This window comes from Phyllostomus hastatus, unplaced genomic scaffold (genome assembly GCF_019186645.2).
Source record: "Phyllostomus hastatus isolate PE091 unplaced genomic scaffold, TTU_PhHast_1.1 phas_scaffold_78, whole genome shotgun sequence".
Classification (NCBI taxonomy): Eukaryota; Metazoa; Chordata; class Mammalia; order Chiroptera; family Phyllostomidae; genus Phyllostomus; species Phyllostomus hastatus.
This window is the reverse complement of record NW_025334041.1, coordinates 36,173,706-36,245,794: the sequence shown is the minus strand read 5'-3', so window position 1 is coordinate 36,245,794 and position 72,089 is coordinate 36,173,706.

Sequence of the window (72,089 nt, the reverse complement as noted above, 5' to 3'; positions counted from 1 at the left end):
CTTCTGTGCATGTGCTTACCTCCTGCTACTCCCCCACCACCACAATACAGAATCAGAGGGCAGGCTGCTCCTTACATGGGGGAAAGGAGGACTGTTAATTCCTATGGCAGAGCAATGTTGCTGTCCCCTGAAGTATGTGAAGCTGTAGCTTTGTGGTTAATCAGGTTTATGGTCCCTAGCTGATTGTGCTTAATAATGCCCAATTTCTTCTGCTGCATTTCTTTATTAATACTTAGCCACCCATACTGACAATATTATCTGACTTAAACAAAGTATCAAACTGGCTGCTGTACTGAAATTTGACTGCAGCAAAGAACTTAGCAAGAAATCGTTCTTCACTTGTGTAAGTTTATGGATAACCAATTTTATGGCATAGCCTGACCTTGTAATTCCTATTGTTGCAAGACACCCTTGGCAATAACCATCAGGAAACTTTAGGGGGGAAAAGGTTTATTACTCACAGTTCCTGGAATACACACAGTACAGCTGGGGCCACACAGCATAGTAATGGGTAGAGAAAGAGAGAAGGGGGGGAGGGGGGCTGGGATTCTGCTTTTGTTGGGGTCAAGGATGAGGACCTTGAGTTCATGGGCTCACTCTTTACTGGTGACATTAAAACATAAGAGCTAGAATTTAAAGCATTAGAAGAGAAAAACAAACATCTCAAGTGGTCAATAAGGGAAAGTAACAAAGATCTTGGAAACAAAGGAGACTAGGAACAAAGAGGGGGGCAGTAGGGAGCCAGTGCTGCCTGGCTCTTTTTCTAGTGTGTGGCTGGCAAGGTGTTTATTCCAGAGAGCTGTCATTGAACTAGATGCTTCTTTAAAGTGGATGCCTGGGCAGGCAATTAAATCTTATGTCAGATACTTGCATTACAAGTAAAAGAAAGCCCACCTGTCAAGACATACACTGTAAAAGCTATCAGAGCATTGCAATTTATTCACAATAGGGAATCATAGCAGGCTATTACCCATTAGAAGTGAGACATAGGTTAAAATTATGATTACTTTTCTAAAGTAGACAAAAAAATTCATGATGAATTATCCCTGGAGGATAAGAAAAGTAAAGGGGTCAAGGTAACTCCAAAATTCTTGGCTAATCAATAAAAAGCACCAAAATAAGGAAATTTATTAAGGCATATTGAAATGATGTAGGTGTGTGTTGGGGGGTGGAGATTAAAACTGGTTTTGGACATAGCTTGAGAGGCCTTTTTAGCCATCAAAGTGAAGAAGTTGAATAGATAGCTAGATATGTGACTCAAAGTATGAATCAAGACCTATGAATCACACAACAGTGTGAGCTAGAAATATCAGTGCAATAGGTATGTACAAATACAAACTGTTCAAAGCTATCAGAGTGGATGACAAGAGAGTAAGTGTAACCATGGTCCAAAGAAGGACCACTGGGTTCAGAAACTCTTCATCATTAACTCATGGCAGTCCTCGAGTGATCTCTGTGTGAATCTGTGACTCTGCCAAAACATGAAAGTTGTTTACACTATAAATGATTTATCTAATTCAAGAAAACAGTAAAGACTAAATGTCCACTTAGCTGGCTAATAATTAAAAAACCACTTGTAAAATAAGAGCGAAAAAAGTAGCAATTGTTTCTCATAAAAGGCACAAAGGATAGATGTCTATGTTTAGCAAATAATCAATTATAATTTTTCCCATGCTTAAATTAATTAAACATAGACTTTGAAACTTATGCTAAAAGATGCTTACATATAACTAATATAGTTTAAAAAAACAAAAGTATAAAATTAAAAGAATGGGAAATATGTCATGTATGAATCCAATGTCTTTATCATATTTTAGCCTTTTTTCAGTAACAGAATAAAAGAAAATAAAATTATATTGTAATTTCAGAGAAAATAATATACACAAAAGCATAGTTAATGATGGTCTACTTGAATTTTACAGAAATATTTACTGAACTGGTAGACTCTAATGCTTGAACTCCTAATTTCCTATTTTGTATATTAGGTTAAAATATTCTGCTATAAAATATTTTGTCTTTGAATACAAAGATAAAACTTCCCAGGTAAAATAATATGTTATATTTATATGAAAGCTTGTATATTAAACAATTCAAGAATATTTTCCAGACTTTATAAATAGCACCAGTTCACACACTGCTGGATTTCAGCTGCTATTAAGTCACTAGTCATCACCAGCAGGCAGTAATTTCAGACTATAAAAAGTAATAATGACATGTCCTATTTAGTGGACTGGGATCTTGAATACATGGAGCATGTTGACTGTTGTGCCTCAAGCAATATCTGCCCAATAAATTGTCAGCCATCTTATTCTCAGGAGTAGATATTTGTCTCTAAAAGAATAAATTTGAAAAGAGAAACTAGATAACATCTTTTATTTTTTATTGGGTAGTTGTGTCATACCCCCTAAGTGCAACATGTTTTTTATGCCCTTCCTACTCATACAACATGATTATATACATAGGGTTCCAAGATCAGCATTAGCTTTTCTTACTAAGAAAATCATGTACCAATTGATGACTAAATAGCTATGGTGAATGACTATATGGAACCATCCCCACTCCACTAAGTTTCTATTGAGAAGTGATTTCCCTAGTAATAGGACATCTCTGATCTGCCAATACTTTCTTTTTTCATTTTTCAAGTACAGTTTACATTCAGTGTTATTTTGTATTAGCTTTAGGTGTACAGCATAGTGGTTAGACAATCACATACTTTAGAAAATGTTCCCTCCAATATTCCCAGTACCAACCTGGCACCATGCACAGTTATTACAATAGTATTGACTATATGCCCTATGCTCTACTTTAAATTCCCATGACTATTTTGTAACAACCAATTTGCCAATACTTTCCACAATTTTAGAAATAAGCTCTTTAGAATGGATTGATTTTATTATAGTCCTACATTAGATCTGTTAATTGGTGGAAATGAAATGAAAACACATTTAAATGAACTATACCCAAGGTAGAAAAAAGACATTTTACATACTGTCTCCAATTTGCCTTTTTGATGCTCACAGATTCCTCTACCCAGAGCCATACCTATGATTTAGAATGCAGTGTCACTACTTCTGGTCTCTCTTTCTTTCACTAATCAACCTACGTATAAAAAGTTATTATATCCTTACTTAACTTTGACCTATGATAACTTTATCCTTTCCAAGGCTCCATTCTTACGGCATGTTATTATTTCCAACTTTTTCTAAAGCATCATTTCTACTCTGATTTTTTAAAAAGATGATTTATTATTTATGCCCATGTTTCTATGCAGTTGGCCCCATTTGGTTATCAAGTTTCAGAATGAATTTTAAACAAATAGGATGGAGTTACTAGTGCTCTGAGGTCTCTAACGCATTAGGTAATTTTTAACAATTTAGTGATTTTTTTCACTTCATTTTGTTTTAAAGATTTTATTTATTGATTTTTTAGAGAGGGGAAGGGGAAGCAAAAGATAGGGACAGAAACATCAATGTGTGGTTACCTCTCACACACACCCTACTGGGAACCTGGCCTGCAGCCCAGGTGTGTGCCCTGACTGGGAATCGAGCTGGCGACCCTTTGGTTCATAGCAAGCACTCAATCCACTGAGACACACCAGGCAGGGCTCTACATTTTTTTGTTTCAAATAGCACTTTATCAGTGCACACTTCCCCCTTTTTATTAAATTTATTCAGGTACTACTGGTTAACAAAATTATAGAGGTTTCAGATGTAGAATTCTACAACATAACATCAGAACACTGTATTATTTGTTTACCACCCCAAGTCAAGTCTACATGTATCTCTATGTATCCTCCCATACCCTCTTCCGCCCCCCTCCACCCACCTTCCTCCCAGCAATCACCTCACTGTTGTCCATATCCTTGAGTTTTTCCCTTTTTGCTCAATCCCTTCATGTCACCACCAAGCTCCCAACCCCCAAGAGTATGCTCTCTATCTATGGATCTGTTGCTATTTTGCTTATTAGTTCATTTTGTTTGTTAGATTCCACTATCAGTGAGACCATGTGGTACTTGTCTTTCTCTGACTGGCTTATTTCACTTAGAATAATGCTTTCCAGGTCCATCTATGCTGTTGCAAAAGATAAGATTTTCTTCATAAGATTTTCTTCATTAGATTTTCTTCATTTAGAATTAGTAAATCAACAAACAACAAGCCCAGGAGAAGATGTGGAGTAAAGAGAATCCTAGTGCATTGTTGGTGGGAATGCAGACTGGTGCAGCCATTGTGGAAAGCAGTATGGGATTTCCTCAAAAAACTAGAAATGGAACTGGCTTTTGACCCAGCAATTCCACTGCTGGGAATATACTCTAAGAATCCAGAGTCACCATTTCAAAAGAACTTATGTACCCTATGTTCATAGCAGCATTATTTACCGTAGATGAGTATTGGAAACAGTGTAAGTACCCATCAGTAAATGAGTGGATCAAAAAACTGGTATTTTTACACAGGGAATACTATGCAGAAGAAAGAAAAAAAGAACTGCTTTTTGTGACAGCATGGATGGAACTGAAGAATATCATACTAAGTGAACTAATCCAGTCAGTGAAAGACAAATACCATATGGTCTCACTCATAAGTGGAATCTAATAGACAAAATAAACTAAGGAACAAAATAGAATCACAGGCATGGAAACATGGAGAAGATGGAAAGTGATCAAAGGGTAGGGGAGAAAGGAACAATGGTGGAAAGACGGGGAAAGGACTAGACAAACAACATGTATGTGTATGGATGACCCAAGGACATGGACAACAGTGTGGGAATTGACTGTGGGAAAAGATGGTGGGGTGGGTGGAGGAGGGCAAAAGGGGAAAATTGGGACAACTGTAATAGAATAACAATAAAAATGATTTTAAAAAAGAGTTAAAAATATAATAAAATAAATAAAAAAGGTCTTTATTTTGAATAGATTCATAGACTATTCTTACTAACAGTATAATTTTAGATATGCTATTTCATTTCAAATAACAATTTATTGTCTTTGCCATTATTTCTTTTGAGAAGACAAATATTAATCATACTGTTGTTTATTTGCAAAAGCTGGATTGTATTTTGTTCCTCTCACTGTTTCTTATATTATTTTCTTGTCTTGGACTTTTAGCAGATTAATTATGATGTATCATGTTGGTATTATTTATATTTATTTTGTTTGGCATTCCCAATACCTCATGCATATGTAGCCTTACCTGTTTTATCATTTTTTAAAAAGTCTAGTCTATAATCTTTTCAAATATTTATTTTTTCCATTTTCTCTGCCTTTCTTCAAGGACTCTTATTACCCTGTTTTTGGACTATAAGATGCACTCTCCCCACCCCAGATTTGGGAGGAATAATGGTTGTTAATGCTGCTGTTGAGTTCTGTTTACATTTACACTGGTGAAATATTATGTTATTTGTGTTATTAAATATTTTACCACATTTTTTGCTTCAAAATTTTTTTCCTGTTTTCCTCCTCTAAAACCTAGGTGCATCTTATGGTCAGAAAAATATGGTGTATATATATGGCAAAGCTATATATATAGCTGTCCAATACTTTTTGTTTTTTTTTCTTCCTATGCTTCACTTTGGGTATGTTGGGGGATCTTGCCATGAACTAAATTCCCCCAAACTTACATTTTGAAGGCCTACTTTCCAATGGTATTTGGAGGTGAAGCCTATGGGAGATAATTAGGTAATGAGGATGGAACCTTAATGAATAAATCTGGAGACCGTGTAGGACAAGACACAGGAGAGATTCTCTCTCTCTCTGTTTCTTTCTCTCCCCCCTCCCTTCCCTTTGTCTCTGCTAGGTGAGTATACAGTAAGAAGGTATTCCTTTGCAACCAGAATTATCAGATAAAATTATATTTTATCTGATAGATAAAGGGCTTTAGAGGGCTTTTACCAGGAATTGAATTTGTCAGTACCTTGACCTTGGAATTCCTTGCATCTAGAAATGTAAGAAATAAAAGGTTGTTGTTTAAGCCATCAAGTGTATGATATTTTTGTTTTAGCAGACCAAATGGACTAATATAGGACTAATTTTTCAGTTTGTTATTTCTTCATTCAACCATGACTAATCAACTATTCAACCTGCCTATTGAATTTTCCTTTTTAGTTATTGCACAGAAAAATCATAAAGTAATAATCTGGGGTTTTTCCCTCTTCTTTCTTTCTCTTTCCTTTCTTATAATTTACAGTTATCTACTGAAATTTCCATCATGTACTTTATTTCATGAATAGTAATAATAGTTATTTTAAGTCTTTATCTGATAATTTAAATATATTTTTTCTCTTGTTAGTCTGTTTCTTTTGTCTGTTTTCTACAATTATTCTTCTTCATCTGTTTTCATCTGTTTACATGACTAAGCAATTTTTATTGAATCTTGAACCTTTAAGATACAAGCTAAGGTTTTCTTATTATATAAGGAATTTTCTATTTATTTTGGGTTGCAGTTGATATAGGCATATACCCTCTCCTTTAAGTGGAACCAAGGTTGAGATGATTCAAGTGTTCAGCTTAAGGTTCTTTCTTGTAGATGCTGGTCTATTTCCAGTTATTCCTACTCTTAGAGGGAGAAATGCCAGGTATTCCAACCTAGGGATTCTTCTGGGAACCCTTTATCTGGGAGACTCTGAAGTTTAATCTCTTGTTCTACATTTCCTCATGAGATTTCTGTTTCTCAATATTCCATCAGCTGGTATGTATTTGGCAAAAACCTAGAGGAAAGAATCTGTGCTAAACATTACAACCTAGTTTTCATGGTTCCCTTTCCTTTAACTTTTTTCTCTCTGTTTCTTTACTGCCTCAACAAGTCAGTTTATATATTATTCATACATCTTGGTAGGATTTCTAAAACTTACTCCTTGTTTATGTTTATGGGAAAATCTTTCTGCAACAAGAAAGACATCCATATTTATTCTGGGTGTTTCTAATTTTATTCCCCATCTTCTACTAAATGTGAGCATTGTCTTGGGGCACCCACGCTCCACAAGTGCATGACAATTAATATTAGATTTGTTTCTAAAAATGCTATCAAATTAAAAATTACTTTAAGTAACACTCTATTATTTGTATTTTAACTTAATTTTTGGCATAAAATCTTTCTTCGATCTTAGTTCATTCATGGATTTAACATCTTGCATTATGTCTTTTCTCAGTGTTTGCCCCCACCCTTCAAGGGATTGTCAAGGTGTACTTGGCATACAGCTGGAAACAGCAGTGTTTTAAATATATCAGATATTTTATAAATAATACATTATAAAATGAATAATTAATGCTGTAAAATATTGAAAATATTAGTTCCAACTGAGAAAAATTTGAAGTATTTAAGGAATTTATGTTCATGGGAAATATTTCTGAGCTTAAATCAGGAAGTGACTTGCATGAAACCTAGGAATTAGAAAGTGGTAAAGTGATCTGCCAAATCCAGAGCACGTGTGCAGTCTGCCGAGTGTACAGTTTTAACGTAGAAGTTTTGTTTTCTGAGCGATATAGCTGGTTCTCTTTAAATATGTTTAGGTCATTTTAATAGTATTTTGCTAATTATTTTTTTTTATGTTTTATATTTTTAAGTGCTTATTTTAACCTGCCTCTGAAGATTTCTATATGCATTGTGTGATTCTAATTTTCTTCATGCTTTTGTTTCTGCTGGGTTTCACTCTTGCTAACAGACTTTTCTTTCATTTTGCTTTATATAGTGGTTATACTTTCAATCATTTGATTTTTTATGTATTGTAATATTCTGTGATCTAGTTTGACTTATTTTCTCTCAGTGAGGATTTGCCTTTGCTTCATGCAGATAACTTATGCCACTAACATCCCAAAACCCTTTAAATTAAATTTTCACCCCACTTGTTTTTTATAGTACTCTGTAAATTTGGGTATCTGATCCCTTTGAAAGGCAAAACTTTAATTATGAATTCTCAGGGGTGATTGCTACTTTCAGTCATTACATAAGCTTAAACAAGTCACCCATTGACTCATGGACTTTCCTTTCTTTTTTTGTAAAAATACATATAAATTATTTTTTTAAAAATATCACCATATAACAAAATGCTACTACTTCTTGCTTATAAAAGGTGTTGCTTGCAAGCAGATATTTCCTTATAAGAATATGCCTGGTAAATTGTAAAAGAAGAAACAAACTGATTTATTTTTAATCTTCTTGAGAAAGGCTAGGATAAACTAAAAAATGTTGGACATACATTTTTACTTTATTTGTACTATGTTAATTTCAGAGATTTAAGAAAATAAATAGAATTTTATCTGTTCCTAGTAATCAGATTATAGACAGCTATAAGCCTTTGTTACTCTCTGCCAGCAAGTATATGCTAGTTTCATGATAAAAATCAAAGAAAAAATATTTCTCTTACCAGTAAAAGATTACTGGTAAAAGATTAATTTTTAAATATAAAAACTTGGCTCAGCTCCTTAAAGGTAAAAATAATATGCTTATTTCCACGCATGATACATAAATATGTAGACAGAGTTTAAAAAGACAAAAATAGAAACTAAACTTTCAACACATTTTTATGCTAAATGTTTCCCCCAAAATTTTGAGAAAGAGCAGATGATAGTTAGGTTTAAATAAAGCACTATTAGAAATTTACCTCTTATTGGAATGTTCCAATTTTTTTGAGAACTTAAATATATATTTAAAAAATCAGTTCCTTTCACACCAATTATTTTAGACAATAGTAAACCTAGAGTAAAATTAGAACTGACTTTTCTATGAATAGCTATGCCATCAGAGAAAACATTGTATATATTAGTATTTTCAAAAAGAAGAAAATTATGTATAATTTTATTCTCTAATGAAAACAATTTTATTTTAAAAATTCATGATTATTTTTATGGTATGCTCATATTGTACAAAAGCAAACTGAAAAATAGCAATTTTATCTTGAAGTTGTACAAGAACATTATTAATTAACACCAATTAATAATACTTGATGAAACAAGAAATCATTGTTAGCATAGGTAATTGTAGCATTCTGTAAACAGTATGATTTATATACATAATCAAGAACGTAAATTATCAATAAATATAATTAACATTGAATTTTTAAGATAATGACAATAAATAGCTTTGGCTCAGTTGGTTGGAGTATCATTCCATATACCAAAAGGTTGTGGGTTTGATCCCCAGTCAGGGTACAATACATCCCTGGGTTGAGGGTTTGATCCTTGGTTGGCCCGGATGTAGGAGGCAGCAGATTGTTCTCTCTTTCCTTCTCTCTCTCTGTCTCTCTCTCTCCCCCTTCTTCTACGTCTAAAATCAATACACATGTCCTCTGGTGAGGATTTTTTGTAAAAAACTTACAGTTTAGACCTGAAGCTGTAAAACTCCTAGAAGAAAGCATGAACAAAATCTTTTCAGCAATGATTTCTTAGATACTTATATATGACACCAAAAGCACAGGCAATAAAGGCAAAAAATAGATGAGGCTATATCAAACTAAAAATCTTCTGTATAATTAGGGGAAAATTGACAGGATTATCTATGGAAGAAAATATTTGCAAACCATTTATCTGATAAAAAGTTAATGTCCAAAACATATAAGGAATAACCACAACTCAATAGCAAAAAAAAATAAAAAATGTAACCCAATTAAAATATGAGCAAAGGACATTAACAGACATTTCTTTAAAACACAGTTTTGACGAAGTGTAATGGGTGTAAAGTTTCAGTTACCCAAGATGAAAAGATCCTAGAGATCTGTAAGACAACATAGAACCTCTAATTAACAACATACTGTGCACTTCAAATGTTTTGGGAGAGTAGATCTCATATTAAGTGCCCCTACTACAAAAACATTTGAGCGGGACACAACAAAACTTTGGGAGGTTATAGATCTCTGTAGTGTTTAGAAGTATTGTTATTTAATGTTCTTACCTTGACCTTGATTTATTAGAAATGCCTCATGTGTTTCTTTATAAAGTAAGAGACTGTCTTTTAGACTAAGTATTTATCATCTTACAACTTACTTTATTTATCTTGCTTTTGTGCAAAGGCTTGATTATTCCCATGAATATGGTAAAGTCCTTCAGGTAGAAATTGGGAAGAGACCAGCAGCACGAATTCAAATTAGGCCTGTGACCTGCATTGACTGCTCACTTTGTAGGAAAACCAGAGACATTATGTGAGGCATAAAAATGCATCCAATACTGTGCTTCCTTTGCCATACTCACAACTTATTTTTCTAACTATATTTTATTGACTATGCTACTACAGTTCTCCCAATTTTCCCTCTTTATCCCCCCTCTACCCTACATTCCCAACCCTCCAGCATTCCCACCTCTTAGTTCATGTCCATGGGTTGTACATATAAGTTCTTTGAGTTTTGTTTCCCATACCATTTTTGACCTCTCCCCATCTATTTTATGCCTACCAATTATGCTTCTTTTTCCCTGTACCTTCCCCTATTCCTCCCTTCCCCCTCCCCGCTGAAAACCCTCCATGTGATGTCCATTTCTCTGATTCTGATCCTGTTCTAGTTGTTTGCTTAGTTTTTGTTTTCATTGTTTTTCTTTGTTTTTTTTTTTAGGTTCATTTGTTGATAGTTGTGACATTGTTGTCATTTTACTGTTCATACTTTTGATTTTCTTTTTCTTAGATAAGTCTTTTTAACAATTCATATAATAGTGGCTTGGTGATGATGAACTCCTTTAACTTGATCTTAGCTGGGAAGCACTTTATCTGCCATTCTATTCTAAATGATAGCTTTGCTGAATAGAGTATTCTTGGATGTAGGACCTTGTCTTTCATGACTTCAAATACTTTTTTCCAGGCCCTTCTTGCCTGCAAGGTTTCTTTTGAGAAATCAGCTGATAGCCTTACAGGCACTCCTTTGTATGTAACTGTCTCCTTTTCTCTTGCTGCTTTTAAGATTCTCTCTTTGTCTTTAATCCTGGGTTACTTAATGATGATGTGTCTTGGTGTGTTCCCCTTTGGGTCCAACTTCTGTGGGACTCTCTGGGCTTCCTGGACTTCCTGGAAATCTATTTCCTTCACCAGATTAGGGAAGTTTTCCTTCATTATTTGTTCAAATTAGTTTTCAATTTCTTGCTATTGTTCTTCTCCTTCTGGCACCCCTATAATTCAGATATTGGAATATTTCAAGTTGTCCCAGAGGATCAAAAGTCTCCATTTTTTTTAGTTCTTGTTCTTCATTCTGTTTTATTTGGATGTTTATTTCTTCCTTTTGTTCCAGATCATTGATTTGAGTCCTGGTTTCCTTCCTGTCATTGTTGGTTCCCTGAATACTTTGCCTTATTTCATTTTGGGTATCTTTCATTTATCTTTTCATTTTTTGACCAAGCTCAATCAGGTGTGTGAGCATTTTGATTACCAGAGCTTTAACTCTCCATCAGATAGGTTGACTACCTCCTCATCGCTTAGCTCTCATTCTGTAATTTTGCTCTGTTCTTTCATTTGGGCCATATTTCTTTATCTCAGCATACCTGTTAAGTTGTAAGGGGGAGGGGCCCTAGGTACCACCCAGGCAGAGCAACTCTTCTTGCTGTGCTATGGCACTGCCTGTGGGGTAGGGTCTAGAGAGGGAACGATGCAGCTCCCCTGCTCATCTCTAGCACACTTTCCAATGCACTCTCCTATGAGACTGGGAGTTTCTCCCACCTCGGCCACTGCCATAATCCACAGACAGCTCTGAGTCTCAGTTTTCCCTTAGGTCAACCCAGCCTGCTCAGTTCACAACCTCACGTCGGGTACTCTTCATTCATCCATCTTACTGGTCTGGTCATTCTGTTTGACTATTTCTTCAATTTCTTGGTTGTTGGAGTTCCATGCAGTTTGATTTCTGGCACTTCTGGTTGTTTATTGATTTTAGATTGGTTGTTATCCTCCTTTTGGTTGAACAAGGAAGTGAAGGGTTTCTACCTATGCCTCCATCTTGGCCAGAACTCCCCTACAACTTCTTATATTCCACATTTAATCCACTTTGCCCTGACTCCACAGTGAGTTGGTTCTGATCTCTTTACAAACTTAATATCAAGGGGATTGTAAGGAACAAATTACACTCTTTTTCTTTACAGCTGATTCTGGGAATACAATTGTTTCCATAATGTCCCTTCTCCACTACCTATTCTCTACTTCACACACTCTCAGTTGACATTTCAGATCCTCTGGTGAGATGGCCCAAACTTCCACTTCTACAGAATGTTAACTGTCGGCAACCCCTAACTTCTATCAGGTTGCAATTCAAAATTTTGCTCTTATCAGCAGATATAGAATCAATGAAAGGGGGCTCAGTGAATCTTCCAAATTTTGTATTTGTTCTACTTCCCCAATATAGCATCATCTAAATCTTTATAATAATTTCTTGATTACCACAAATAGTATAAATTTCCTTTGATGAATGGTCATTTTCATGAAAATTAGTGGCAGTCAAAATAGTTTCAAGTTCATTAGAATTAAAAAAAAAAACCTAAGCAAACAACAAGAACAGGAACAGAATCAGAGAAATGGACATCACATGGAGGGTTTTCAGTGGAGAGGGTGAGGGGAGGAATGGGGGGGGAAGGTACAGGGAAGAAGAAGCCTAATTGGTAGGCATAAAATAGATGGGGAGAGGTCAAAAATGATATAGAAAACAGAGAATTCAAAGAACTTACACGTACAACCCATGGACATAAACAAAGAGGCGGGAATGCTGGAGGGTTGGGAGGTGCAGGGTGGAGGGGGAATAAAAGGGGAAAAACTGGGAGAACTGTAATAGCATAATCAATAAAGTATACTTTAAAATAGTTTATTTATTTTTAGAAAGAAGGGAAAGGAGGAAGAAAGAAAGGGAGAGAAACACTGATGTAAGAGAGAATCATCTATTGTTTGCCCTCTTGTATGCACCCTAACCAAGGACCGAACCTGCAACCCAGGCATGTGCACTGGCTGAGAATTGAACCGGAGATATTGGCCTTGTGGGATGATGTGTGACCAACTGAGCCTCAGTGGTCAGGGCTCACTAGAATTCTTTATTTGTTCTCTGGTTTGTCTGCAACCCAGGAAACAGGATCTCTAAGCCAAAATATCCTAAAGTTGTGGGCAAAGGAGATACAAAATCTGTGAATCACTGGAATGATGGCAAAAGAGGGCAATTCTACTTGTACCTCTCAACTTCTAGCTGTTTAGGACTCAGCAATTTACACTGACCATTGTTTCTATATATTCAGGGACAGAATCTACACATTATAGTCAGTCTCATGCTGGCATCTCACTTGATTCATTAATAAATATTCCAACATTTTATGAGGCTGACTTTTAAGGCACTGGGGGTAAGATAGGACCAGTGGTTCTAATGTCATACCTTCTTTATACAAAATGTTAGGTATCAGATTTCATGCTTATAAATTGGGCATTCTGAAAACTATTGGGTAGTGATGCTGCCTGAAGCACCATGAGCATGAGCAGGGAAGGCAAGTACATGTCTGCAATTCCTGTCAATTCTAATAAAGATGAATGATTTCCTCCTCAGGGCAGAAGAGTTCCAACATATTCAGCTTGACATCAAGTGTCTGCATGGCTTCCATCCATGATGGTATTATAACTAGGGCTCAGCTTTGGTCATTCAGCAGAGGCAAAAGCTACATCAGCTTCACAAAGAATGAGTGCATATTTTTGGTCCCAACCTTGGCCTCTATTGTGGCACCATGACTGCTTGTTCTTTACTGTATTAGACTGGCTGAGAGCTTAGGTCATCCTGTCCACCCAGTTTCTCAGTGCCCTCTCCACAGTGGGTACTCTCCCATGAGTAATGACATGAAACAAGCATTTCACACAAAATGCACACTCACTGTAGTCCATTTACAGACCTTCTCTCCAGACTGCTTAGTCTCCAACTTTCCTAATTCCACACTTCCAGGGCCTTGACCAAATAGCCATGGCACCCTATAAATCCTTACTTCAGGCCAATATTTCCCTTCACAGAAAGAATACAAGCATGAGTACTGCTCTAAGTTCTTCTGATGGAAATTTTCCTCTTATCATTCAGTTAGAACCCTCCTTTAATGGGGCTAATGGGGCTTTAGCAGAGCAGTTGTACACTTTTGGCTTGCACGAACATATCATATTGAACTATTTCTAAACCAGTCCTCAGATATTTCTCCTTTGTAAGCTGGTCACCAGGATATACATTCCTAAGGCCTTAGGTAGTATTTGAGAAAGATATTTCACTGAAAGAGGTGGATAAAGTATAGGCCAGGGCTATACTTACCACACTTGGGTTAAGCCTAGTCAATCCTGATGCGTTATTTATTCAATATATACTGCTGAATACAATTAGCTATTGTATTATTAAAGAATTGGAGTCTATAAAATTCTTTCTTCTGTGAGGTATTTGTCTACTTTTGGTATCAAGGTAATGCTGGCCTCGTACAATGAATTAAGGGATGTTATCTTTTATATTCTGGAGAGGTTATGTAGATTGTTAGCTGCTCTTCCTTGCCCCCAGCTCCTTAAATGTTTGGTAGTACTTACATGGGTCTAGAATATGCTTTGTTGGAAAGCCTTTAACTACAAATTCATTTTTTTGTTTTATAAGATATAGGGCAATTTCACCTTTTCTATTTCTTGAGTGAGCTATGGCAGTTTGTTTTATCAAGCAATTTGGACAGTTTATCTGTTTATTCTTGGGATTTGTACCACCATATTCTTACCTTTGGGGTGTTAATATTCTCTCTTTTTTCCTGATATTTGCAATTTCTGCCCTTTGTCTTTTTCAAGTTTAGGTTTATGAATGTCATTGATATTTTCTAATGCACAGTTTTGTTTCATTTATTTTATCTGTTGTTTTTCAGTTGTCAATTTTATTAACTTCTGTGTATTCTTTTCTTTGTTATACTTGCTTTGGATTTAATATATTTTTCTTTTTAACAATGTCTTTAGTGGGAGGCTTAAACCATTCTTTATTCTTCCCTCGTAATAACCAAAATACTCCTCTAAATGCTGTTTTAGCTGCATCCCTCCCAAATTATGTACTATTACTTCTTATTAACTAAAATATTTTTAAATTTTTCTTGATGTTTTCTCCTTGATTCGTTCATTATTTAGAACTGTTTTCTTTAATTTCCAAATATTGTGGGTAATTTTTAGCTAATTTTGCAATTAATTCCATTACTAGCCTAAAACATACCTTGAATAATTTCAGTTATTTTAAATTTGTGAAGGTTTGTTTTATGGAGCAGATATAGTCTATATTAGTGAACATTCCCTGTGTGCTAGAAATAGTAAGTACTCTGGTTTGGGGGGTTCTGTAAATGTCAATTACATTGTTGTTTTCATGGTGATTCTCATGTCTTCCATATCATGACAATTTTTCTAAAGCTCTGTTGTTAAATAATACATATTTAGGATTATTATAGCCTTTTGGATAATTGGTATCTTTATTATGATCTACTGTTCTTTCTTATCTTTGGGACTATTTCTGTATTTAATTTTATTTAATATGATGTTAATATAACTGTCCCCATTTTATGTTTGTAATTATTTGCCTAGTGTATATTTTCCATCTTTTTATTTTTAATGTCTTTATATTTAAATATAAGGTGTGAATATGTGTGCGTGTAGAGACATGTTTGATGCAACTTTTTAACTATTGATTTTTATCTGATGATTTTGGTGTTTTAATAGATTTTCCTAGTCTGTTACATTTAACATAACTACAGACATGGTTGGATTAAAATCTACCAACTTACCAGCTATTTTCTATTTTTCTATCAATTTGTTGTTGGATTTCTCCCTCCTTTCTGCCATCTTTTTTCTTACTTTTTAAAATTAATTAATTAAATTATTTTAAAAAATTGTTATTGAATTTATTGGGGTGATGATGCAGACCCCGGCTTGTGGGGTCTGCCACATTGTGGATGAGGCACAACAAATTTACACAGACTACCGAGTCCTGTGGAGGAAAAGGGACAACATGGCTTTTCTCTCAAGAGGAGAAAAAGCTTCAGCCCTTGCTGTCTGTGACCAGCCTTTATTTCTTTTCTGGGCACATTACATGATGGTCCTCATTTACTATGCACAGGTTCACTTTAAGTGGTTACCTTTCACAGAAAACAAAGGAGATGATGCCACTAATCACATCACAGAAGAAGGATATTTGCAAATGCAAAGGGGAAAATTATTGAACTGGTTACACTAGTCCTTGGAAGGTTTAGCAAGGATTTTAGGAAGTTACTTTGCAGTAAATGTTTGCTGCCTTAATTCAGGGTGAGGGAGTTTTAGCAAAAGCAAGTTTCATAGCAGTCTAGGTACAATGCAGGCCTGACTCCCCATGGGAGAACCTATCCATGGGCATGAGTCCTGTGCATCTCCGAGTGGGAGTTGGGCCCATGCCATGCAGAATGGTCTCCTATAGGGTGACATTGGTTAATAAAATTATATAGGTTTGAGGTGTACAGTTCTATAATACACCATCCGTATATTTTATTGTTTTGACCACCCTGAGTCAAGTCTCCTTCCATCACCATTTATCCCCTCTTTACCCTCTCTGCCTCCCCCTAACCACCTTTCCATCTGGTAATCACCATGCTGTTGACTGTGTCTCTGAGTGCTCTTCAATGGATAAGTGGATTAAAAAATTGTGATATATTTACACAATTGAATATGACTCAGCCATAAAAAAAGGAAATCTTACCTTTTGTGACAGCATGGATGGGCCCGGAGAGTAGTAGGCTAAGTGAAACAAGCCAGTTAGAGAAAGATGAGTAACACATGATTTTACTTATATGTGAAACCTAATGAACAAAGTAAACTAACAAACAAAATAGAAACATACTCAGACACACACAACAGATTGACAACTGTCAGAAGGGACAGGGGTTGAGCAAACAGAAAAAAACCTCAACTAATTTTAACATGTTAATTTAACACTTATAATTATATTATTTTTTAAAATTATTAGTATTTACTTCTTCATTAGTCAGAATCTTTCTTCAAATAATATTATATCACCACTTCATAAGAGTTTAAGCAATTTGTATATTATTCTCTCAATCCTTCCTCTGCAACTTTGTGCTATTCTTGTTACTTATTTTAATTATACATGTGCTATAAATACACACTAAAGCATGACTATTTTACATTAGAGAGTCAATTATCTTTAGATGTAATGAAAATTAAGAAAAAAAGAAATTTTTACTTACGTCCAATTATTTTACTTCTGACACTCTTTTTTGTGTGGATCCAAGTTTCTGTCTGCTATCCAATTTCTACTTCATAAAGAATCTTCATTAATATTCCTGTAGTCTATCTGCTGGCAACAAATTATTTCAGTTACCATTTGTAATTAAAAATTAGCTATAATCTTTCTCTTTATTCACCTGTATGCAATGTGTTTTGTTTTTGTAAACATCTTAAATATTTTTGTTTCACTTCAGTTGTGAAAAGTATACATGCAATTTGCTTAGATATACCTAGTTTTTTTGTTTGTTTTTTTTGTTTTGTTTGATTCTTCAATCCTGTTTGTAGTTATTTGAACTTCTAGGTTCTGAGAGTTTGTTTTTAATTTTGTATGTTATCATCTATTATTTCATCAAATATTTATTTTGTCCTTCCTCTCTTCTTCTGGGATGTCAATTATATACACAAGATGGGGCAAATATAGGTTTACAGTTGAGAGTACACAGAACACAGAGCCTATTTTTGTATTATTATTTATTAATTAGTTTATCATTTTCCATATGAACATTTATAAACTTACTTTTTCACCACACTATATATTAGACTGTTAAAAATCACTGACAAATTCTTTTCTGTTACTATATATTCTATTTCTAGCATCTCTACTTGATTATTTCTTATAACTTCCATTTATTAAAATTACCTATCTGTACTTGAAAAGTCCACTTTTCCCAGTAGAGCTTTTAACATGTAAATCATAGTTATTTTAAAATCTTTTACAAAACAACTGACACCTCTACAGGGTCATCTTTAAATCTCTTTCATAGCTTTAAATATGGAGCAGCCTTTGATATGGAGCAGGTTTATTTATATAAATATTAAAATGCATGTTTAAAATTAGTATTGTTTAGTACTGGTTTCAACAAAATTAGAACAGTTTATTAATATTGTAATCTTGAAGTAGATACGAACAAATAAAATATCAATTAGTCCAACATTCTTTTATTTATGTAAAGCAAAGAAAAATGCATTGAATCAATGAGGTGGTCACTATGAAACTACTTGCTCTGATTTCACATTGACAAAAGTGTCATCTATCAATTTAGAGAGAACGTAATAATAAAACATGGCACCAAACAGAATTGTTCTCAAATTCATTAATATAATTTCTGCCTTTTGGTTGTAAATAAGAAATTTAACTATAAAATGCAAAAAATCAAATATGTTTTCTTTGACTATGAGCCTTGATTTAAACCAATTTTCTAGTATTGGATTCAGCACATATTTTACATTTTTTTTTACTTGATTGGAGGAAATAAATTGCTCTGAATATCTGAATCAGATTTGTGTTTAATGCTGCAACACTCGTGGCAGCACTTCTCTCCCACCAGAGAAATGCGCTGGTGGAGAGCATGCTTGCAATTCCACTTTTATCACTCAAAACACTAAATGTTGTCTTTCAACATACAGCCTTAAGCTTGAAAGATTATGTTTTATTTTTACATAAAACAGGGAAGGTTAAGATGAAACTTTTTATTTTAGAGCACATTTTCCATGTAGGATATATGACCAGTAAAATTTGAAAACAATAGCACATCAATAATATTCTCTTATGTATGAATTTTAAAGTAAAATCTTGAAGTAGCTTTTGGGTTTATCTTAAAGGTCAACTCATAATATCTAGGGAGCTTAATATTCCAGAGCCAAATATTTGATGTTACTGTAGTACTTAGCAATTGACCATAAGTATACCATTTATCCTTTCCAGTTCTTACTTCTTTTTCTGGGATTAAGAAATATATTTTATTATGATAATTAAATTTCTGTTAAGTATCTCTGGAAGGTAAGGCTATATAAAAGATGTATAGTTTGGCCTTTATATTAAATTGCTGTAATGATCACTGATTTTATTATGTTTAATTTTAATAAATTAAAATTCAATGTTGGCAAGAAAACATTTATACTGTCATTATAAAATAGGTTTCTGCCAAGTTATATAGAGTATTCTCCTCTATTAAGTCACAAACTCTTCAATGAACATGTAAAATTCTATTTTTGCTACTGATGAAGCTCTAAATATGAATGAGGCCAATGCATTTGCATACAGTTAACAGTCAAATTGTGAACAAGGGTACCTGACTTTTTCCTCAAACTTCATTGTCTTGTCCGACTCAAGAGATTTAGAGTAATGTTGATAAAATTGGAATATATGACACCTTGATTATCTCTCAGTATAAATTCTGCAACTATTCTTAGCAAAGCCTCATTAAGAAAATAACACTTAGGAACTGAATAAATTCTAAAGATGCCAAATGATATGATGATTTAGACCACAGAGAAAAAATTTAAATGATTCAGGAGCAAATGTATGAGAGTTTTTCCTGCTACAAAAAAAAATACAGCATTACAGCTGATTCTAAATCCTAAATGCTGGCCCTCTCAACATAATTAATAACAATAATAAAAACAACAACACTAGTTATAGCTACACTTATCATATATGGTATGTACATTGTACTAATGTGACTCCTTTTCCTCTCATCATCTGTAAGAGACAGGAATTTTAATTTTAAAACTATTATGTATATTGGAAATAGAAGCTCAGAGGATAAGTAACTTGCTCACAATCAGTCTAAAGCAAAGCACAATACTTTTTTAAAAACATCATGTTTCATTTTAAAATTGGAATAGTGGTAGTGGGAAAAAGTATATCCTCTAGCTTAAACAATTAAATTTCCACTTTTATTTCATATTGAGTTTATTATCATTTTCTCTGTTTTACAAACTAATAAGTATAAAGGAGTCATTGGCATTTTATTTACCTGATACCTCATATTCACTCTCACCAAACACTGTTATTTCTTTCCTTGAAATGTCCCTTAAATGTGTCTTCTCCAATATATTTCCATAACACTAATTCATATTCCAATCTCAGAATACCTTAATAGTCTCTGTTTGCCTCTAGCCTCAAATTCATAACCTTGCCAACTGAGTCATTCTAAAATAATATGTTCTTCTGATGACTCTCATTATCAAATATTGACAAAATATATGCAGTTCCCAATAGAGTCGAGGCCTTCATTATTGTGTCTCCTATAGGAATAATGCAATTATTCTCATGACCTCCAGTCTTGCTCTTTTCTAATATACTAGTCACCAGTTTTCACAGTATCATTATTTAAAGGCAAATTTTACCATGTGTCTCTCCTATACCAATGAGTTGGTGACTTCTCAATATTAAAGGTTAAATCCAGGCTCTTCTGCATGGTGAAGAAGACCCTAATATACTGTTGGCCTTTGCACAATTGTTCATTTTGCCCTGAGACCCATTTGCCATCTTCAAACATATGTTAATTCTGACTTCTATGCATTTTCTCATGGTGACCTTAAAATTTTAGAATTTTAAATCTTAAAATTGGCATATTTTTATTTTTCAAGAAAGAATACATATTTTAGGGTTGAAGGTCATGCTTTTATTTTTTCTTATAAACTTTTGGGGATTTCACCCCAAAGAAAAATGTTTTATCACCAATATGTAGGAAATCACTTAACTTGCCAAGGCATGTTGCTTTAAGTGTCAGGGTATCTTTGAAATATTTGAAAGAATTAGAAACTAATGATAAGCCTTCTGGTGCAGCAACTTGGCATGTTGATAGATTAAGTATTCCCGAAACAACACCACTGTAATTACACTGTAATCACAAGGATCAATGTGAAGATCTTTTTTGATCATGTCTAATGCTTCTGATTTGCTAAATCAGTAATTTAATATGTAACTTTATCTTCAGAGAGCAAAACTCATCTCATATCACATTTATTAGTCTACTTATATCTATATTATTAGTAATAATAAGAAGAAAAATAAAAAAAAACAAGTAGGCTACCAGATATTTCTTTTTCTTTGTATTCTTCCATATGTACTTGGTTATTTGCTTTGTTTGTTGGTTAGAAGGAGATGAGAAGACACTGGCCACAGCATTGCTCTGAACTCAAAAATAGTATAAGGCAATTGCTGAGGGTAGTGATTGCAGTAATCTAGTAAGAGGTACAGAAAAAAATAAAATAATATGATGGTCTGATTTTTCTTTATCATTAATGAAAAAGTTCTTCAATAATGGTAAGTTTGATATTTGTAAGTTTATATTATACAAATGTCTCCAAATTCTTCCTAAATAGAAAGAAGTGAAATCCTCACAATTTGTCAAGGTTTATTCTGATGGCAAATGGGTTATTAAAAAATTTACTAATACATTGCTTAATTCCATTCATAGATTCTTACTGCACATATAATACAGAATAATTTATATTTTTGACTCAGCATGATACAATTTGGAGTATTAAGGTGTTTTTGCCGAAGCTGATTTGAGCAGCATTAGCAGCCAAATAGACTGGGAACAGGTAAACCTATATTGTGGTCTGTCATTTTTTTCTACTAACTAGAATATTATTATAACGGCCCAGTGTCTTAGCTTACTTAGCCACAAAAGATGGCTGTTGAACTAGGCTATATTTAATATTTTTTCACATTTGTTCACTTTATTTTTAAGTTTACAGACAACTTTTGGTGAAAATAGGTCTGAAGAAGAAAATCTAGAAGAAGCTAGTTTAGGATGGTAAAAATGATTACATTAGGCTTGCATGACCATAAACAATGCTCTCTTGTAAATTCTATGTTTTATTTGTTCTACTATACATAAGAGTGAAGCACACAAAGTATATGTCAGGCCACAATTTATTCATCAACTAAAATAAATAAAGAAGAAAGTTTATATATATTGAGTGCAGCTGCCCAGGTCAACTCTGTCTAGGTTTAAGTTATTAACTATTAAGAATTATGTTGTTCTCATATTTTCTCTCCAATCATAACTTTAGTCATCTCAAGCCAAGATAAATATTTATTTTCAATCCTCACTCTAGGATATGGTTATTGATTTTAGAGAGAGAGAGGTGAGGAGAGAGAAACATTCATGTGAGAGAGAAACATCGATTGGTTGCCTCCCATATGCACCCTGGCCAGAGATCAAGGGTCGAACCTGCAACCTAGGTACATGCCCTGGCTGGAATCAAACCCACAATATTTAGTGCACAGGACAATGCTCCAATCAACTGAGCCACTCAGCCAAGGATGTCTGGGACATTTTGAGAAACCAAACTTTAATTCTACCATACACTTGAAAGTTGAAAAAATTGTTAAAAATATATCTAAAAGTATATGCTTCTTTTTCTTTGGCATATGGTGAATTTTCCCTTCGTTTACTGCACTGCCAAAGATAAAACATTATGTGTTATCTCTTTTCTAGAAGAAGCTCGTCATATTTTGGATTTTAGGTAACTTTTCAGCCTATGATATCTGATTGGCTTAAAACTTTTCTGATTTTGGATTATCATAATTCTCATTTTTAGTGTTTGAGTGATATTTCCCTGCATATTTCTCTATTCTAATTGAAGCAAAATTTTAAGTCATGTTTCCTTAAACAGTTATCTCACTTTGTAAATTACATATTTATTATTATCAGAATATTTCTTTTACTAAAACATCAAAGAGAATACAATACTTTAATATAAAAACAAGGTAAACTCATAATAATAAATAAGTGATATTCCAATATCATAAGAAAACAAAACTTAATAAGAAAATCAATTACATAAAAACATCAAAAATGACTCTGAAGAAAATTGTTACACATGCTACAACATGAATAAAATATTAAGACATCATGCTAAGTTAAATAAGCCAGAAACAAAAGAACTAAGATTGTATGATTTGAGGTACCTGCAGTAGGCAAACTCATGAGACAAAAAAAAATGAAATGATGGTTGGCAAGGGATAGTTATTGTTTGATGGGCACAGAGTTTCAGTTTTGAAAATAGAGACATTCTGGAGATGAATCAACAAATTTATGAAGATTGAAATTATACCAAGCATATTCTCTAACCACAAGACTTTGAAATTAGAAATCAACCACAAAAAAACCCCCAAATATGTGGAGATTAAACAACATGCTATAAATGACTACATCAAAGAAGAAGTAAGAGGTGAGATGAAAGATATATAGAGACAAATCTGAATGATAATACAATATATCAAAACTTTTGGGATGCAAAGTAAACAGTAATAAGAAGGAAGTTTATATCATTACAGGCCTATCTCAAGAAACAAGAAAATCCCAGGTATACAAGCTAACATTACATCTCAAAGAACTAAAAAAAGAACAAAAGCAGCCCAAAATCAACAGAAGAGAGGAAACAACAAAAATTAGAGCACAATTAAATGAAATGGAAAATTTTTAAAAAACTATACAAAAACATCAATGCAACAAAGAGCTGGTTCTTTAAAAAGATTTATAAAATTTACAAACTTCTGGCTGGACTCATAAGGAAAAAAGTGGAAAGAGTCAAACAGAATCAGAAATGAAACAAATTACCACAGATATTACAGAAATACAAAGTATCATATAAAAATACTATGGAAGTCTATATGCCACCAAATTTAATAACCTAGAGGAAATAGATAAGTTCCTAGAAATATATAATCTTCCTTCCTAGACTTACCCACGAAGAACTAGAAAATCTAAATAGACTAATTAACAGTGAAGAAATTGAAACAACCATCAAAAACCTCTCCAAAAGTAAAAGTCCAGGAGCAGATGACTTCACTAGTGAATTCTACCAAAACTTCAAAAACAATTTTATGCCTGTTCTTCTCAAACACTTCCCCAAAATTGAAGAAAACGCAACACTTCCTAACACATTTTATTAAGTCAACATAACCCTGATACCAAGACCTGGAAAGAATAACATGAAAAGAGAAAAACTGCAGATCAATATCTCTAATGAATACAGATGCAAAAATTTCACTTTGGAAACTTCTATGCTATTAAATGGCATATGTAACATAATACCCATTTTTTTTTCCTTTAGACTGCCTGGAAAATTCACATTAGCATTAGTATGGTAAGGTCTAATTCTTGTCTTGACTGCTGCTTGTGGTTAAGTATTACTATTTTATCAAACCTTCATCAACGTGAATATTTAATTGCCATCATAGACCTTTCCTATTGTTCACACAATGCACAGAAAATAAAAACAGAATCTGAGCAACAGTAGATAATTCTAAAAGGAATACTTTCTCTACTCTGCATCTGGTATTTAGTTATAACCATTTCCAAATGGAAAGTATCTTTTCTAAAGGTGAATTCAAAATCTGCAAAGAGAATGTTAAAGCAAAAAACTACTATTTATTCTGTATGCTAACAAAAACAGATCTAATGCAGACATAGCAACATCTTCTTTTCATTCAAATCATTTGAAATTATTCCTTCTTTGAGGAAGCTTTCAATCACTAATCTTTCAAAGCATGAAGTATATGTGAACACCAAAATACATGAAAACACTTTTGGGGGGAATATAGAACCATCTGATTATCTTGTGTACTCTAAATTACTGCAAGAGTTGATTTCTGACTTGAAGTACGCATTGCCAATGGCTGTAAGGCTACTTATCACGTTGCTTGACAAAGTAGTAGAGAGTCTGCCAGTTGTCAGAAGAGATTTCTATGAGCTTCCTAAAAATAAAAGAAAATGCAAACCTTTTGATCTTTGTTCAAGTTATCTCAGCTCTAGAATGTGCCAAAAGAGTGAATAGAAATCATAGTTTCTTGTTCAAAGATACTGCTAATTGATACTGAAAAGCTACTAATGCAATCTCCAGAGTAGCCTGAAATCAAAACTGTAAAGTAGATGACTTTTAAATTTAGGGACCTAAAGGAATATTATTTAACATTTCTTTTTACTCTACCATGGTTTCTAATTCTACAGTTTTCAGGCCACTACAGCCCTCCTGAAACCCTGCACTACTCAGGTGTGCTTTGCTGGGAATTTCACTTGTGTTTCTTTCTTTCCTCCCTCCTTTCCTTCCTTTTTTCTTCCTTACTCCCATCCTCTCTAATGTATTGTTATAATAACAAATTAATATTGATACATTCTATTAAAGTGTATAGATAATATAGTATGTTGACTTTTCAGATTGGATAATTTTATTTAGAAAAATGCATTAAAAGTTCTCCATATATTTTTATGATTTGATAGCTCACTTTTAATGCTGAATAATATTCAATTATGTGGATTTCTGCAGTTATGTTACCCATATGCCTATTGAAATTCATTGTGAGGAAATTATTAATAAAGTGGCTATGAAAATTTGTATGTAGGTTTTAGTGTGGGCATAGGTTTTCAAACCAATTGGATAAATAAATACCTAGGAATGTGATTTTTAAATTTCATAGTGATAGTATATTTGGTTTTGTAAGAAATTGCCAAACTATCTTTTTAAGTGGCTATACACTCTAACCAGGAATGAGTTTCCATTGGTCTGCCTCCTCACCGACATGTGACTCTGTCAGGTCCTGTTGTTTCAGTTGTTGTTTTAAACATTTTAGTAGGTGTGTACTAATTTCTGATTTTTAAAATATGATATTTCCTAATAATTAATGAGGTGGAACATCTTTCATATTCTTAGTTGTCATCTGTATATCTTCCTTAATGAGCTGTCTATTCAGATATTTTGCCCATATTTTCAATGGGTAGCTTGTTTTTTCTATTGTTGAGCTGTAAGATTTCTTTGTATATTTGGGATACCAGTTTCTTTTTTTTAATCAGATAATGGGTTTTACGAGTATTTTCTCCAAGTTGTGGTTTGTTGTTATCTTAACATTGTCTGATACAGATATCCATTTGTTTCAGTGTCATTGGTTGAAAAGACTACAGTTTCTCCATAGAATTGCCTTTTCTTCTTAGTTGAAAATTAGTGTCTATATTTGTATGGGTCTGTTCTGGGCTCTCTCTTCTGGTCCATTTTTCTATATAATTATTCTTTCATAATACCACACTGCCTTGTTTGCTGTAGCTTTCTTTATAGTAAACCTTGAATTGTCCAGTGGCAGTTCTGGTGATTGACATGTCTATTTTGTACCATTACCACATGTGTTAATTACTACAGCCTTATAATAAGTTTTAAAATCAAGTAATGTGATTCCTCCAACTTTTTTCACCTTTAGCTCCTGTTGGCTTTCCATATAAACTTTAAAATCATTTTATTAATATTTATAAAATTACCTGCTGGGATTTAGGTTGGAATTGCATTGAATCTATAGATCAAACATGGAAAAATGAACATCTTAATAATAATGAGTATTTCAGCCCATGAACAAGAACTCCATCATCATTCATCCTTAATTTTTCTTCAGGGTCTCTTTTAGACCTATGTGTTATTTAGAACGGTACTGCTCAAATGCTAAATGTGGAGAGATCATCCTGCTTCATTTTTATTACTTACTTCTAGTCTAAACTCTACATAATCTTAAACATATTTCATTCTATTTTTATTATTTTAAATATATTATAGTTTGTTTTTTGACCAAGAGTGTGGCATGTCAGTGAATGTTTTATTTATTCTTGAGAAGAATGAATATTCTGTTGTTGTTTTTAAATGGAATATTTCATAATATCAATTAGAACAAGTCATTTAAAAACAGCCAACCAATTTAACTTTTCAGGCTTTGCATTTTTTATTCTGTAGAAGGATAGCATTAGAGTTTGAAGATTTAGCAAGTCTGTTTCTTATTTAATGGCCTGTAATATATGTTTCTATTATAAAGTAGTAGAAAAAGTGAGGAGACCATGTTTAAAAAACACAAGGAAACTACATGGTCATTTCACTATATGCATCCTGGTAATTTTAAATTTAATATGCTGTACTGTGGCACACAACACATACACAAGCAAATGACAACAAAAAAACCCCACCTTTTTTATGACCTAGATGGAGAGAATACATAAAGGACACCTGGTCTTGTGTAGTGATATATCCATATTTATTGAAAAATTACAGAGAACCCTCAATATTCCCTAGAAAGTTGGTTAAAGATCAGCAGTTCAGGGTAAGTCAAAATCCTCTAATTTTGAAAAGGTTAGCATAGGAAACTTTCTTGGACATCACAGAAAATTTCTTTAAAGCAAAGGTACAATCAGAACTCACCCTAAAGAACTTTATTGGTCCCTTTATAATCGCACATTAATAGATAATAATCTACCAATGATTCTTGAGCTATTATATATACCCTTTTATAAATTTCTCTCCTATTATAATTCTCATTTGAATATATATTAAATTGTTGAATACCAGTCTCTCATTTATTTCTCTGAATGTCATTTGAAATGTCCTTAAGCAGCTAAAGGTCAGCAACATTAAAATGAGTATTTTTAACTGATGGTATCTTTTATTTGTGGCAGGTACTTGAAAGGAGGCTGCAAAATTTTTAGACTTTTGTAAACCTCACTTTAAAGCATATTTTCATTTCATCTCAAAACCACACAAAGTTACTTTTCCACTTTTAGCGCTTATATTCTATTTGCTTTTGAAAATTACCCTTTAACACTTCTTAATTTTAAACTAACATAAGCCTACTTTGTTTGGAAATGAACAAAAAATGAAGATTTCTTAGAAATATCATATATTACCTTAACACAAAAAATATATTCACTTTATTGAACCTTATATTATGATGTCACTTAGTTTTCTTGTTTATCATGGAAAACACAGCAATGTGATTGCAAAAGACTTCATGAAGTCTTTCAAGACCTCTTGTTTTGGTTTTTTTTTTGCATATCACTTAACATTGATTCATAATATCTTAGATCTGATAGGGGCATAAGTCAAACTATAGCCTCAATAAATAGGTTTCTTTTCAAAATGAAGGGACTAATGTTCAGAGACATCATTTTTTTTTTTTTAGAAATTACCCAGTTATTCATAGCAAAGCCAAGGCTTAATTAAAAGTTCTTTTTTTTTTCTGATATCACTGCATTGCTCTCTATTTTATTAGGTCTGGGCTGATTATTTGATTTACCTTTTGGGTGATTGGGACTGTATGTCCTGCTTTTCCTTGAAAGTATAGCATTTAACTCTGCCACACATTCATAAGAGGTTAATAAATAGCTGTGGTTGTGGCTATTGTTGTCAGTTTAATTTACCCTTATGTGATTTACAGCTGCTATAGTTTTCAAATGTATGATTATCTCATTGAGACACAGAGGCATTTAAGACAAATATCAAAAGCTTTGTAAAATCGGGTTTAAATTCAGTTCTATTAACTTGTAATAAGCAGGCATTTTCAATTGAAACACAATATCTTATCAAATAACATGATTCTTTCTCTTACTTTGGAAAGGTCAGCCATATTGGAAAGGGAAATGGTCACATCCATAGAGTACAGCACTATAACAGAAAATGAAAAAAAAAGTCTTAGAAAGTAAAATATTTGGAATATCAGAAATGACAGATATTATTCATATAGGTATTATGAATTTGTCTACTACTATTGTGAATGTTTTAGAAAAACTAAATTAAGCTATCAAAATATAAGAATTATTTATCTTCAAGATCTTCTTTAATGGTGTGTTGATTTTTCAGTGTTTCTTAAGCTTCTTGACCAGAGCTCTTTCCATATCATATTAAATGTTCTCCTGACATCTGGCTTCTCAGTTTAATTGCCTGCTTTTGTCCATGAAGTGTCACACTATAACAAAGAGGAACCCAATAAATAATAAGAAAAGGTAACCTGGAACACTTTTAAAAATAAAAAATTATATATATTGAAATATATCTGTTCAGTGTAAAACATAGTTATAAATTATGTTTGCAGTAGTAGAAGCAGCAAGTGTAGCAGAGGTGGCATGAGTGACCACATTCTTAGAAGAAGTAGTTTACACAGTGAAAATATTGGAACAAGAAGCCTGTGTCCTACTCTACTCTGCTATCAATAAATATTATTGTTTAAGTGTTTTATTATTATTATTATTGTTCAAGTACAGTTGTCTCCATTTTTACCCCATCACTCCCCCCACCCCACCTATCCCCTCAATCCTACCCCTTTGGCTTTGTCCATGTGTCCTTTATATATGTTCCTTGACAACCCTTCCCCTATTTCCCCCCATTATCCCTCTCCCCTGTTCTATTGGTTACTGTCAGTTTGTTCTTTATGTCAATGTCTCCAGTTATATTTTGCTTGGTTGTTTGTTTGGTTGATTAGGTTCCACTTATAGGTGAGATCATATGATATTTGTCTTTAACCACCTGGCTTATTTCACTTAGTATAATGCTCTCCAGTTCCATTCATGCTATTGTGCAGGGTAGGAGTTCCTTCTTTCTTTATGTTGAGTAATATTCCATTGTGTAAATGTACACTAGTTTTTTGATTCATTCATTTACTGATGGGTACTTAGCTTATGTATTTTTTAAAAATTTTTAACTATCTTTGTGTTCTTTCCTCTTTATTTATATGAGAAGACTAACTTGGCCTCTATAGTCTTTTCAAACTTTAATATGTTGAATGTACTATTTAAACATATGTATTTTGAATAGAGGAGTTATCTAAGTCAATTCTTTACAGATAGAGGGTTTATAAGCTTTAATAGCAACATTGGATGTATGACAATTTGAAATGTGATTTAGAATGCAACTTACCCCATCAATGCTAATAAACTATAGGGGAGACAATAAGCCAACAAAAGTATATTAGAAATATATTGAGTTGTATAAAGTTGAAATTAATGTGGAAGACAAAGAATTTAAAACAGCATTATTTCCTTGGATTTGTGAAGATATTCAATTAAAGGACTTTAGCAAGTACATAATGAATAATAAGATAAAATTGAGTGTTAATTTGGAACAGTGAATATAATTAGATTATGAAAGTTGGGTTAATTGAATATCCTTGGGCTATTAAAATGAATCTGAATCCAGGAAATCAGAGGTTCAGTTCAAATTTAACTCATGTTTAGTTCATAACCCTTTTACTGCTTCAAGTCACTTTCTTGCCAAAGCTATTTTTCAAAGGTGAAGGGGGGAAAAGAGCTGCTCTGAATATGGAGTGATCTATGCCAGGAATCATGGCAAATAAAGTGAAATGATATTGTAAAATGGATTACCTATAGCTATGTGACTTCAGTCTTTACAAGCAGTAGTAGGGTATATGACAGATGCCTAGTTTAACATATGAAATAGAAAATGTGCACTAACATTAGAGACTTATGACAGCACAATTAAACAGAACAGAGAAGTATATGTGAGGTCCCAAACAAGCAACTCTATAGACTGGTGACTGAGCTTATGAAACTTGAGAGGAATTAAAGATCAAATACATTCCTGCTTGGATAACTTTGGAACTTTATCAATTGTCTTCATTTTCCAGTTCCATATAGATTATTTTGCTATAAATCTTAATGTCATAGACATAGAACAATTGATGGTCTTTTGAATAGTTTTTTTTAAAATTCTTGCTAGATCACTGGAATTTTTAAAACTAAAGTTGTTATAAATTAAATATTAACAATAGGTAGTATAAGAACATGAATATCAACTGAATATAACAGAATATCACAGAGGATTTTTGAAAACTATTTATGCATTTACTTGAATTTTTAGTGCAAATATGTTAAGGCCTAAAATACATGCCAGAAAATAATGATTATTTAGAGTGTATAATCTTGAGCATGTGTATATTTCTGAGGACTGTAGGTAATCACAGTTGCAGAATGATGAATGAACAGAGTAGTTGTGTACTTTTGCTCAAAGGTGAAAAATGGCATTTTTATGATAAAGATCCAAATCATTTCCATTCATGAAAAGTTTTTGAAACATTCTGCATTTGTTCTTTTCCTGCTTGCTTCCTAATATGTTTATTTAAGAAAAAATACACATAAGAAATAAAAATTTGGATTACCAAGGGACATTAGCAGCAAATGGCATATTAAAAGTATATTAGATAGCTTAATGAATCTCTAAATGTGCCAAAAGCAAGACCTGGGGTCCACACAGTTGGGAACAGTGCCCAAAGACACAGAACACAGATGGCTGAAGGGAAGGCTGCCATTCCCCTCAGTAGACAGAGTGCAAACAATGCCCAGTGAATACAAAGATCACATTGTAATATTTGATATTTCCACTTGTGGAGGCTCGAATTGCCAGGGGGAATGACTTTTTTGTCACTAACTTCTGATAAAATCAGCAAGCTTTAAGCTAGATCTGCTATGGTGTCCGAGGCCTAAGGAAGAGAGAACTGGAACTGAGGCAGCTGTTGGTAGGCAGGTGATTATCTGTAGGGGGATACTTCCAGTTTCTAGTTCTGCATGTAAGGAGCTTAAAAGTCCACACTCCATCCTAACAATAAGTAAAAAAAAGCTGAACAGAATGAAAAATCTATAACTTCTTGGCTCCTTAAAAGAAGTAAGAACACAGCAAAAATCACTGCCCCCAAGATTGGAGAGGCGGACAGGTGAATACAGGGAGTCACCTGTAGAAACTACAGGAGCAACCAATGCTGGGTAGGAAAACCTGAACTGTAATTGACAAATTTTCAGAGACTCTGTGCAGGAAACTGAGAGTTAAAACTCCAAAGGAACCCAATCACAAGAAAGCCTCCCCAACATTGTGAGATTGACCTCTAGAAGCTCGACTACATTACCAAAGTAAAGATCAGAGAAAAATCTCCTCATGCTGCTAGAAGAGAGGGGGAAAGGAACCATTTTGAAATGAACCAGAACACTCTCTTCTTTTTTAACAAGTCCTGCTTTGAGGAAAAACTAGTTAACCAGAGCCTAGCTTGCTGGTTATTATCAGTACCTAACTGACCTGGGGGGAAACATCCACGTCCAGTCAGCTCCAGCCATCCTGTACCACCTAAGACGAGACTGAAAAAACTGAGAAACACGTATGAAGTTAACAGTCTAGAGGCACAGGCTCACTAAAAGACTGAGACCTAACCAGAGTATTATATAAAAGCTTCCCCTCTCTCTACACCTCCCTGTGTTAGTAAAAGCCATTTTCTTTTACCTGGTACCTCATGCCCAGCTAGCAAGAATACATTTTAAAAGATATACCATAAGGCAAAAAATAAAAATAAATTAAATTAAACTTGAAGAGAGAGCAACCATTAGAACCAGACATGGCAAGGATGTTGAAACTATCACCAGAATTTTGAGAACATTTTCTCAAATTTTGAGAAAACTATGACTAATGTGCTAAGGATATTATGGACAAAGTATAATGGTTAAAGTAAAATCATGCAAGAGCAGCAGGCCTTGTAAAAAGAGAAATAGAAATCATAAGAACCAGAAAGAAATGCTGGAGATAAAAAACACTTGGGCTTAATAGTAGACTGGACACAACTGATGAAAGGCTCTCTGAGCTAGCAGATATAATATGTAGTAGAATCCTGAAAAACTGAAAAGCAAAGAGAACAAACACGGAAAAAACAGAACAGAATATATAAGGGCTGTGGGACAACTACAAAGGTGTAACATATGCTCAGTGAGAGTACCAGAAGAAGGGAGAAAAATAAGCAGAAAAAAATGTGTAAGAAACAATGACTGAGTATTTCCTCAAATATTTACACCAAAGCACAGATCCAGGAAGTTCTAAGAACACTGAACAGGATTAATGCCAGAAAAAAAAAATACACCTAGATATATAATTTTTAAACTACATAAAATAAAAAATGAAGAAAAAAATATTGAAAGAAGACATATGAATCTGCCCTGGCTGGTGTGGCTCAGTGGATTGAGCACCAGCATGTGAACCACAGGGTCTCTGGTTTGATTCCCAGTCAGGGCACATGCCTGGGCTGTGGGCCAGGTCCCTGGTGGGGGGCAACCACACATTGGTTTCTCTCCCTCTCTTTCTCCCTCCTTTCCCCCCTCTCTAAAAATAAAATAATAACATTAAAAAACAAGACACATGAATAAAAAAGCTCCTTACCTATAGAAAAGCAAAGATGAGAATTATACATGACTTCTCCACAGAAAGAGAGTAGAGTGAAATGTTTAAATTGCTAACAGAAAAAAAAAACCCCACCAAACTAGAATTGTGTATCCTGAAACTTATCCTTAAAAGGTGAAGGAGAAATATTTTCTCAAAAATACAAATTTTGAGAAAATTTGTTGCTAATAGACCTACCTTGCAAGAAATGTTAAAATAAATTCCTTATAGAGAAGGAAAATAACATAGGTCAGGAAGTTGAATCTCCATGAAAAAAATGAAGCATCAAAAAATAAGTAAAGGTCAGCCCTGGCTGGCGTAGCTCAGTGGATTGAGCACGGTCTGCGAAGCAAAGTGTCGCAGATTTGATTCCCAGCCAGGGTACATGCCTGGGTTGCAGGCCATAACCCTCAGCAACCGCACATTGATGTTTCTCTCTCTCTCTTTCTCCCTCCCTTCCCTCTCTAAAAATAAATAAATAAAATCTTAAAAAAAAAAAGTAAAGGTAAAGTAAAAACTATTCTTAATTGATCTAGCACATAATAGTTTGTTCAAAAATTGTAGCAACAATGTATTAAATTGTGTAAGCTTGTGTAGATGCTTTACATGTATTTTCTACCTATATTTATATATGTTATATAAATACAATGATTGAAAGCATTTTATTTATATAAATGTATAATAAATTTGTAATATATAAATTTATTTGTATATATTTATATATAATGATTACATATAATGTATAATATACTAAATATCTGTATTTATAATATAATAAACATGTTATTAAATATAATACATTTATTTATGGATATAAGTGTTCTGTATAATCTATGATATAATAAATATTATGTATATTTATAATATAATAAATGCTATGTATTTATATAAACAAGGGATGGCAAGAAAGAATTAGAATTATTCTGTAATTATAAAGTGCTCATATTACCTATGAAATGATCTGGTATTATTTGAAAGTGGAGTTGTGTTAGTTTTAAATGTATGTTGCAAACTCTAAATGGAATACAACTGATATGCTGAGAACTAGAGAAAATAATATCATAAAATTCTTAATTAAAATCATAAAAGACAGAAAAAAGGAGACAATAGGAACAAAGAACGGCAACAAATAAAAAGGTAATGAATATGATAGATGTTAATCAAACTATATCAATAATTACTTTGAATGCTAGTGGACAACTTGTGTCATTTAAATAACAGAGATTGTTAGTGGATTAAAACTATTACCCAACCATACATTTTCTTTAAGAAACCAATTTTAAATAAAAAGATACAAAGAGTATAGATTAAAAGTAAATTGGTAGAGGATATTTTACTGTGTTAGTATTAACCAAAAAAAAGCAGAGGTAGCAGTATTAATTTTAAACAGAGTAGTTGTCCCATTTTTCTCCCCTTTATTCACCTCCACCTTGTATCCATACACACACCATCATTCTCCCACCTTAGTTCATGTCCATGGGTCATACATATAAGTTCTTTGGCTTCTCCATTTCCCATACTATTCTTAACTTCCCCCTATTTTTACCTACCATTTATGCTTCTTATTCTCTGTACCTTTTCCCCCATTCTCCCCCTGTCTGTCCCTCTCCCTGCTAATAACCCTCCATGTGATTGCTATTTCTATGAATCTGTTCCCATTCTAATTGTTTAGTTTATTTTTGTTTTTGTTTTTTTAGGTTTGGTTGTTGATAGTTATGAGCTTGTTGTCATTTTACTGTTTGTATTTTTTATCTTCTTCTTTTTCTTAGTAAATCCCTTTAACACTTCATATAATAAGGGCTTGGTGATGATGAACTCCTTTAACTTGACCTTATCTGAGAAACACCTTATCTGCCCTTCCATTCTAAATGAAAGCTTTGCTGGATAGAGTAATCTTGGATGTAGGTCCTTGTCTTTCATGACTTGGAATACTTCTTTCCAGCCCATTCTTGCCTGCAAGATTTCTTTTGAGAAATCGGCTGATAGTCCTATGGGAACTCCTTTGTAGGTAACTGTCTCCTTTTCTCCTGCTGCTTTTAAGATCCTCTCCTTATCTTTAATCTTGGGTAATGTAATTATGATGTGCCTAGGTGTGTGCTTCCTTGGGTCCAACTTCTTTGGAACTCACTGAGCTTCCTGAACTTCCTGGAAGTCTATTTCCTTTGTCAGATTGGAGAACTTCTCCTTCAGTATGTTTTCAAGTAAGTTTTCAATTTCTTGTTTTTCCTCTTCTCCTTCTGGCACCCCTATGATTTGGTTGTTGGACCATTTAAAGTTGTTCTGGAGGTTCCTAAGCCTCTCCTCATTTTTTTGAATTCTTGTTTCTTCATTCTGTTCTGGTTGAATGTTTATTTCTCCCTTCTGTTCCAAATCATTGATTTGAGTCCTAGTTTCCTTCCCTTCACTGCTACCTCTCTGTACATTTTCATTTATTTCACTGTGCATAGCCTTCACTTCTTCCTTTATTTTGTTCCTTTATTTTGTTACCATTTCTGTGAGCTTACCGATTACCAGTGTTTTGAACTCTACATCTGGTAGGTTGCCAATCTCTTCATCACTTAGTTGTATTTTTTTCTGGAGCTTTGACCTGTCCTTTCATCTGGGCCATATTTCTTTATCTCAGTGCACCTGTTATATTGTAAGGGGCTGAGCCTTAGGTATTCACCAGGGCAGGACAACCCAAATCCATGCATCGTGCTGCTATCTGTGGGGGAGGGGTCCAAGAGGGAACAATGCCACTTGCTTGGCTCTTGGCCAGCTTTCAGTCACTTTCCCAGCTTCCTACCAGCAAATTGGGCCCTTCTGGTGGTAATTCCTGGGTGGGTGGGTTTGTATATATTCTAGGACCCTGTGGGTCTCTCCAGTGAACTCTCCTGTGAGGATGGGAGTTTCTCCTGCTGCCACAACCCCCACAGGTTTTTTAAGTCAGAGGTTTTGAGACTTTATTTTTCCACATTGGAACCATTGCATGGTCTGTTTCAGTCCCCAGTTGTTCCTCCCAGTTTATCCATATGCAAGTGTGGGACCACCTGCTCTGCCAGTCCCCACTTTGCCTGGTCCTCCAGATGCCTGTCAGACTTCCATACAGTTCAATTTTCTTGCAGTTATGGTTATGTTTTTTTTTTTAAATTTATTGTTGTTCCTTCTTTTGGTTGTGCAAGGAAGTAAAGTATATCTACATATGCCTCCATCTTGGTTGGAAGTCCTAATTTTAAACAAAGCAAACTTCAAACCAAGGAAAGTTATCATAAAAGAAAATGTGACATAATGCTAAAGGGGTCAAATCTCCAAGAAGATATAATTCTTAATGTGTATTCACCTAACAACACAGTGTCAAACTATGTAAGGCAAAAACTAATCTGCAAGGAGAAATATATGAAACCATTATCATAATTAAAGACTTCAACACCCTGTCTCAAAAATGGACAGAACCAACAAGAACAAAATCTGTGAGAACATAGTTAAACTCAACAACATCAATCAACCTGATATAATAGACATCTGTAGACTACTTTAATCTAACACTAGGAAAATATACACTTTTCTAAAGCTCACATGGAACATTCACCATGACAGACCATGTTCTGGGCCATAAAACACACCTGAACAAAACGTAAAAGAATCAGAATTATACAATATCTGACCTCAGACAACAATGGAATTAAACTATGAATCAATAACAGAAATTTAACTTGAAATTACCCCAATATGTGGAGATTAAACAACATACTTCTAAATGACATTGGGTCAAAAAGAGAAATCTCAAGAGAAATAAAAACTATTATGTTTATTTTAATTAAATTTATTGGGGTGATATTGGCTAATAAAATTATACAGGTTTCAAGTATATAATTCTATCATACGTAATTGGTATATTGAGTGTTCACCACCCGAAGTCTCCTTCCATCACCATTTATCCTTTTACCCTCTTCTACCTCCCTCTAATCCTCTCTCCCTCCTCTCTGTGTCTATTAGTAGTCTTTCTTTGCTTAATCCAATGAAAACAATTTTAAACTAAATGAGGAAAAACACACTTAACAGAATTTGTGGGATATAGCAAAAAATAAATAAATACATAAACAGGGCTTAGTAGGAAATTTACAGCATTGAGTGCATATTTAAACATAAGAAAAATCTTAAATCAATCATCTACATTTCCTACTATAAAAATAAGGGAAAAAGAGAGTAAAAAATAATAAGTATAATGTGTATTAGAGCAGAAATCAGTGAAATTGAAAAGAGAAAATCAGTAGAGATAATCAATGAAACCAAAAGCTGTTTCTTTGAAAAGATCAATAATATCAATAAGCCTCTGGCCAAGCTAACTAAGAAAAAAGAGAGATAAATAAATAACTAATATCAGTAATGAAAGAGAGGACATCACTATTGACTCCATGGAAATTAAAAGGATAATAAACACTGTGAAAAACTATGCTCAACAATTTGATTCCCTAGGTGAAATGGAGCAATTCCTTGAAAGATATAATTTGCTGGACAATGAAAAGATCAGTGGCTATGAGAGAAGGAGGAAAGGAGAAATAAATACATAGGTCAAGCACAGAGGGATTTTAAGGCCATGAAAATACTCCGTATGATATTATAACAATGAGCATATGTGATTATGTATTTATCCAAACCCATAGAGTATGTGACTCCAGGAATGAACCCTAAGTTAAATTATGAGTTTTGAGTGATTATAATACATCAGTGCAGGTTCATCCTTGGTAAATATATGAACCATTATACTTCCCCCCCACAACAGAGACATCTATAATAGTGTTGACAATAAAAATAAAGAAAAAAATCTAATATTTGAATTAAAAATACACCATTCTAGTGAGTAATATTCATAATTGTGGTGCATACGCATGCATGGAGGCAGAGTATATGTTGGTGATCTCTCAATTTTGTTGTAAGCCTAACTATGCTCTAAAAACATAGTCATACACACCTTTCTCTTTCAACACACACACACAAATCTGTAGAGATGTGAGCTAAACAAAAATTAAAACTCTACCTCATATCTAGCCACCCAAACTTTATTCTTTGTTGTATGTACTTACCTTACCTTTAATTGCTTGGGTTAGGAACAAGTAAGGTAAAATTTAAAAAAAAATGTAGTTCTCATTTTTTTTATTCTCCATTTTGTATACTGAAAGCATTATGTCAGCAACTAATAGACATTTATAGTTATTACTCATTTACAAAACAGTGCCTATGTGATAGGCACTGTTTTAAATATTTTAATACAATACTTCAGCCTTCACAGAAATATGAAGTATTTTCTGAAATCTTTAGTTTGACTTCTATAGATAAAAGAAATAAGGCATTGAGAGTTCAAATATATTGCCCAAGACAATACAGCTAGTTAGTGGAAGATTCTCCAATAGGGACCATGCATGCAAAAAGAAGGTTAATGGAGACTGCTGAATTTAGAAATGGATATGCTGATGAACTGTCAACAATGTTTAATAATTAAAGTGACAATAAATCTATGTTTAACTGGTATAATCCTTGGTTATTCCTCCCATCATTTTTCATAATTAACAGTGCCCATTTAATTCTCAAAATTTCCTTCCTTGGAGAAGTATATTACAATCTCATCTATGAATAATGCATTTATAGTAGTAGAAGGCAAGCTTACATTTCAGAATTGTCGACAAAAAGAACATGAAGTTAAAATTAGGGTTACCACAGACCTTCTCTTTCCTATTCTTTGTGGGGAGAGTCAAACATGGTACCCTAACATAAAATCAAGGTACTGTAAGTAAAATATATAAAATAGCTGGAGTACCCATGTAAGTAGAGATTTTTCATGCATATAGTTGATACATGATAAACATATTTTGTCCACATATTTATATAGTAAGGAAAACAATAATTGATTTACATTTTCATTTTTTAATTTAGAGATGTCTTTCAGGAGCTATGGATAAAAATGATGTTTTTTATCATACCTCACTTTTGATAAAGTATGAAAAATGCACAATGCTAGAATAATAGATGGACTTCCAATTTAATGAAAAGTACATTGTATGAATTAAATTATTTTTAGTCTCATTATTCTCCAGAATTCCAAACCATATAATCCTTATTTAAGATATGACATGGAAAACTTCAAATATCCTCTCTTGAAAGGAAACTTTGTAACATTATATAAGTGGACTATAACCACCACAAATCTATTATTTTATCAACTAAACAGCCTTGCTAATCTCTAAAAATCTTAGAAAAACATTTGGGGAATAATTTTGTAAAGGATGAATTAAATAATAAAATAAAATATTATTAATTTTATCATTAATGTAACATAGTGATTATAATATATTTATTTTTAAAGAAATTCAACCTATCAATTTATTTAACTACCTTTATAGAAACCAATAATCTGTTCATTTAAAAATATCTTAAGCCTTTTTTCTTTTCTTTTTTTTAAATCATTCTTTTTTTGAAGATTTTATTTATTTATTTTTAGAGAGGGAAGGGAGGGAGAAAGAGAGAGAGAGAGAAACATCAATGTGCGGTTGCTGGAGGTCATGGCCTGCAACCCAGGCATGTACCCTGACTGGGAATCGAACCTGGTTTGCACTTTGGTTTGCAGCCCATGCTCAATCCACTGAGCTATGCTAGCCGGGGCCAGCCTTTTTTCATAAAATCAGTTAACTAATAGTGTAAAACAAGTAGTGCACATAGACATGAAGAATAATATTTTCATAGATCAACACATAATTGTGGCAAGATTACATTATGAAAATCAATCATCAATGTACATTGTTTGCAGTGTGTAATTTGTGCCATCAATCAGGCCTGACTGACAAAAAGTTTTGTATGTATGGGTTTCATAAATCTCCTGTTGTCCTTCATTTTTCCAGTCTTCGGTTTGTCTTTTGGGTAATGGTCTCTGCTTGTTACATAAGGTCATGTGATGTTAATGAGCACACCTATCAGAACCACAGAATGCATCAGTCTCATTATTACTAGGGCACAGGTTTAAAGTTGCTTCATAACAGAACATATAAGGGAAATCAGAAGAAGTGATATAGTATTTTGAAGTTGTAAATTAGCTGCTTAAATGCCTTTTACCATATGCTGTTTCCAAATGAGAAATAAAATCATGAATATTTCAATACGTACCACATTATCTTTTAATTATCCAAAACCTATGCAGATTTTTAACAACATTCCAATTAATTGTAATGAGTGTTTTCATTCAAATTCAAAGCAATACTAAAGAGAAAATTTAGAGGTCAATATTCAACAGTATGTTATTGGAATGCCATCAACAGAAAATTACCACTTACTAGGCTTCTGAAGTTCATAGCCACTTTATTTCTAAATGTTGTTTTTTCTTCCTAAAGATGACATTTCATTTCTAGCTTACATCCAAAAGTAAGGATTTTCTTCTAGATAAATGAATGTAATTGAACTGAGCATTTCAAGAAGTGACATCAGCTTTCTATATTTTCATTTAAGAAGACTCCTTTTAAAATAAATAGTAACTGTACCTATTTTAAACAAGTCATATCCCATTCAATATGTTTCTCTCTCAATGCTTTTATGTGTCTCAATCAGCCTTATTTATCATCTATTTATTAAAAATAGAGCATAATTTCTCCCACCTTTCTGATTTATTTTGCAATGTAATGACTATCAGATAAAATCAGTAGTGGGAGGAATGTACAGATCAGTGAAAAACAGGGATTGCAAATACAAGAATGAGTAGTTTCAAGAAGTAATCAAGAACTTTGGCAGCTGGTCAAATGCACCCCAAAGGAGGTGCAAGAATTAGCTAGTATGTACCAGAAGGAATTAGAGTAGCATTACTAGGACTGAATGTTGATAGCACTTTCTGAAGTATGCCTGGGCAGGAGGTACAGAACCTGAGACTGGTTAAACAATAATTAATGGACTTGTGGTGGTGTTCTCATACATAGAGTTTAACACCTCAGCAAAGACCCAGGGGTCAAGTTCACAACTTAAGTGGCTCTTAGAAGCTTGGAGAAAACAATTTCCCATACCAAACAAGTGGAAATAACTGAATTTCCCAAACACACAGTACACGGTGTGAAAATGACTCAGAAAAGTAACCTTGCAGGAAGCAATGTATTATGCACGATGAGACCTCCCACCAGAAAATTATGTTTTGCAAGAACAGCCGGAGAAAATATTCACTTACCAAAGCCCTCAGGAACACACCGATGAAAGGGACACTGGTACCATTTTGTTCGGTGGTGGCTTTCTTCTGAAGGCCAGGGCTAATGGCCAGACTGGTGATCAGAGCTTAAATTTAAAGCAATATAGAAGATGGGTCCTGAAGGCAATAGAGAAGAGGTGGGAGTTTTTAACTGTCAGAAGCCAGGTTTCACAATTACTATATTGACTTACATGTCATATTTTTTAAAAAGAGTTTCAAACCACAGAAGGTAAAGGAGATGGTTAATAGTGTCTTTAAAAGCAAAATAGTTGGGCAGAAAATTGATTCAAATGGAGGTAGATTTTCCTTTTCTTCCTATATTTCTTTTTTTAAGGTTTATTTTATTCTCATTTCAGAGAGAGGGAAAAGGCGGGGGTAGAGAGAGAGAGAGAGGGAGATGTCAATCTGTTGACTCCCACACGTACGCTGACTGGGAGGTAAGCCTGTAACCTAAGCGTGTGCCCTGATCAGGAATCGAACTGGAGACCTTCTGGTTTGTGGAACAATGCTACAAACAACTGAGCACGCTGGCAAGGGCTCTTCCTATATTTCTTGTCTTGTGTTTACATATCTTCTTCCTTTTCCTCTTCTTAAAAGTATATTTATTATTTTACAATAAAAGCCTATTCAAGATTTTTTGAATAATGGACTATGTATGTGTACACACACATATATCATATATACTGAGGAAGAACACTAAGATATAAAGCTCTTCCTTCTCTTTTCAAATCCTAGCCTTCATTATTTATTGTTTTTCTCCACCACTTTGGGACATCCAATAACTTCTACCTTTATTCACTCAATGAATGGTTATTGAGTATATATCATGTGCTACTTTTACTAGAGATAACGAGTGAGAAAAACAGAATTTCTGCCCAACGCTCACATTCTCTGAAAGGGAGAGGGGCAGTAGAGAGCTTGTTGTTTAAAGTATAAGATAGTCATTGCTGTTCTAGAAAAAAAATAAAGCTGAGTAAGTGGGATGAGATGCCAGAAGTTGGCAGTGCGGTGTAGCTCAATTGCACTCTCCACTCTTTTCTCCCCATTACCCGTTGTTTTAACATGAATAACTTTCCTCCTAGTCTGCAAAAAGTTAAAACTTGGCACTCATATCTTACACACTTTTGCGTTAATTATAAGAGCAGTGAGAGCAGAAATGACTTAAACTATTTTATCTTTGTAATAAATGTCTTCTCAGCATCCACCTTAAAATCAATGGTTCTCCAAAGATGCAGGTTTTAATATTTCTATAAAATGCTTTATAGACAAACATGAAAATAAGTCAACTAGACATTCAAGCTCTAGGCTTGTATTTTGTGTTCCATGAAATGCTTAAACATTGCAAGGGTAAAAGGACTGTCACCACCTGTAAAAGCTGATGCTAATTTAGGAAAAGGCAGTACCACACTGATCTTAGAAGTCTGTGATTCAGAGAAGAGAGAAATTGCCTCTGAATAACAAATGTAACCAGTAGCCATTTTTTCCCTTCCTTTTTTCAGCACCAGACAGCACGTGATCTGCTGTGCCTTCCATTTGAACAATAGTTATTCTACCCCCGATTTCGGCCTTTGTTGGCATTTTGCTGCTGCTCTGAAGAAGGCATTTGGCAGCAATTTGAAAAATGACTGCAGGGTTATTTAGAAAACCTCATGTTCCATAACATTTTTGTCATTCTGCTTTTTCCCAGTAGCTGTGTAGAAACACTAATGTGACAGCAAGCTACCTGACCTATGTATCCTGAGATTAATTAGCTTGTCTGGGCCTTGTGGTATCATCTGCAAAATGAGCTAACTGGGAAAGAAATGACAAAACTGTACTGATGATATAAATTGCAGAATGTTCCATTTTGATGGAATTTCATTTTGACAGATATTTCAAACTAATTTATTTTGTTTTTATTTAGGAAAATAAGAGTTTAATCTTGAAAAGATGATAATTAGTGGGATTAGATTAGGGGTTTTACTAATGTTATGAGAGAAAAATAATATGTTGGAAAGTATTATTCTTAAATCACTGGTAAGATTATCACATAAGGAGTTACAGTTGCTTGCAAGTCTATCTCAAATTGGATCAAAAGCATTCTGCTACAGCCACCTGCAATCAAATCTATGCTCAGTGATGGGAAAGTAAAAGAAAATAGTGCTGGAATAAAAAGCTCCCTTTAAATAAGTACTATATGTTGGTCATTGTGGTCATATTGCTTATGCTCTAATCCAATATCAGTGTAATTCCCAGTCATTTATTTATTCATATATCATCAAGGCACCAAAACAAAAGAGGCTATATTTCAGTGTTCAGCAAATAAATATGGTTATATTTAAACAGCTTTGGACTTAAAGAAATCTGGTTGGAACAAGAACAAGACTGCTAGTGAGTTAGTATAAGAAAAGGAAAATTTCTGGTTTCCATCTTGCTCTTTCGGGTCAGTACTGTACTAGGAGAGCAGATTTGCAGCTAATAATATCTCTATTGAGTGATGCATGTTACATCTCTCTGGTTACATCCAGATACTTGGCTCCTACAAATATATTAACAACATCAACAGCAAGGCATGAATAAGTAGGAGAAAAAAATCTATAAACAGAATCACTACAGTGGGGACCACAAACCAGAATGTGGACCACATTCCCTCAATTTGAAAACCCTTTGCCTCCTTCTTCTAATTGCATCCGTCTCCTGCATATTAAACATACCTGGTATTCCACAGAGTATTTTGCTAAGTGTTGAGGCAGAAATCATTGATTAGAGTGCCACAGTTGTATGAGCTACAATTGATCGTTTTTCCTGAATAAAGGTCTAGAAAATATCAAATATGCATGGATCCTTTACATTATTTCTGATTTTGTTAGTTTTCTCTGATAAATTGAAATCTGAGAAAATAGTTCTTCGAGGTGCAATGGAATGGGAAAGGGATTAGTAGACATTCCTAGTTCTCTGAGTTAATATTCACCCCATAGCGTTTCAACAAGAAATCCCAATACCAGACATTCAAAAAGAACTAAAAACAGGCAACAAAACAGAGTTGCTAGCATGTTTATTTCTTCTGAGACCTGAGCTAACAGTAAGTGTTGTTAATGAAACACAAGAACAATGTGGAAATATTCCCAGTGTTCCAATAGGGTTCGGTACTCATTTCTTCTTGCCCACACAAATACATCATTCTAGAAATGCTTCTCTCTTCTTCCAGAATATTTATGTTTTCTTCTTTAATGGTTCACTCCCATCAGAAAACTCTTTCATTTCAAAACTACTTTTAACTTTTACCTCAAGTTTCTGCCTGTCACTCTGCTGTCCTTTATAAGAAAACTCTTTGTGAGTATTATGTCTACAGTGACTTGCCTACCTCCCATTAACCCTCTCTAATTAGACTTTCACCCCAACTTGACACTATAACTCCTCTGTCAAAGCAACCAATCACTTCTATGTTATTAAATCTAATATCAAATCTCAGTCATAATCTTAATTAATGTGGAGTTTCTGGAACATTCAGAAGTTGTTCCTTAGGAGTCAAGAAAGAACTACTCTCCTGCCACTGTGCTGTTGTTCCTTGATCATTAAATCTAAAAAAAACTTGGTATTGTCTGAAGGCAATTGTACACAATGAGTTTGATTATCAGTCAGAGCCCAAGACCACATTACTTACACTTTTGTAGATACTAAAGATTAGTATTATGAATAAGATTGGCTTTCAGACCTACAACTGAATATGGCATGGTCTCTTTGTGCTTAGGCAAAGAAGAGAAAAGAAAAACCTGAGATTTGATGCCCGGATGGTTGCTGGTCTACTTTCAGCACAAAGCAGCAAAATCTTTGTGGCAGAGGGTTGTTTGCTTATTTGTTATTTTTTATGTATGAAAAGTTTTGACTTCTGTTTAGTTGACCAAATAAATTCATAAGGAAAGGTAAATGGAGAGTAAAAGAGTGAAGACTATTACTTTGTTACTGCTTAATTGATTTGTAGTATAAGTATAATTTCTGAAAACAAAAGAAAAAAGAGTTATATTAAGTGATCATAGTGATCACTTAACAGTGATCATAGAAAAGTATAATTGCATAATAATTGTTCTCTTGGGAATTGGAAAATACAGTGTTCAGTTATGATTCTATTAACATATTGTCATTGAGGCACTAGAGAGGTAACCATGGAAGCTTATGAATATAGCTCAAAACAGTGTGGCAACTTACTTGAAAATATAATCAACTGCCTGATGAATCTTGGCCATCTTAGATTTAGTTAAATAAATAATCAGGAGACTCACAATTTCATGACAGATATAATTAAACAGAATGGTCTTTTCAAATTGAGTTCCAGAAGTGTTCACCATATAGAAAATTCCTCAAAATTTAAAGGTAATTTAAATTATTCTGCATTTGGACTGAGTGAAAGCATGAATAGAGAGAGTATATGCTGAAAAATATTACTGCTGGAATCTCTTACCTTTTTAAAATAATAGAACATCCTCTGGATCCCTTGAAATAAAGCCCTTGCAAGTTGTACAAGCAAATAGGTTGGTTTTATCATGACAAGCCAAGAGGCAATTTGGGCTCCCTTATATTTCAATCTCATATTCAGAGAATTATAGATCACTGAGGCAACAACAACCTGCTACTGCATGTGCCAAGTAAATACTAAAGCTAATACATTGCTAGCTTTAATAATGAGAAAAAGGGTTGAAGCATTCAAAGGAAGAAATATGGTCAACTGAAAAACAAGAGTGATAGTATAAGAAATAAAATAAAAATGGCTTAGTTGAATCAATTATTCACAGGGTAAATTAAAAACAAGCTAAAATCAGAATGAGGATATTAATATTGTTATTCTTAAATAGTGTGATACATAATCACCAGCTCAAGTGTGATAATGTACCCTGGATCAGGTGGCTATCTCATTTCAAAGGCACTATAAGTCCTTTTCACTTATCCTATATTAATTACTTTTAAATCCAATGATGCTTGGAGGATCCAAGATAGCAGAAGAGTAAGTGGAAGCTACACTAACCTCCCTGAAGGACCAATCTGGAATTGTTAGAGAAAGATTCCCAAACAACCACCTGAACACTAGCTAGAGAGAAGCCTTAAAACCAAGGACAGACAGAAGAAACCACTTCATCACAAGAGTGCAGAGGAGGTGCGAAAGGGCTGGCTGGGTTCCCACAATGGCAGCTGAAATTCTAGAGGGATATTTCAGTGGCTGGGTGGGTTACCCCTAGGAAGTGTGGGGTCTAAAGCCAAAGCTGAGCTCCCCAGCCTACAGCACCAGAGCCTGAAAGAAACTCAGATAATATCCAGCTGTGAAAAGCATCAAGGTTTCTTTCCACCAGAGAGAGACAGCTGGAGACTCAGAGCGCCTCTTAAAGGGCCAACGCACAAAATTTCATTTGTATGCACTTAACTTGGGCTCTGGCAGAGGGAGGGCAGAGTGAACTAGAGATGCTTGAGGTGAGTAGTCTGGGTTTGGTGGCTCTGGGGTGAGAACTGAAGAAACAGCCACCAGGATCCCTGCACTGAGTCATTACCCATACTGCAGAAGCCATCTTTCTCAGGCAGAGCACTCCTCTCCAAGTGGCATCAACTTGAGAGGAAGCAATAGCCCTGCCCATAGGAATTGGTCTGCTCCCACCCTGTAGTTCTTAAGTTGATTACAGCTTGATTAGTTTAACAACCAATCAGTCTAGTGACTGATCAGTTTAAAAATTAAGGTGGAAAATACAGAGAAGTAGCCAAAATGGGAAGACAAAGAAACAGACCCCAAAAGAAACAACAAGAGAATTCTCCAAAAGAACTAGATGAAATGGAGACAAGCAATTTATCAGAGTTTAGAATAATGATAATAAAGGTGCTCAACAACATGAAAAAAGACATAGAGATCACAAAAAAAGAACTAGTCAGAAATAAAGATGCAACATCTGAAATAAATAATACACTGGAAGGAATAAGCAGTAGGTTAGATGTAGCAGAAGTCTAGAATCAGTGATTTGGAAGGTGAGGTAGAAAAAAATACCAAGGCAGAGCAGCAAAAAGAAAAATGAATTAAAACACATGAGGAGAGCTTAAGACACATCTTGGACAACATGAAGTGTAACAACATCCACGCCATACCAGAAGGAGGAGAGAGTGAACAATGAATTGAGAACCTCCTTGAGGAAATAATGACAAAAAGTACCCTAATCTGGTGAAGAAAAAAGTCACAAAAGTTGAGGAAACTTAGAGAGTCCAAAACAAGTTGGACTGAAAGAGGCCCACACCAAGAAACGTCATAATTAAAATGACAAGGAGAGAATCCTAAAAGCTGCAAAAGAAAAGAAGGTAGTTACCTTCAAGCGAACAGCAATTAGACTTTCACCTGATTACTCATCAGAAACATTTCAGGCAAGAAGGGAGTGGTGTGAAATATTCAAGCTGATGAAAAGCAAGGGCCTACAATTAAGGCTACTTTACCCAGCAAGGCAATCATTTAAAATTGAAGGAGAAATTAGGAGCTTCCCAGACAAGAAAAACCTAAAGGAGTTTGTTAACATCAAACCAGTACTGCAACAAATGTTAAAGGGCTTGCTTTAAGAAGAAGAAAAAGAGAAAAGAAAAACAAAACAGAAGAAGACAGTATAAGGATAAAATGGTGTTGGGAACTGCCCTGCCTGGTTTCAGAAGCTGTAATCCCCCATGGCTAAGGCTGAGTAAAGGACATTGGAACCATAAACCACTGAGGAGACAAAGCTCATCTTCCTTATAGGAACACCACCTCTGCCCCCTTTCTCTTCACCCTGCTTGGCCCCAGGCAGATGACTGGCTAGCCAATGACGGGTAAGATTCCTCAAAAGAGGGACGACCTAAGACAGGCACGGTCATGAAGTGGCCCTCAGGGAAGGACTTGGGGGGCTACAGGAAAAGGGGGTAATGGACCCTCACCCCTCAGCTTTGACATAGCCTGAGTCCTCACTCTGTATGCAAGAAGTCTCCTAATCTTTTGGCTGCCTTACTTCCCCTGCCTGACTTAAGCCTGAAACAATGCTGGAGGTGGGTGCTGCCCTGTGCTGGAAAGGGCAGGTTCCCTAGGGCGAGCAGGCCTAAGAAAGAATGCCCAAGAAAGATTTCATAAAATCCTATGAAATGTACTTTGCTAATACCTTCAATTTAAATGACAAGGGTCCAAGCAATAAGTGAGTTTATTCCCCATAGTTTTATGGCCCTTTAACCCTTTAACTATTTGACCCTGACTCAGAATAAGCCTTCAGAATTCTTTGAATGTTATCTATTATTCAATCATTTCTGCCTGACAATTATTGATGAGATTTATGTATACACTCTGTATTCCTGTTCACATTGAACCCAATAAAAACTTGTCATGGCATGGCAAGGGGCGAGGCACTCCCACCTTGAGACAGTGGCTGAGGTGCTCTGAGGCTTTCTCTCTTCTTGAGAGAGAAACAATGCTATCCCTTTTCCTCCACAGGACTTGGTAGTTTGTGTGAATTTGTCTCGTCTCATCCATAATGCCTCGGACCCCAGGAGCCAAGATCCACTGCAAAATGGCACTACATGCATATCTAACAATAATCACCTTAAATGTAAAAAGCTGAAATGCTCCAACAAAAAGACAAAGGGTAGCTGAATGGATAAGAAAATAAGACCCATATACATGCTGCCTCCAAGAGGCCCACGACAGATTGAAAAATACACACAGACTAAAAGTAAAGGGATAAAGAAAGGTACTTCATGCAAATGAAAAAGGAAAATAACTGAGGTAGTCGTACTTATACCTGACAAAATAGACTTTAAACCAAGGCTGCAGTAAGAAGCAAAGAGCACTACATGATGAGAAAAGGAATACTCCAATAAGAGGATATAACCCTAGTAAACAGTTATGTACCCAACATAGGAGTACCTAAATATGTAAAGCAAATCTTGATGGGCATAAAGGAAGAGATAAATACAAATATAGTCATAATTGAGGATTTTAAAATTTCATTGACTACAATGGATACATATGTCAGACAGAAAATCAACAAGGAGACAGTAGCCTTAAACAACACACTAGATCAAATGGATTTAATTGATAACCTCAGAGCACTTCACTCCAAAACAGCAGAATAGACATACTTGTCAAGTGCACATGGAATATGTTCTAGGGGAGACCACATGTTAGGGCACAAAACAAGTCTCAATACATTTAAGAAGATTGAAAGCATATCAAGAATCTTCTCTGATCACAATGCTATGAAACTAGAAATAAATCATAAGAAGAACACTGAAAAACATGCAAAGACGTGGAAGCTAAATAACATGTTATTAAACAATGAATGGTTCAACAATGAGATCAAGGAAAAAGTCAAAAGATACATTGAAAATGAGGACACAACAATCCAAAATCTGTGGGGTATTGGGAAAGCAACCATAAGAGGGAAATTCATAGCATTACAGGCCTATCTCAAGAAATAAGAAAAAGCTCAAATAAATAATATAACATTATGCTTAAAGAAGCTAGAAAAAGAACAATAAACAAAGCCCAAAGTGAGTAGAATGAAATAAATAATAAAGATCAGGGCAGAAATAAACAAAATAGAGCCTTAAAAATTGATACAAAAGGTCAATGAATCCAAGAGCTGGTTCTTTGAAAAGATAAACAAGATTAACAAACCCTTAGCTAGACTCAATAAGAAATAAGAGAAAGGAACCAAACGAATAAAATCAGAAATGAAAGAGGAGAAATAGCAACTGACACCAAAGAAACACAAAGGATTTTAAGAAAATATTATGAACAACTATATGCCAACAAACTGGACAACCTGGATGCAATGATTAAATTCCTAGAAATATGCAATTTTCCAAAACTATATCAGGAATAATCAGAGAGTCTGAATAGACAGATTACACCTTGTAAAACTGGTGCAACATTCACAAATCAATAAATATGATTCACCACATAAATAAATGAAGGAATAAAACACATGATCATATCACAGATGCAGGAAAAAGCATTTGATAAAGTCCAGCACCCAGCTGTGATAAAAACTCTCAGCAAAGTGGGAATGCAGGGGATACACCTAAACATAATAAAGGCCACATATGACAAACCCACTGCCAGCATCACATTCAATGGCAAGAACTACAAGTGTTATCCTTAAAATCTGGAATAAGACAAGGATATCTTCTTTCACCTCTCCTATTCAACATAGTACTGGGAGTCCTAGCCACAGCAATCAGACAAGAAGAAGAAATAAAAGGCATCTAAATTGGAGAGGAAGAAGTAAAACTGTGTTATTTGCAGATGACTGGATACTGTACATAGAAAACCCTGAAGATTCCAACAAAAACCTACTAGAACTGATAAATGAATTCAGTAAAGTAGCAGGATACAATGTTAATATTGAGACGTCAGTTGCATTTTTATATGCCTATGATGAAATAACAGAGAATTAAGAAAACAATCCTCTTCACAATTGCATCAAAAAGGATAAAATACCTAGGAATAAACCTAACCAGTGGTGTAAAAGACCTGCACATGGAAAATTATAAGACATTGAAGAAAAATTGAAGAAGATGCAAATAAATAGAAGCATATATATGCTTCAGGGACAGGAAGAATTAACACCAATAAATTGTCCATAATACACAAAGCAATCTATAGATTCAACACAATTCCTATCAAGATTCCAATAACATATTCCACAGAAGTAGAACAAATATTTCAAAAATTTATATAGAAAGACAGTGGGCCCCACATAGCAACAGTGATCCTGAAAAAGAAGAACAAAGTTGAGAGAATCATGCTACCTAATATTTACTACAGTATAAGGCCATAGTAATCAAAACATCATGGCAGTGGCATTAAAACAGTTACATAGATCAATGGAACAGAATAGAGAGCCCAGAAATAGACCCACACCTTTGTCAATTAACATTCTACAAAAGAAGCAAGCACATGCAATGAGATAAAGATACATTATTCAATAAATGGTGTTGGGAAAATTTGACAGATACGTGCATAAAAATGAAACAAAACCACCTTCTCACATGGCTTTATTGAGCTATAATTTACCATACAATTTTCTCAAACCCCTTTTTGTAATTAATATTAAGTAGTACCAAGTTTTAGGATTTAAGCCTTAACTTTATTCTATTTTATATTACATAATGAATTTCCCACTACGCATCTTCCACTTGGATATTATATATTTTTGCATTCCTTAGATTTCAAAATTTGATAATATTCTTCCTTAAATAAATCTCTTATAAGCAGTATGGCTTTTATTTTCTCTCAATTCATTAGACAGTCTCTTTCTTTAAATAAATGATTCTAATATGCTTATATTTTGTATCTCCCTGTGAGAATTTCCTTTATAGTTACTTTTCAACTTTTCAGCTATGTAATTCACTATAAAAATATCTCCCTAATTCCAAACTTTTTTCTTATTTTCCCGTCCTAATAAATATAGCCAGAAAATTAGAATGCTTTATATAACCACAGAAAAACATATTTTTATGGTTTTCTAGAATTTTAGTTTCACCATTTTAAACTACAAAGTGATTCTAATTACAAATCAGTTACCAATGGTTTCTGTTTTTCTTTCTTTTTCCCTCTCACAATTCTCAATCATCTTTAAGACAAGGAAGGTTTTTTAAATTTTAATTTATTGCATCTCAGTATTGTTTTGATAAAACAAACAAAACATTTTAGAAGTCAACAAATTGAATAGCTTTTCTATTTAACCTATACATACCAACTTTTCATCAAATTTTTGAAAGTTAGAGAATTCATCAGTAAAATAGTCCTGAGCTACATTGATGATATAACTGCTTATTATATTGTCTGTTTTGAGGTTGCATTTTGTTTTTTGTCTTTCAGTTTTGGAAACTTCTGTGACATTCTCAAGCTCAGAGATCCTCTCTCAGCTGAGTTCAGTCTACCAGCAAGCCAACCTAAGGCATTCCCATTTATGTTACAGTGTGTTTTATCTGTAGCATTTCTCTTATTTCTTTGTTTACATTGCACATTGATGCTCACATGCTACTTATTTTAACCATTAGAGCACTTAGCATCATAATCAAAATCGGTTTAAATTCATGGTCTGATAATTCCAACATCTCTGTCATGTCTGGTTCTGGTGCTTGTTTGGTCTCTTCAAATCAAGTTTTTCACCTTTTGGTATGACTTGTGATTTTTCTTTATAATTATAAAAAAAATGGAAACAACTGTAGGGTAAGTGGAGGCAGTCTGGCTTCCTCACCCAGGTGTCTGGGTAACTAAGGGAAGCAGTGTTCCCACAGCCTTGGAGGGGCCTGATAACCAGTGTTCTCACAGCCTTGAGACTGGGTCCGATAAACTGTCCCCATAATATGAAGTGGGCTTGCATATGCAGAGTTATGTTATGTTATATAATTGCTGGCATCTTTCCAGCTTTGTTCCCCTCTAGTACTTAAACAGGTTGGGACTCCCTGCTGGGGCCATGATGACAGACACATGCAAGGGGACCAGTGCCATGGTGGGTTCCACGCTGGGGAGCCGGGGCCATGAAATGAGACATGCAGATAGACATGCAGCTTGTAGTGCTCCTGGCTCACCCACCCGTGATTAAAGGCATGCCTGATAACCCAACGGCTCTATGAATACTTTTCCATCTACATGAATACCGTGGACCTGCCTGGCCTTGAAAGGTGGCAACACAGCAACCAAGATATATGAGGTACGGGTTAAAAGGAATAGCTATAAATAGGTCTTAATAATGTGGTGGTGAGGTGTGGGGGGAAGGGAAGCATTCTATAGTCCTATGATTAATTCTCATACTCAGACTTTTAGTCTTTTAATGAGCCTATGCCTTTGGGCTGTGAACTCCACAAGCATTTCTCAGTTGTTCCCTTCCTCCTTAAGTGGGACAGGATGGCGGTATTTGACTACAGTTGGGTATGTGTGTATCTCCCTTCTCCCATGTGAGAAGTTAGAGCTGGCTACACTTAGGTTTTTTCCTTTCATCAGGTTAGCTGTTTACAATGCCTCAACAGATTAGGCTCTGGTTAACTAGTTTCCCCTGAGGTCAGGCCTTGTTTAGAACACTAGCATGCTTTAGTTATTTTTTCTTTTCTTTTCTTTTTCTTCTTTTCTTTTCCTTTCTGTTCTTTCTTTTTTCTTTTCTGCTCTTTTTTTCTTTTCTTTCTTTCTCTTACATTATACTTTTTATTATGGAAATTTTCAAACATTCACTAAAGTATTAGGAATAATAGTATAATGAGCTCTGATGCACTGAGCATTCATCTTCAATAACTAGCAGCATTTGCCAACCTCCTGGTTCCTTTGCCCCACCCCCTGCCAAAACCACTTGGAGATTTCTCTCCAGTATATCTGTGGGAATCTGGTTGAGCTCCTGGAGGTAAATCTTGTGGGGCCCCTGAAGTTTTTAACTCTTAGAGTTATCTGCACTGAACCTCCAGCAATTCATCAATTCAGTACAAGTTTTCCTACGCGGGCTGTGGTTCTGCAGTGGTTTCTGCCAGAGTTTGGTAAGGCATGCCCTGACTCCCTGTGTTAATTCACTTCTGTCTCTCTCATCTTGAGAGCAGCGGTTTGTCTGCCTGGTGTCCTCCCCTCTCTTATGGATCCAAAAACAGTTTTTAAGTTTTTAGTCTGTTTAGCTTTTTAATTTGTTTTCGGGACAGTGTGGGGATTTCCATGCATCTTAACATGCAGAACTAGAACTAAAAAATATTTATAATAATATACGCTTTTTAGAATAGTTTTGAGTAAAGAAAAATGAAGCAGAAATTACAGAGTTGCTATATACCCTCTTCCCCACACAATTCCCCTAGTTAGTTCCCCATTAACATATTTAATTAGTTTGATACATTTCTTAAAATTGATGAATCATTATTAAAATGTTATTTTCTAATGTACATATGTGGTTCACATTGAAGTTTACTCCTTGTGTTATATAATATTATAAGTTTTGACAAATAAGTATGTCATGTATGGACCACTACAGTATTATACAGAATAGTTTCACTGCCCTAAAATACCCTGTGCTCTACTTGTTCATCTCTTACCCTCTGCCCACCCGTAATTCCCACAACCACCACTAGATTGTCTTTTTCAGAATGCCATGTAGTTGGAATAACACAGTATGTAGTCTTTTCCAACTAGCTTATTTCACTTAGTAACAAACATTTAGGGTGCTCCCACTTATTTTTCTTGTGGCTTGGTGGTTTATGTTTTTTTTATTGATGAATAATAATCCATTGTCTGGGTGTTCCAAAATTTGTTTATCCATTTACCTATTGAAGGATATTTTGTTTGCTTCCAATATTTTACAATAATAAATAAGCTGTATAAAATGGATGTGTAGATTTTATTGTGAACATAAGTTTTCAATTCATTTGGATAAATACTTAGAAGTGTAATTGATGGATCACATGATAAGACTGTGTTTAGCCTTGTAATAAACTGCCAAACTGTCTTCCAAGTGGAAGTGGCTGTCCCATTTTGCATTTCTGCCAAATTTAATCCTGCTGTTCTATAGTCCCATCAACATTTATTGTCAGTGGTTTGAGGTTTAGTCTTTCTAGATATGAGGTGGTATCTCATTCTCTTAATTTACAATTCCCAGATGTCAGGTTGAGCAGCTTCTCATGTATTTTATTTGCCACGCGTATTATTTCTCCCCTCTCATTCTGTGTAACTTTTAGTACTTCTTCTTCTGCCTGCCTTAGCAAAGGCTTCTAGCACAGTGTTTAAATAAGTAGTGAATGAGGACATCCTTGCCATAATCATAAGAGGAAAGTACAGGCATACCTCATTTTATTGTGCTTAGCTTTATGACACTTCACAGCTGTTGCAGTTTTTTTACATATTAAAAGATAAGACCTTCCATGAACAAAAGGATTATCACTCACTTTATGGCAGTGATCTGGAACCAAACCTGCAATTTCTCTGTGATGTGTCTGTAACTGGTTTCTCGCCATTTGGTATGACATTAGCTACAGGCTGTTTTGTAGATTTTTTTTTACCAAGTTGAGGAAATTCCCTTTATTACTACTACTGGATTTTTTTTAATACCTTTTCTACATCTGTTGATATGATCATATGATTTTTCTTATTTAGCTTGTTATATTATCAATTATATTAATTGGTTTTTCACTGTTGTAACAGCCTTGCATACCCCACTTGTTCATAGCATGTAATTATTTTTATTCATGGTTGGATTTTATTTACTAATATTTCATTGGAGATTTTTTGTATCTGTTGTTATGAAAGATACTGATTTGTAGTTTTCTTTCTCTTTTTGCTTTTGTCATGTTATCTTCTAGTTTTGGTGCTCAGGTAATGTTGGCCTCTTAGAGTGAGTCAGGGAGTATTTTCAGTGTTACTATTTTTGGAACTAATCGTAGAGAATTAGTATTATTTTTCCTTAAATATTTGGTAGAATTCACTGGCGATACCATCTGGGACTGATATTTTCTGTTTTAGAAGGTTAATTATTGCTTTAATTCTTTTTAATAGATAAAGGCCTATTCAGATTATCTATATCTCCTTGTGTAAATTTCCTTAGATTATGCCTTTCATGGAATGTATGTTTCATATAAGTTATCAAATTTGTGGGCAGAGAGTTATTTATATTATATTCCTTAATTAACCTTTTAATGTCCATGGGATGAGTAGTGATGGAAACTCTTTAACTTCTGATATTTACAATTTGTTTTTTCTCTTATAATGTTTTTCTTTGTTAGCTTGACTAGCAACTTATAAATTGTACTGTTATAAGTAACTGAAAAAATGGTAACCAATATTTTTCTTTGGCAAAGTAAAACTGTCAGCTGGGTTGAAGTAGGTATGGAAAATATACCTAGTGAACTTGCTTTGGGGGAAGTTTAGAAACAGATTACATTACTATTACAGATTCTAATTACTATTACAAGTTGTTTGCTATTAACTTAATGGCATTAATGACTACAAGAAAGACTTTAATTTAAAAAGAAGTAGAATGTTTGCCACCAGGGATTCACTGGCAGAAACAACATAGATTGATATTCTAGAACGTTCAGTATGGAGAGTCGCTACTATTTCTTTTATAATAGATAAATTCGAGAAGTGAAATAATACTTGGCTACTCAAAATATCTTCTTGGGGCAAAGAAAACATTAAATTAAAGGAGGCAAGTTTCTAAAGCTCATTGGTATCTGAATGGATTAATGTATGCCCAGAGAATATTTTCATTTGTAGATTACAATTCAAATTTTGTAGACACCAGTCAAAACCAACAGGCCTCAGAATTATTGCTCCAACTATCTGAGCTACAACCATCTATCCTACCTCACATAACATGAGTTAAAAATGTTATTTTTGTAAGCCACTGAGAATTTGAGGTTGCTTTTCCAACAGAAGAGAAGTTACATAGTACAGGATGGAACACAGGGAATCATTAAAATTATTTATCTACAAAAAATTCTGACCTCCTTAATATTTTATGTGTATTTTGTAGCTCTTATTTAAAGAAGTTCTCATGCTTGTGGCATCTGGACTTCATAATAACGTTGTGAGTTAGTTAATGCATGTCCTCTAAGTTGTGCAATGTAAACAAACAGGTTTGGGAAGGTGACTTTCAGGTACCTGGGAAAGATGAGAAAAGAACTTAGATCTTTTGATATTACTGTTAGTATTTTTTATTATATCAACTTGTTTGAAAATGTATTAAACATCTACTATGTGCATTTTTCTGGTACATATTAATAGTCATTTAAATGACAATGCAAGAAATTAAAAGTAACAATAACACTCTTCAAAGAGATAAGGCATTATTAACATTCTTCATTGGTTTGAGAGGGCAGTGAATAATTCAGGAACCAGACTATATGTGGTCATAAAAAGCACATATATCAACTTGATTCTTGTAAATTATCAGCTGCATCTGGCTTCCTGATATGTCCCATAAGTGATATTTAAAATATAAAATACTAACATTTCCATCTGTTCTGTACCAGACATTCTAATACTTGATTTCATTTTCATTTGTTTTCATCTCCAACATTTACGTGTAGCTGGTATCCTTATATAGATTAAAATCTCCTTGAGGACAGAAACTTTATTGTTTCCTATTCAATCATTATTATCCACTATGGATTTAAGATCAAATAAATGTTTAAATTTTTAAATTTATTTTTGTATTTACAGTTTATATTTAATATTATTCTGTTTTTAGGTTCATGTGTATAGCATAGTAGTTAGACAATCATACACTTCACCAAATGTTCCCCCGATATTTCTACTCCCCACCTGGCACTGTTATTACAATGTTATTGAACATATATTCTGGCATGTGCTACGAATGATCATTACCTTTCTTGCCAAAATTAATGTTTTTTTACTGTTGTTACAATGGTCCTAATCTATATCAAGGCTAACAAATTATATTTATCTCTGTGTATATGCACTTTTCTCCTAGCAAAAAATGTAGATGTAAATTCTTGTGTCCTATGTTGACTTTTTCAGAGATTACGCATCATTATATGGTAAATCTTTATGTCGTCAGCAATTTCTATGGCTTTAAACAAAATGATGTATGATAAACCAAGTTCACCATAGGCTAGTAGGAGTAAATAAAACTTAATTTCCTAGGGTACCTCATCAACATATAACAAACTCATGTGGAACAAATACATATCTTAGGACCACTGTATATTACATATACAATACATATATAGCTGTTAAACAAACAAAAACAAACATTTTGGACCTCAGAGTTCTTATGTTGTAGAATGCTACTTGTTAAAAACTTGTATACAGTTATGATTGTTAAAAACTTGTATACAGTTATGATTATTAATAAAACTTTAAAGGAAATTATAAAATTCATTAATTAAGTGAAAAGAAAGTAATTTTTACACTACTTTTCATTCATGAAATTTAATTCCATGGCTAACCAAAAAGTTCAATCCAAAACTGTTGATGAAGAAATGTTGTCAGCCTCATGAACATCAAGTTTTAGAAATGTTCAGTCTACGCCATGAATACTGATATTTCTGGTTAAGAATAACAAAATTAATACTTGGCAGGATTTAAGAGGCAATGTATTACCTATTTGCCTCATGTAATGTTTATCCATAGTCAAAACTTGTACATAAATTTTCGGTGATTCCCCACCACCACTTAAATTCATTTACAAATCACTGTATCATCGATCGCTACACTCTGAGGAGGCGACGTGTCACTCTGTGTTCCAAAAGGTAGTAACTCACTTGATAGTGGTTGTGTCCTCAGAGTTTACTTAATGAATCTCAAAATGATTATGTCTTCAACTGCAGAGTTAAACATCTGGACATACAAATATCAAGGCAATGTTTATCCCAAATTCTTCTCCGAAATACATAATGGAATTGTGTGCATATCAACAGGTTTCACACTTGAGGTTAACATTATTATTTTAACTAATAAAATTATACTGAACTCTGTTTAAGAATTTTTTTTCTTGGCTACCATAAAATTTTTCAGGATTTCCTTAAACCACTATGATTTCCAAATTCTCCTTGTATATCTGTTTTTTCTATTTGTCATATTTTTCTTTTATTCTAGAAGGAACTTATTCTACTGTACCTAGAATTCAGGAATGAATAATTTTTCTTTATATTTTAATTAAATTCAAAATTCATATGTTGAGGTGGGATCTGTGCTCAGCTCTGATGAATAACACAGCAGTGCTCTTTGAGAATCTCTCTTGGGAGTGGAGAAAGGAATAAAAGAGAGGGGAGACATGGAAATAAATAATTTTTCATTATAGTGATGGTGTAACAGAGTTAGTAAAACATTTACTTCCTGTTAATAAAAGGTGGCAATACTAACTCTACATAAGTTTGTCTTTACCTTCATGTGCTACTGATAATCATCTGATTGTATAGACAAAGCTAAACTCTATGAAGCTATCCCTATAACATTTCCTAATTTATTTTCATTGCGATTTATTTCCTTATTTTCTCTCTTCAAGCATTATGTAATTTTAGCTATGTAATTTAACTTAAGCAATTTTACTAAGAAGAAAACAACATACATTATTTAATAAATGGGTTAAGAACTGTATTTACGTTCCTTTTCTTTTAAGACCAGGAATCTGAAATCACTTAACATCAGCTATTTTGAAAGTTCAGAGGAATAAATATTTAGAGATGAATGAGAACTGTCACATATGCACCACTGTTTCCTGTAACTAAAGGAGGCCCACTGAACTCTCAGATCAGCTGGCATATTTAATTTTGGAGAACATAAGATAATATTGCAATGTGCTTTAAATTATTTTTTTATGTTGTTGTTACTCAATCTTCTTAATATTTTACTATAAAAAAATCAGCCTGGTTCCCAATTTTGTTTTCTTTGCTATTAAAATCTTATTTTGTGAAATGTACTACATGTATAGTGAGTTGCACAGATTCTAGGCATCAAGTTGGATACGTTTTGACAATGGATTCCATCAATGGAGCACACACAACTTGCATGTAACATGGACTATTGTCATTACTCAAAGGTTTCTCCTGACATTTCCCAGTTAATTGTTTCCTACCTGGAGAGCAATCTAATGTGATTTCTGTCACTATGAGTTAGTTTTTATTTTATTCTTGTCCTTTCTAGGACTTCACAGAAAGGAATCATAGAGTATGTATTTTGGGGGGATTGGATTATTCCTTGGCTCAGTGTTTTTATATTTATCCATGTATTTGCATGTATCACTAGTTAGCAATTTTAATTGATTTTTAAATTATGTGAACATCATACATTTTATCCATTGGCCTGTTGATACACATCTGGGCTGTTTCCAGTTTTGGCTATTATAAATAGATCTCCTATAAATGCTACTACACAAATGTTTTTTAAATATTTACATATATATAGATACATATAGATATAGATATAGATGATATATAGATATAGATGACATAGACATAGACATAGATAGAAATGATTTTCAGTGCACTGGAGTAGAAGTGATGAGTCATAGGTTCAAAGTATGTACAGTTTTCCCCCTTGTCCATGGAAAATATATTTCACATCCCCTCAGTGGATGCCTGAAACTGAGGGTAGTACTGAACCCTCTACATACCGTTTTTTCATATATTACATTAAAGTTGCACTTACGGTGAAGTTTAATTTATAAATTAGGCACAGTAAAATATTAACAATAACTAATAATAAAACAGAACAACTATAACAATACTGTAATAAAAGTTATGTCAATGTGGTCTCTATCTCTCCATTTCTCTCTCTCTCTCTCTCAAAAGATGTTATTGAACTGTAGTCAGCTTGTCACTTAATAAAAGCACTTCACAGCTTCTCTTCAGCATATCCCAGTTGCCAGCATCACTACTTTTGTGCTTTGGCTTTGTGGTCATTGTTAAGTAAAATAAAGGTTACTTGAACATAAGTACTGTGATACCACAACAGTGGATCTGACAACCAAGAAAGCTACTAAGTGACTAAGGGATGGGTTAGTGAGTACAGCATGGAAATGCTGGGCAGAGGGATGCGTCACTTGCCTGGTGAGAGGAGTCAGAATGGAGTTGCAGGGAGAGGCATGTTATCATGCTCCTCATAGCAGTGCACAATTTAAAACCTATTACTTGTATATTTATGAGATTTTTCATTCAATATTTTTAGACTACCAGTAACCGAAACCATGGAAAGCCAAATCATGAATAAGGGAATACTAATGCATCACATTTTAAGATAATTCCTAATACGTTTGTAGTATTCACCAAAGCTATATATGATGTTTCCAATTTCTCTGCATTCTCTCTAATATTTGGTGTCCTCAATTATTTTCATCTTGGCCATTATTGTGGCTGTGTAATGTCAACTCTTGTGATTTCAATTTGCATTTCCCTACTGACTAATAATGATGAACAAATTTTGTGCTTATTGATAATTTATATTATATATAATTATTTGTGAAGCTTCTGTTCACAAATAAATGACCACATTATATTAGATATTTTATTTTTATTATTGAGTTGGAAGAGTTCTTTATATAGTATAGCATCAAGTGCTAAATATTTTTAGCACCAAAAATACTGTCAAAGTCTTTTACAAGACTAACTGAAAGAGCCTTGGATCTATCAAGTGTTGGCAAACAACAATCCAAAGTCAAATTTAGCCCCAATTTTTGTAAGTAAGGTTTTATCAGAACAAACGTGTGCTCATTTATATACCATTTGTTTTTGTTCTACAATGCGCTATGCTGAGTAGTTGTGAATAGTTGTGACAGAGCATGTAGTTTGTGGGGAGGGGAAAATGCAGACAACTCTACTTGAACAACAAGAAAACAATTTAAAAAACCTAAAATATGCATCTTTTACTTTTTACTGAAAAAGGTGTTGACCCTTGTTCTACATTACTTTGGAAAGAATATGTCTTAAACACTGAGTTCTCAAATTTAAGAATACTTCATTTTATTTTATTTATTTAGATACTCATTCATCTCTTAAAGTTTTTTTTAGTTTTCAGTATAGAATTGTTGAATGACTTCTGTCAAATGTAACCATATATGTATATATGATTTGTTTTAGGTGCTATAACATGACAGTTTTAATTTTTTTAATTATTCATATCTTATATTTAGAAGTTCAAATGAATTTTATATTTTTACTCTGTGATATTGCAACATTTACTTATTAGAGTTAGTTATTTTGTTTGTGGATTTTCTTTTTTAAGCTTCTTATAATTTCTAAGTGTGTGATTGTCATCTAAAAATAAAGGTATTTTTCCTTCTTTTCTTTTAATCCATGTACCTTTTATTTCTTATTTCTGCCTAATTTAATTCACTATAGCCTTCAGTACAGTGTTGAAAGGCCATGAAAAGACAGGAACACCTTGTTGTCTTCCTGATCAGGAGGGAAGGTGGTCTACATTTTATCATTAAGTAAAATATTAGCTGTAGAATATTTTGTTTCATTTTTGGGGGGGATTTAGTTTATCGGGTTGAAAAATGCATTGTCATTTCTGCTTAGAAGTCTTATTATGAATAAGTATTGCATTTTCTCAAATGTCTTTTCTGTATCTTTTGCAGTTGTCATACAATGTTCCTCCTTTTGTGTTAATGAAGTACTTAATTAAATAGAATGATTTCTTATGTCAAAATAACTTTGTCTAACTCTCTACCCCATGTAGCTTCTTTTTTTTTTCAAATGTATGCCCTACAGTCTTTTCTTTTAAGATTTTTTTAAATTTATTTTTAGAGAGGGAAGGGAGGGAGAAAGAGAAAGAGAGAGAGAAACATCAATGTGCGGTTTCTGGGGGCAGTGGCCTGCAACCCAGGCATGTGCCCTGACTGGGAATCAAACCTGCAACACTTTGGTTCACAGCCCGTGCTCAATCCACTGAGCTACACCAGCCAGGACTCCATGTAGCTTCTTAATATGGAATTTCATATCATTGAGTTTACAACTTTTTCCTTTTTATTGTATTTAATTCTATAAATCAAAGCACATAAGACAAATTTTAATAAGTTGTGTTTCATCATTAATTAATTAAAATATCTGCTTATTTTTTGTTATGACTTTTTTCTTTGACTTATGATCTATTAAATGTGAATTGTATAATCTTTAATCAAATGGAAATTTTCTAGATATATCACAGTTATTAATTTATAATTTAATGTTATTGCAGCTCATAAACATTTTTTGACCAGGTTGTTGCTTAACAATATTTTTGTGACTTGTCTTGTGGTCCAACATATGGTTTATATCCTTAAATTTCTCATGTACATTTGAGAAAAATGTGTTTTTGCTGCTATTGGGTGTGACGTTATATAAACATCAATTGAATTAAATTGTTTGGTAGAGTGGTTCAAATCCATATATTTAATGACTTTTGAACCTATTTTTATATTAATTGAAAGAGGGATATTAAAGTGTCCAACTACTAATTTATAAAGGGGTTTTGAAAAGGGATTGTTATATTTATCACATGTTTATTCTTCCAGACAATCTCCATTACTTTCCTCAGAATCATGTTTCTATACGACCTCACTAAGAAAATTATTTTAACATTTTTTATTTGACAAGTCTTCGGGAGATAAATTTTTTCAAATTGCTTTCTTCTCTTGTTGATGGTTATCTGTTCTTGCATTTTATAATATTTGATTGAATGTCAGCTATATTGTATAAAAGAAAGTAAGACTTATGTAAAGAGTAGTATTTCCCATTAAAAAATCAGGCCATTTTATTTACCAAGTCTTTAGTGTGGAACTGAGGGATAAAAGGCCCCTGCTTAGTAGTGTGTGGATCAGATTCCCTATTTGCTTTTGTTGTTGTTGTTGTTGTTCTCTCATATATACCCTCAACTTCTTCAGGCTCCGTGCTGCCCCTAGGCAGGAAGTGACTTTCACTTCTCCTGACCCAACTCCAGGAATTCCCAGTCGTTTCCTTTGTTAAAACGTCAGCTGTTTTACTCTTACCAGTCATTAAATATGTAGATTTGAACAACTCTACCAAATAATTTGATTCAATTGATGTTTGTATAACTTCTACTGTTGCTGTTACAGAGCAGACCCAAGGAGGGGGCACACTATATACAATTACTGAAAGAACCCCCCCTTTTTCCCTGGGGGTCCCCCCACTTGGTTCACTATGTCCACCGCCAGAGGAAAGGCATCTCTCAATGCCAGAGATTTGTAAAAAGGAAAGGAATTATCTATTTAAAAGCTATACAGACTTAGAGTAGTGACTTAATGTCTTCATTAAAATATTAAAGTCCTACCTGGCTGGCGTAGCTCAGTGGATTGAGCACGGGCTGTGAACCAAAGTGTTGCAGGTTCAATTCCCATTCAGGGTACATGACTGGGTTGCAGGCCATGACCCCCAGCAACCGCACATTGATGTTTCTCTCTCTGTCTCTTTTCTCCCTCCCTTCCATCTCTAAAAATAAATAAATAATATGTTTAAAAAAATATTAAAGTCCTTTAGAATACCCACAGACACACACAGTCCTTCCTTCTCCTTCTGCCCTAGTCTGGGGTAACATATCTCAGGGAAAGAAATAGAAGTCCGTGATTCAGGCTCCCAGCACCATCAGCTGTGTTGCCACAAAAATCTCCAGTTAATCCAAAGCCATGTGGCACCTTCCCATGGCCCGCCAGCAAGAGTCCTTTCATCCCTTTTCTTCCAGGCAAAGTCTCTCCTGCTTCCTAAGCCACATGGCAAAAAGGAGCACCCCAAAGCTGCAGGTCCCCACTGTGCCAAAGCCACATGGTTCTCCCCCATTTGGCTGCCATACCTTGGTTTAAATCCCTGAGTCAATCTTCCTCTGTAGTCCTATTTCCGACTCCTCCTACAATCAGTTATACCTGCCAGCATTCCTGTATTTTTTTCTAGCTTTACTGTGCTGCCATAGTGAGTCTGGGCAGGCGTGGCCCCATGGCATGGAGCCAGTCATCTCCAAGCTCTCATGTAGGTGCTGTAACCAAGGAGGGTTTCCTCCCAGTTACATCTTGCATGGAAGTCACTTCCATCCCCCTGGCTCAAAGCAGGGCCACAGCTATTTAACATATCCATGAAACCAGTTAAAAGTTATAGATATGTTAAATGACCATGCCAGAGGTTAGCTGCAAAACTGTTGCTATACAACACAGCTCTTAATGGCCCTGCTCCATGTGTCCCATCCCCTCAGCTCAGACTTGTGGGGGTGAAGACATCCTATATATATTTTTCTAAAAGTTCCTGGACACCTTGAGCTCTGGACCCCATTACAAATCCCTATTTGGGGTCCCCCTCTTGGCTGCACCCTGTTACATTGCTTTTCCTCCTTCTGTTAAAGATTAAATCCACCATAGATCTCATTCATCTAGAAGGGACCTGGCCACTTTTCTAGATTTTAGTTCATTAGGTTTACAATCCAATATAAGCTTTATAATGGCTTAAAACAACTACGATTTTGAGTATTATTTCTTTTGTACTCTTTAACAATTTTTAACTTGCATTCTATAGTGATTTTTTAATGGTATCTGCCTGGTACCATTTTAAAATATTATTTGGGTATAAGGTCTTAAGTTACCCTATTGTATCAAGCAATAAAAATATTTATGAAAATATAAGAAAGAATAGAAGCTGAACTGGAAAGTACAGTGAATATCAATGGGTCAGTCAGTATTCTGCTAAATTATCCACTGTAAGGGTGACTCATTGCCTCCTGAGAGTTATAGTTTCCTTGAGTAAATTATTGAAAAGGGGGAAATGAAATAGGAAAAGACTGTTTAGCATGTAAACTGAGAGTTAATAGGTTTTTGTTTTCCAGAGAATAGAGAAATGTGGGTTCCAACTGAGTCCAATACAAATTCATAAATTTTCTTACAGACACAAAGAATTAGGCTAGTTCCCATGAACATGCACTTCTACTTTACATGTGAGATTTAGAATGAATCAGCATATGGGAAGTCATTGAACATTCATTATATTTTTTGAAATATGTATTAATCTAGTTAACATATACTATGCATGTAAAAAAGGAACAATGATCATACAAAGATCAACAAAAACATTAAACAAAGAATATGAGTCTACATCTGTATGACCAATGGAAAGACATGTGTCTCTGAAAATTGGGAACCAGGCCATACATTGGAAAACAAATTTACTACAATAATAAAAAGCCAACTTGGAAATGGATTTAAGTTCAGGATAGGACAGAAATAAATTAATCCATAAAATTCAAACAGAAATTTTAAAAAGAGAACAGGAATGAGAAGCAAAGAATGTAAAATAAAAAGGAAGTTGATTAAAAAGATCAAAATTAAAAATATTTAGAAATAAAATAACTGTATTAAAGTCTGCATGGGAAGAGTTGGAAGCAGCATTTTAGCTTTAAAAATCAATTCACATAAACATTGACAATTAAAAACAAAGGAAAATAAAAGGGTTGATGTGAGGTAATAAAATAATCACTTTCAGGATGAGTTTCTTCAATGTTATAAGATAAAACAATTAGAACAGACAAAAATGTAAATCATAATTTAAGAAATAATTTTGGTCATCTGAAAGAATTGCAGTAAGGTTTTAAGATTGTTTTTGTAATAAAGTCATACTTCATTTTATAAAAAATTAAAAATACAGAAAAATAAAAAAAGCAAAAATTATTCTTACTCTCATCATGAGGAAATAATCATGGCTTTTTGAGTACAAAATTTTATAAAATTGTCATTATATCAAATTTTACCTATTTTATTTTCAAATAGAAATTATTTTAAATTCATAAGCTCCATCTTAGAGATATTATTTTGTTCACTGTTCAGAACCTAAAACCATAACTTATGGAGTAGTTGTTGCATTAACATTAATAGATGAATAAATATATATTAATTATATTTTTTAAATTATCACACATAACATAAAAGAATAAATGGCATCTATAGTCACACTGCAGCAATGGTCAGTGTTAATTTTCTATATATATCTTTCCAGAATTGTTGTGTATTATGTGTATATGTATATTTAAAATGACATATTGCACATACATTAAAATGCATACTTCATATGGTTCAATACATTCTTCAGTTCTTCCCTAGTAAGCATAAATTTTAAGGGATTCATAAAGCCCAGGCTGAGTTTCAGCAGGAGGGGTTTATTTGGGAGAGGCAAGGCCAACAAATCTGAGAAGCTCAGCAAAGCTTAATGCATTTTTCTATCTTCCTCTGATCTTGTACATTTTTTAAAAAGACCTCTGATGTTTCATTAAGATCAAACTTGATTTTTCTATTTTTTTAAGATTTTATTTATTTTTAGAGGGGAGAGGAGGGAAAAAGGGAGGGAGAGAAATGTCAATGTGTGGTTGCCTCTCACTCACCCCCTACCGGAGACCTGGCCCGCACCCCAGGCTTGTGCCCTGACTGGTAATCAAACCAGTGACTCTGCTTCACAGGCCAGCACTCATTCCACTGAGCCACACCAGCCAGGGATGATTTTTTTCCTTAAGAAAAGAATACACATGACAGTATTCCAGCAACATTGAATTATATATTAGTTTATTACCCTTAAAAATGCTTTACTATTTAGCATATCAGATAATGTGATAGAAATTCATTTTCTTGGATAACAGTATTTACCTTACATATCTCAGGAATGAAGAATATAGTCAAGTGTCTTATTTAAAAATACATTACAATTTAATTACTTTTTAAAATAATGACTACTTGTTAAAGGCAAGGATCTTTATAAGGTCCTCTGTAGAGAACAGCTTTTGCAGCTGCCTCAGGCACAAGACTGTTTTAACCCTCTCTTAGTGAAATGATGTGTGCAGAAGTCATAAAGATGTTACACTGACTATTGTTTATGCCAAAGGAGGAGTCTTAAGCTTCAGATCCTTATAATACCTAAAATATCCTATGATAACACATTGGCTGACTGCATCTGATCTGAATTATGGTATTATGATTCAATGCAGTGTGAACTTCTGACAGGTACATTACAAACTGCATTGCAATCCAAGACCAGGAGAGATAGTAAATCCTTGATTTGCCTATCTACCATTTATAGTTATAGGATTCATATTTTAACTATCCTTAAATAAAATAGCCATATGGCTATTTCCTATTAAATTGTAAACCAAAGATTCATATTTTAACTATCCTTAAATAAAATAGCCAAAGTATTTCCTATTAAATTGTAAACCAGAGAAGACAGTTGAATGAGGTAGTAATCATTTCAACTCTTTTCTCACTTACCTAACCTTGAGAGATAATGTGATAAGATGAAGTGTATGAAGAACTAGAATGCTTTTATATGTAGACTATCTAGAAGTGGAATTGTTTAATTAAATGTGGCTAAATAAGCTTTGGTAATTCATGCAATAGCATAATAGTCACATTACATACATCAGCATGTCTATATCTCTAAAATAAGATCTCAAATGAAAAGAGATGGTTGGAAAAGTATTAAGTTTGTTTAATACATATTTTTAGAATACACAGGTTAACATCTTTTTATGGATAAACACAAAGTATAAAAATTTGTAAGAAAATGATAAATACTAGTTTCAAAACACTATTTATATATTAGGAAAGAAGGGATTTATCTATATCTATAAAACAAGGATGTAAAATAAATATCCTATGGTATGCAGGAAGAATAACTAACATTTAACTTTTATATTTTTAGAAAGATGTAATATTTACAGCAAAACTGGTATAATATTTGTAGATGCTCCTGGGAAATAACACAATTTAACTGAACTGTATACAAAGATATATATTTTTAATCAATCTAAAATACCCTGTGTTAATAAACTCCCTGTAAGTTTAGAAATTTTCTTAACATTAGTATAGTGTATGTCATTAAATATATATACTGAGGTCTTGTGAACACACACAAAAAATAACTATGTAATCCAGGCATTCTGAAAAGTTTACAAATATAAATAAAATCAGGCTTCCAAGTTTATTAACATTATGGAGTAGGAGTCTTGTCACTTAAGTGTACAGAATTTTTTGTAGAAATATTAACATAAAGAGAAATAGGTTACTTGAAAAATCAGTACACAAAAATCAGGACCTTTCAAGGACAGATGAGTAATAATGTGAAAGCAATTTAAGGCATGATGTTTAAGGTTTTCAAAGTATGTCCATCACTGCTGGTGATAAAGCTATATGAAATTTCGATCTTTCCTGCAAACAACTATAGTCAGCATCTCATTGAAATATCTTTCTAAAAAATAAATTAGGCAGTACTCTGTAATCCTTATTCCTGTGTTTAAGAATCATATGAAAGGGTGCTGATAAGAAGAAATCTTGTACCAGAAGGCTGACCAAACAAAGTCAATAAGCTCTTTCTTAGTCTCAAGAGAAAAACAATCCTATGAAGTGACAGACAGTGTTGCTGACTCAAGAAATCCTTTATCTTTCAGAGCTGCCCTCAATTTCCTAAATGTGATTTTCAGTTGGTGGTTAGCTAACTTTATTAACAAAGAATTCCAGGTTATATAGTGTACTCAGAAGCATATAGGGAAAGTTTATAAAATTCCTCTTTAAAGTCAATTCACATTCATAGTTTTATTCACACTCAGCTATTTTTTTTTTACCAGAATACATTCATCTCCATCCAAGACAACTGTAACTGACTCTAAAAGATTGTGGGCACACTTGTGAATAGTCCCCATTTCCTCTCAGACTCAAATTTTACACAGCAATAACCAAAAATGACTATTTTCTCTAGCAATTACCCATGCTGGGTTCAGGCTCATCCCTTTTATTTCATTAGGGTTATTTTCTAGTTAACTGTCTAATCACCCTAGTATATACATCCTATAAGGTTAGACAAGAGGAAAAATAATTAAGATATTAAATGTGTCATCTCTATAATCGCATAAATATAGCATATGAAAAGTCTTGTCATATCTCTACTTAATTTACCCCAAAACTCTGTGGTGTACATGTAAAAACTGAAGATCAGAAAGATTAAGCTACCCATTGAAAGTCACACAGCTGGTTAAGAGCAAAGCCAAAATTCAGATCTAGGTTGTTCCACTCATTATCTCCATTGGTAAGCAAAATATTATATTTCAGGTTCTGTTTTGATAATTTTAAATTGCTTCTTTTTAGCAGAATGTATAACCTAACCGTCTTAAAGGAATGATAAACTCTTTCTTTTCATTTTTATTAATCATAAGAGTAGCTGCACACTGAATATATAAGGGTTTTATATGATCAATAGGAGGTTTATATCAATTAAAATGTCAGACCACCTTCAAACGAAAAAATATACTACTGTGAGAACCAAAGAAAATGGACAGATGACGACAACTATGCAATTTAAGAAGATAGAAAGTACATTATTAATGGAACATGAAAACATCCAATTTCAATGAAGTTTACACAAAAACCTTCAAAATGTATTGGATCAGGCACCTCTACAGGTTACAGTTGGAAATAGCTGACACAGGATAATTTTTTGAAATTTGATTTAAGATCTAAGAGTGTGTGTGTGTGTGTGTGTGTGTGTGTGTGTGTGTGTGTGTGAAAGAGAGAGAGAGAAAGAGAGCACACCAGAGAGAGGGAGAGAAAGAGTAGGGATATGGGGGGACAGGGTGGGGAGGGGAGGGAAGGAGAGATATGACTAAATACAGTCTACTTATGAAATGTAAATAAAGCCATAATATGTGATTGGTAAATAAAAGACTGATAGCCCTGGTAGATGGACTGATAAGATGCACTGCATGTTGATTTATATGAGAATTTTCCCAGCAGTTTGATACTCTGTGCCAAAAAGTACCAGCAGTAGAATGCAACATACAGTGTCAACTGAAAGGGACCACCCCCAGAAGTAGTCATGCATGATGCGAACCTCTCCACATTCTCCCTTTCTGCCACAAGGCTTTAACTGGAAAGTGGTGTTGGGTGGTCCTCTCCAATCTTCTCACATCTAAAGAGTTCCAATTTTCCCTTACATCCCTCTCTCTTAAGACATCTTTACAATTTTTAAGTTAGAACATACATTTATTACAGTACTCCATTATTTGATACTCTGTTATGTGTTTAACTTCACTAGTACTTTTCCTTAGGAATTGTTTTTGTTAGTATTCTGTCTATAATTTTGAGTACACTGTTCCTAGTTCTATTTTTTTTCTGATAACTCTGTTTAATTTAGCAGCATGTGAAAATGTTAACAACACATATATAAATTTATATAGGTGATAAATATTTCTTAAATGCTGTAGATTTTTAAGACAAATGTATTTCAGAAAATGTAATATTTAGAATCACATATGTGATTTTATTTTATACAAAATAGAGTAAATAAGTCTGTATATAGATTTACTTTTGTATCCCAGAATATATTTCATAGAATTCCAGGTCGATAAGACAATGGCAGCTTCCTAGGTCTGCACCTCCCAATATTTCTTCCTAAAGCAAAGTAGAACAAGATAAAAATGCAGCAAAACTATGCCTTCAATGTAAGTTGAAAATAGAAAATGTCCAAACTTTAAAACTAACCAAAATAAAAGTTCAGAAAATAAGTAAAGCTGTCACCAAATCTCAGTGAACATGGTATCTCACTTCTGCACCTCTGCAAGGCTTTGTGTTGGAAAGAGCGAGCAGGCTGGTAGAGACAGAGACGGGGAGGGGAGCGGGGGTGAAGTGGGGCAAGGGTAGAAATGATGGGAAGAGAGAAGAGCGGAGCCAGCAATGGACCTAAAGTTATCCTAAATCTAAAGCCCTTAGGAATAGGACAAATGTAATTATAAAAACACTTCTTAAAATAAAGAGTTCTGAATTGTCACAACATGACTTTCATAGACACAAAGCACTCTGTGAAGTGGCTGTCTTTGAAACATGTAGCATCTGAGATAGAGAAAAAGGGAAAGGAGAAATATCCTTTGCAGAAAAAATAATGGTATATAACTAAAGAATAATCCTTGATATGTTTTTTAAAATAAATGAAGATCTGAACCTACAAATTGTAAGAGCAAATGTAAGAAAATTAACTAAGAATGATTAACTCTTAGAAGTATCCTAGAAAAATTATTAAACTTTGAAGGTAGAGATTTAAAAAAACATATTCACCTTCTTTGGTAAAAAAGGTCAAGTAAGTTATGAGGCAAAAAGAATTAGACTGACATTCAGTTTTTAAAGGCAACTTTTGGAGCAAGGCCATAATGGAGAATATTAAAAAAATCAATAAAAGACTGAGTGAATAGAGGATTCCAAATCTAGTTAATAATTCCATAAACATAAAGGTATAGAAAAAGTTTTAAACACACATGAATATGGGGTATTTTCTACTAACAAGGCTGCCTTTTGGAAACTAAAATGAGTTCACTAAAAGAAGAAGTATCTGGGAAAAATGCAGCAAAATGACTGCTACTGAGCATTTTAATAAGTGCTATTTAAATTTAATGCTAAAACAAAAGTGGGAATGACATATTGCTAATGTACCAATTTTATATGTAGTGACAAAGTACATTTTTTAAAAAGGGAGGAACAAGAAAATGTAAAAAGGAAATTTGAAGGAGCATA